This window comes from Aegilops tauschii, chromosome 4 (genome assembly GCF_002575655.3).
Source record: "Aegilops tauschii subsp. strangulata cultivar AL8/78 chromosome 4, Aet v6.0, whole genome shotgun sequence".
In the NCBI taxonomy this organism is placed as follows: domain Eukaryota; kingdom Viridiplantae; phylum Streptophyta; class Magnoliopsida; order Poales; family Poaceae; genus Aegilops; species Aegilops tauschii.
In genome coordinates this window covers 47292088-47363683 of record NC_053038.3, presented here as the reverse complement: position 1 = coordinate 47363683, position 71596 = coordinate 47292088, and the positions used below count along the sequence as shown (strand labels likewise).

The following is a 71596-nucleotide window of genomic DNA, read 5'->3' as shown; positions in this document are numbered from 1 at the left end:
TAGCATGGAAGATACTGATAGCCCCTAGTCGCTACATGAGCGATTCGGGCATATAAAACAGATTATTATTTGAAGGTTTAGAGTTTGGCACATGCAAATTACTTGGAACGGCAGGTAAATACCGCATATAGGTAGATATGGTGGACACTCATGGAATAAACTTGGTTCAAGGAATTTGGATGCACAAGCAGTACTCCCGCTTAGTACAGATATTTTGGCTAGCAAAGGATTCTAAATAGCAAGCACCACATGTTAGAGGATCCATAACAATATAACTTCTATACAAATATACCCAAGCATAACTCATTATGTTGTCTTCCTTGTCCAACTTCAACTAATTTGCTCAGGTTTGAAAATAATTAATGGGGCTCACAATCATAGAAGATGTCCAAGATAGTATATTTATATGTGAAATCTCTCTTCCTTCAATATTCTTTCATGAATTGTTCAAGTGACCAATACAATGTTTGCTAACCTTCAATAAATTTACCACCTCTACTTCTTATATGTGAAGGTATTACTCCCCATGGGAAAGGCATATGAAACATATATAATTTCAGATTTATGACATTCAAATCATTCAACCATTTACTCATAGGATATAAGTGAAGCACACGAGTAAATGACAAACTACTCCAAAAAGATATAAGTGAAGATCAATGAGTAGTTAAATAATTACGTAGCTATGTGAAGACTCTCTCTCATTTAAGAATTTCAGATCTTGGGATATTATTCAAACAGCAAGAAAAACAAAATAAAATTACATTTCAAGGATAGCACTCATCATGTGAAGAAGCAAAAACTTAGGCTCAGCCGATACTAACGGATAGTTGTTGAAAAAGAAAGGTGGGATGCCAACCGGGGCATCCCCAAGCTTAGATTCTTGAGACTTCTTAAAATATTAACTAGGGATGACTTGGGCATCCCCAAGCTTGAGCTTTTGTGTCTCCTTAATTCCTCTCATATCACGGTTTCCTAAATCTCAAAAGCTTCATCCACACCAGACACAACAAGAACTCGTGAGATAAGTTAGTATAAACCAATGCAAAAACCTTATCATTTTCTACTGTAACAAATCACTAAAATTATTATTCAACATTGCATACTAAATGCCTCTGCATATTTAATACTCCTATCCTCAAATAGAATCATTAAACAAGCAAACATATGCAAACAATGCAAACATAACAGCAATCTGCCAAAACAGTACAGTCTGTAAAGAATGCAAGATTCATCATACTTCCCTAACTCCAAACATTATGAAAAAAAATTCCCACTGTAGTAAATTTATCAGAGCTTATTATGCAAAAGGTTTCAACATTTTATCACATTCTGACTTTTCTAGGGAATTTTGGCAACAGCGGTAAACTTTCTGTTTTGAAACAGCAACATGTATACTTGCAAAATAAGCATGGTAAAGGCTATCCTTGACATTTTTATTGAAAATAGAGATGCAAAACATTAATATAAATAACAGCAAGCAAATATAAAGAAAATAAAATGATGCTCCAAGCAAAACACATATCATGTGGTGAATAAAAATATAGCTCCAAGTAAAGTTACCAATGAACGAAGACGAAAGAGGGGATGCCTTCCGGGGCATCCCCAAGCTTAGGATCTTGGTTGTCCTTGAATATTACCTTGGGGTGCCTTGGGCATCCCCAAGCTTAGGCTCTTGCCACTCCTTATTCCATAGTCCATTGAATCTTTACCCAAAACTTGAAAACTTCACAACACAAAACTCAACAGAAAACTCGTAAGCTCCGTTAGTATAAGAAAATAAATCACCACTTTTGGTACTGTTGTGAACTCATTATAAATTCATATTGGTGTAATATCTACTTTATTCAAACTTCTCTATGGTTCATACCCTCCGATACTACTCATAGATTCATCAAAACAAGCAAACAACACATAGAAAACAGAATCTGTCAAAAACAGAACAGTCTGTAGTAATCTGTATCAAACGTATACTTCTGGAACTCCAAAAATTCTGAAATAAATTGGTGCACCTGAGGAATTTGTCTATTAATCTTCTGAAAAAAGAAACTTAAAATCACTCTTCTGTAAAACATTACAGCTAAACTCGTGAGCGCAAAGTTTCTGTTTTTTACAGCAAGATCACATTAACTTCCACCCAAGTCTTCCCAAAGGTTCTACTTGGCACTTTATTGAAACAAAAGCTATAAAACATGATTACTACAGTAGCTTAATCATGTGAACACACAAAAACAGTAGGGGTAAATATTGGGTTGTCTCCCAACAAGCGCTTTTCTTTAATGCCTTTCTAGCTAGGCATGATGATTTCAATGATGCTCGTATAAAAGATAAGGATTGAAACATAAAGAGAGCATCATGAAGCATATTACTAGCACATTTAAGTCTAACCCACTTCCTATGCATAGGGATTTTGTGAACAAACAATTTATGGGAACAATAATCAACTAGCATAGGAAGGCAAAACAAGCATAACTTCAAAACTTTAAGCACATAGAGAGGAAACTTGATATTATTGCAATTCCTACAAGCATATGTTCCTCCCTCATAATAATTTTCAGTAGCATCATGAATGAATTCAACAATATAACTATCACATAAAGCATTCTTTTCATGATCTACAAGCATAGAAAATTTAGTACTCTCCACATAAGCAAAATTCTTCTCATGAATAGTAGTGGGAGCAAACTCAATGAAATAACTATCATGTGAAGCATAATCCAATTGAAAATTAAAATCATGATGACAAGTTTCATGGTTATCTTTATTCTTTATAGCATACGTGTCATCAGAATAATCATCATAAATAGGAGGCATGCTTTCATCATAATGAATTTTCTCATCAAAACTTGGGGGACTAAACATATCATCTTTATCAAACATAGCATCCCCAAGCTTGTGGCTTTGCATATCATTAGCATCATGGGTATTCAAAGAATTCATACTAACAACATTGTAATCATGCTCATCATTCACATATTTTAAGCCAAGCATTCTATGTAATTCTTCTTCTAGTACTTGAGCACAATTTTCCTTCCCATCATTTTCACGAAAGATATTAAAAAGATGAAGCATATGAGGCACCCTTAATTCCATTTTTTTGTAGTTTTTATTTTATAGACTAAACTAGTGATAAAACAAGAAACAAAAAGATTCAATTGCAAGATCTAAAGATATGCCTTCAAGCACTAACCTCCCCGGCAACGGCGCCAGAAAAGAGCCTAGTTGACGGGGTGTGAGTGCCGCTTACCTAGCCTCCCCGACAACGGCGCCAGAAAAGAGCTTGATGTCTACTACACAACCTTCTTCTTGTAGACGTTGTTGGGCCTCCAACTGCAGAGGTTTGTAGGACAGTAGCAAATTTCCCTCAAGTGGATGACCTAAGGTTTATCAATCCGTGGGAGGCGTAGGATGAAGATGGTCTCTCTCAAGCAACCCTGCAACCAAATAACAAAGAGTCTCTTGTGTCCCCAACACACCCAATACAATGGTAAATTGTATAGGTGCACTAGTTCGGTGAAGAGATGGTGATACAAGTGCAATATGGATGGTAGATAAAGGTTTTTGTAATCTGAAAATATAAAAACAGCAAGGTAACTATTGATAAAAGTGAGCGAAAACGGTATTGCAATGCGTTGAAACAAGGCCTAGTGTTGGGGATATTACTACTAGGTGTAAACCGGCCAAGGAAGCCGGGTTATCCCCATAATGGATTGTTTATACTTAAAAACCCATGAAGACAAGGAATAAAGCGGTTTACTACACAGACTCGAAGGCCCAAGGCCCAAAGGTAGATTAGGGCCTGTAGCTATAAACCGCCATGTAGTGCATGACTTGTATTGTAAGATATGACAAAGTAGAGACCGAGCCGGTATGTGTATAAACCGGCATCGGGACTCTGTAAGCCGGCGGGCGTCGACCTGTGTATATAAAGGCATGACCCGGCGGCGGTTCAAAGGGAGACAACAACTCGAGACCCAGAAAAAGCGTATTCGCTCCCTGGTCATCGAAACCCCAGCAATTCCATCACAACTAGACGTAGGCTTTTACCTTATCGTAAGGGGTCGAACTAGTATAAAACTCTCGTGTCCCTTGTCCGGTTTAACCCCTTTAAGCTAACCCGTTGCGATGGCTCCACGACTAAGTCCTTTCGCTAGGACATCTGCCGTGACAATTCCACGACAGTTGGCGCCCACCGTGGGGCTATCGCGCGATGGTTTCGAGTTCTTGAAGGGCAATTTTGAAGGGCTCAAGGGATACGCCATGGGCCGGATGACCAAGAGTCGTCGCGGCAAGCTCTACATCGACGACGCAGGCTGGGGCCCCGAGGCCGGCTCAATCGAGTACGGGTACCGGGTCCCCTTTGGAAGAATTCACGTCTTCATCGGCAAGATCGGCGAACCGGGCCCTGAGCCGGACATCTGCACCGACCTCGTCGAGATGGCTCAGCGTGCAAGCCCTGCCGCTTACCTAGCCTCCCCGGCAATGGCGCCAGAAAAGAGCTTGATGTCTACTACACAACCTTCTTCTTGTAGACGTTGTTGGGCCTCCAACTGCAGAGGTTTGTAGGACAGTAGCAAATTTCCCTCAAGTGGATGACCTAAGGTTTATCAATCCGTGGGAGGCGTAGGATGAAGATGGTCTCTCTCAAGCAACCCTGCAACCAAATAACAAAGAGTCTCTTGTGTCCCCAACACACCCAATACAATGGTAAATTGTATAGGTGCACTAGTTCAGCGAAGAGATGGTGATACAAGTGCAATATGGATGGTAGATAAAGGTTTTTGTAATCTGGAAATATAAAAACAGCAAGGTAACTATTGATAAAAGGGAGCGAAAACGGTATTGCAATGCGTTGAAACAAGGCCTAGGGTTCATACTTTCACTAGTGCAAGTTCTCTCAACAATAATAACATAATTTGATCATATAACTATCCCTCAACATGCAACAAAGAGTCACTCCAAATCCACTAATAGCGGAGAACAAACAAAGAGATTATGGTAGGCTACGAAACCACCTCAAAGTTATTCTTTCGGATCGATCTATTCAAGAGTTCGTACTAGAATAACACCTTAAGACACAAATCAACCAAAACCCTAATGTCACCTAGATACTCCAATGTCACCTCAAGTATCCGTGGGTATGATTATACGATATGCATCACACAATCTCAGATTCATCTATTCAACCAACACAAAGTACTTCAAAGAGTGCCCCAAAGTTTCTACCGGAGAGTCAAGACGAAAACATGTGCCAACCCCTATGCATAGGTTCATGGGCGGAACCCGCAAGTTGATCACCAAAACATACATCAAGTGAATCAATAGAATACCCCATTGTCACCACGGGTATCCCACGCAAGACATACATCAAGTGTTCTCAAATCCTTAAAGACTCGATCCGATAAGATAACTTCAAAGGGAAAACTCAATCCATTACAAGAGAGTAGAGGGGGAGAAACATCATAAGATCCAACTATAATAGCAAAGCTCGCGATACATCAAGATCGTATCACCTCAAGAACATGAGAGAGAGAGAGATCAAACACATAGCTACTGGTACATACCCTCAGCCCCGAGGGTGAACTACTCCCTCCTCATCATGGAGAGCGCCGGGATGATGAAGATGGCCACCGGTGAGGGATCCCCCCTCCGGCAGGGTGCCGGAACAGGGTCCCGATTGGTTTTTGGTGGCTACAGAGGCTTGCCGCGGCGGAACTCCCGATCTATTCTGTTTTCCGATGGTTTTAGGGTATATGGATATATATATAGGCGAAAGAAGTCGGTCAGGGGAGCCACGAGGGTGGAGGGCGCGCCCAGGGGGGTGGGCGCGCCCCCTGCCTCGTGCCTTCCTCGTTGCTTCCCTTACGTATACTCCAAGTCTTCTGGATTGCTTCCGTTCCAAAAATAACTCTCCCGAAGGTTTCATTCCGTTTGGACTCCGTTTGATATTCTTTTTCTGCGAAACACTGAAACAAGGGAAAAAACAGAAACTGGCACTGGGCTCTGGGTCAATTGGTTAGTCCCAAAAATAATATAAAGGTGTTTAATAAAGCTCATAAACATCCAAAACAGATAATACAATAGCATGAATACTTCATAAATTATAAATACGTTGGAGACGTATCAACCCCCACCGGGAACTGTTCATCCAACCCCCCCCCCCCATCAACACTCACTATTCATCCAGAGGCAACATCGATTAGCTTCAGTTAGCAGCAGTAGCGAAGGAATCGCTCGATCGGGTTCAGTTAACAGCCATCGATCGATCGCTCGGGTTCAGTAACGCATAGCCTGCAATGCAATCGCTCGGGTTCAGTTAGAGCCCAACGCCTCGCACCCACGCTCGTGCGTGTACGAGAGAAACGTGCATCGCTCGGCCCCGACCACCACCGTAATCGGGAACACCCCGATATTTTCCCCGCCCTCGCTTCTACCATGGTTTTTTCGTCATGGACGGCCCAAAGAATGTCATGCAGCTGCGTCTCCGGCCCGCCCAGGACGAAAAGCCCATTTTTTGTCATGATTTTTTGTCATAGAAGTAGGACCCCACCACATCTATGATGATACCGGGTTTTGTCACAATTATCGTCATAGAAGTGTCATAAGTATGACAGAAAAAAAAATTGTTCGGCCCAAAATGTCACGGATGTGTCTTTTTTTGTAGTGATAGTCCTTGGACATTATCAATGATGTGTATCAGCAAGTACGTGACTTGTTTGTGAGACTATGCATTGTATGATGACTATCCTAAAAGGTCCCTAGTCGAAAGGGCTGTGTGGACGCACAGCCGACTAGACTTGCATATGACACGGTCGATGGCTTGGTCTCACTAGCCATGGAGCATTGGATGCTAACCGGATAATATGGACTTGGAAAGGTCTGGTCGGATTCGACGTAGTCGGATCCGAGTTGAGATAAGGTCCGAGTCGGACAGACCCAACTATGAGACGCAGCGGTATGTCATCTGTGAGTCTCTAGTACAACATACGTTCTATGTCCTAAGACCTGAGCTGGCGCATGTACTCGGGATGGTGACAGACCTGCTTTGGGCCGACTAAACGCTACTCCATGACTGGGTAGTTACAAAGGTAGGTTTCAGGCTTGTCCAGACCCATGCTGCGAGACATGGTCGAGCAAGATGGGATTTGCCCCTCATATCAGGAGAGATATAATCTGGGCCCCTCGTGTGATCCGACCAGGATAAGCATGGTCATGCGACAAGGATTATGAGATAATCTGGTTTGTGGTCGGCATCACTGGAACGAGAAAGAGGTCGGGCTAGCACAAGAATGACAGACTCGCCTTGAGCTCGACAATATATATCATGTGGCAAAAGGAATGGAAGTATGATGTACAGGTTCGCTAACCAGCTTCATAGTCTGCTTGGTGTTCGGCATGCCTTGCTAGGGGCCGCTACCAACCGTGCAGTTCGGAGGTGATCTAAACTGCGACCAAGACGACTTGAACCTAAGGGGTCGCGCGCTTAAGGGAAGGAACCTATGAGGTCGGATCCGAAGGCACTGGTCGGATGTGATCCGAGCTGTATTCGAAATGTGGCCGAATAGACTTGTGGGCTTTAGGATCTGTGCGAGGCCCAAGAGTTGAGCCCGCGACAGATGCCTATATATAGTGGAGGTGCGGCACACTCATGGTTTTGATCGCTTCGGCGTTGTCACTAGGGTTTGCATGTGTTGCGAATAGACACCTCCACTCGCCGCCGACTGTGTGATCGGACCTAGGAGTCCGCCGCACGGTGTTCCTCCTGCACGCGCGGATACCATTAGAGGCGGTGCACCTGCGCTGCTCCGGCGAACTTGTACGTGGGAACCGACGACCGGCTGTTCGAGGGAGATCGGATGAGGAGGAGACGATCCACGCAGACACGCTGCCCCAACTCTTCTTCCGCTGCACGGCACTGCGCGGCTAGTGGTAACGATCTGCGATCCATCTCCCGTAGCATGTTCTTGGTTGTTCTGCGCGTAGGAATTTTTAATTTGTAGTCGACGCACCCTACCGTAGAACCCAACAGTGGTATCAGAGCCTCTGCTATAGGATTTGGATTCAGCGTATGCATATTAGATATGTGAAGGCGGCAGATGAGATCTGCTGTCATTTATGAGATTGGCTATGTGCATAGTTGATGAGATCAACTGCACATGGGGATCGATGTGGCTATGTTTTCTGTCAATCAGAATCGATGAGGTCGTGACACAACCTACCCCTGTCGGTCGGTATCCGCCATCGGGGTTAACAGTGAAACGTAAATCCGAATCGGACTCGCGATGATCGATGAGATCAGTCAGATCGGAAAATTCGGCGTGATCGGAGTTCAGATGTGATCTGTGATTTCCGAAAACGTCGGGCGCTGCCCGCACCCGCGAGGGGTGCTGCCCCTTTGATCCGCCGTGTGCGTAGCGCCTTGTATTTCGCACACGATCACTCAAACCGGTAGAATGCGATTCTATGCATAACTTTATTTTGCAGGGTTTGATGTGAATAGTATGGGTCATGTGTATGTGATGCATGTGTGTAAATTATACATGGCCTGCGCGTCATGTTTGTTAGCCGGCAGGAGCCAAAGTGTTGTCATTATGATGTATAACGACCTGCGTGTCGACTTGTGAGTCTATGTAAAGTTCATTACTAGTTGTAGTAGTTGGATAATAGAGATCAGGTTGGTGGCTTGGCGTCCCGGCGCGACAAACAAGATGGAGTTCCTAGATGGTCATTGGAGACGGAGCCGACCTGGAAGAACATCCATGAAGGAGCCATACTATTTCACAATATATGTTTATTTGTGATTGTTATGCTTCTTGTTTTCTATGCGTGTTAGAATGGTAGAAAGATCCCTCATGAATATCAAGCGAATTGCCATCCCCGATGTTGCACCTTCGCACGTCAAGTACGTCTAGTAGTGGGCTCATAAAATTGGGGTGCTACTAGGTGTCCTTGAACTGAAGGGTTCGTGTCGGACACGGACATGCACTGCATCAGGTTAACTTGACAAGGCTATCAAAACGGTTTTGGGCCTTGTGGCAAAGAAGGTTGGGAGCTGGGGTATAAGATACCTACCCGACCGACAGGAGTCGTATAGAGATACGATTAGCAAGGAGTTGCTTACCGGATAGGCATGTTGTCTAGCAGTGATGCTAAAGCTCACTAGTCGCATGTGCTAGTCGGATCCTGAATCACTGAGAGTTTGCGGAGGGATGCTGACTTCAGTGGGAGTATTTATATTTAAGGCTTGAATTACTCTACATAACCACATTGCTTAGTGATTGCATATTTTCTGTTGTAGATCAATGGCACCACCTGCTCAAGCCAACTTTGCAATGAAATCTATTCTGGAAAAGGATAAACTGAATGGAACAAACTTTACCACCTGGTATAGAAATCTGAGAATTGTTCTCAAGCATGATAAAAAGGAACATAATTCTAGAGGATCCACTTCCAGAGGAACCTGCCGATAATGCTAATACCACAACTAAAAATGCCTACCAGAAACTCGTTCATGAATCAACGGAGATCAGCTGTCTGATGCTGGCTTGTATGGAGCCCAATTTGCAACAGCATTTTGAAAATGTTGAGGCTTACGGTATGATCGAGAGTCTCAAGAGCATGTTTTAGACACAGGCTAGGACCAAAAAGTTCAACGTTTGGCGATCCTTGATGGATTGCAAGCTGAAGGAAGGTGATCCACCGAGCCCACATGTGATCAAGATGGTCGGATATGTGCAAGCTTTGGATAGGTTGGGCTTCCCGCTGTTGGATGAGCTGGCTACTGATGCAGTTCTGGGTTCTCTTCCGCCCAGCTATGGGACGTTCATCTCGAACTACCATATGCATGGCATGGATAAGAAGCTCACTGAATTGCATGGGATGCTCAAGGTGGCAGAGCAGGATATTAAGAAAGGCACGCATCAAGTGTTGATGGTGCAAAAATCGGCTAAGTTCAAGAAGAGTTGGTCTAAGAAGAAGGCTAAGGCAAATGGCACGGAGATGGTAACCTCTGTCGTTGCGCCGAAGTCTGGACCAGACTCAAAGACCATTTGCTAACATTGCAAGGAAACTGGTCACTGGAAGAGGAACTGTACCAAGTGGCTTGCAGAGCATGGCAAGAAGGCCGGGAATGCTACTTCAGGCGAAGGTACACTTGTTGCATATGTTATAGACATTTACCTTGCTGACATACCTAGTAGCTCTTGGGTATTTGATACCGGATCGGTTGTTCATATCTGCAACTCGATGCAGGCGCTGGTAAGAACTAGGCGTGTGGCACAAGGGAAGATTGACATCAGGGTCGGCAACAAAGCAAGAGTTGCTGCGTTGGAGGTCGGCACGATGCAGCTCCAACTTCCTTCTGGATTTATTTGGAATTGAATAATTGTTATTACATTCCTGCACTTAGTCGAAACATTATTTCTGCCTCATGCTTGATGAGTCAAGGTTATGAATTCAATTTAAAGAACAATGGTTGTTCGTTTTATTTGAATGGTATGTTCAATGGCTATGCACCCATTGTTGATGGGTTATTTATATTGAATCTAGAACAGGAACCGGTCTATAACGTGAATGTCAAGAGGCATAAGCCTAATGAGATAAATCCGACATACTTCTGGCATTGCCGGCTTGGACACATTAGTCTGAAACGCATGAAGAAGCTCCATGATGATGGGCTCCTAACTTCGTCCGACTTCGGGTCGTTCGAGACATGTGAATCATGCTTGCTCAGCAAGATGACTAAGTCTCCTTTCGCAAAGAGTTGCGAGAGGGTGTTTGAGCTGTTGGAACTTATACATAGTGATGTGTGTGGTCCAATGAGCACAACTGCCAGAGGTGGCTATCAGTACTTCGTGACTTTCACCGACAACTTGAGTAGATATGGATATATCTATTTGATGAGGCACAAGTCAGAAACTTTTGAAAAGTTCAAAGAGTTTCAGAACGAGGTTGAGAATCAGCTCGGCAAGACTATAAAACTTCTACGATCAGATCGTGGAGGTGAGTACATGAGCCAAGAGTTTGATGACCATCTGAAAAGCCGAGGTATAGTACCTCAGCTCACACCTCCGGGTACGCCACAGAGAAACGGCGTGTCAGAACGGAGGAATAGGACCTTGTTGGACATGGTCCGGTCTATGATGAGCAAATCGGATTTACCCTTGTCATTTTGGGGATACGCTCTAGAAACTGCAGCTTTCACAGTTAACAGGGTACCATCAAAATCCGTAGACAAGACACCACATGAGATGTGGACCGGGAAGAGTCCCAGTTTGTCTTTTCTAAAGATTTGGGGTTGTGAAGCATTTTTCAAGCGACTTATGTCAGACAAGCTTACACCTAAGTCAGATAAATGCATATTCGTGGGATATCCGAGGGAAACCTTGGGATATAGCTTCTACAACCGGGAAGAGAACAAAGTGTTTGTTGCTCGAAACGGGGTTTTCCTTGAGAAAGAGTTTCTCAGTCAAGAGGCCAGTGGGAGGACGGTCCGACTCGAAGAAATTTGAGGACCACTCGGGGACGGCTCGGCTGGTGATGAGATCATACCGGAGTCAGTCAGGGAACCCATAGTGGAAGCGGCACCGAAACCACGGAGGTCGGAGAGATTGCGCAGAGTGTGCGATGTGTTGTTGCTAGAAAGCGACGAGCCGGCCACGTATGCGGAAGCGATGGTGAGCCCAGATTTCGAGGCATGGCTGGAGGCCATGAGATCCGAGTTAAAGTCCATGGATGAGAATCAAGTCTGGGACTTGGTTGATCCGCCGCCTGGCGTAACAACCATTGGTTGCAAATGGGTCTTTAAGAACAAAACCGATGTGGATGGAAATGTTCAGATCCACAAAGCTTGGCTTGTCACTAAGGGTTATGGGCAAGTTCAAGGAATTGACTACGACGAGACTTACTCGCCGGTAGCGATGCTGAAGTCGGTAAGGATCGTACTAGCTATAGCTGCATATTTCGATTATGAGATATGGCAGATGGATGTCAAGACGGCTTTCCTTCACGGAAATTTAACCGAAGACGTGTATATGATACATCCCGAGGGTTTTGTTGATCCGACTAGCGCTAGTAAGGTATGCAAGCTCAAGAGATCCATTTATGGGTTGAGGCAAGCATATCGGAGCTGGAATATTCGTTTTGATGAGGCCGTCACTGGTCTCGGTTTCATCAAAAGCAAAGAGGATGCTTGTTTATACAAGAAGTTAAGTGGGAGCTCGATAGTGTTTTTGATCTTGTATGTGGATGACATACTACTGATCGGAAATGATGTTTCGATGCTGAACTCGGTCAAGGAGTCATTGAATGGCAAGTTTTCGATGAAAGACCTTGGTGAGGCAGTGTATATTCTAGGCATTAAGATCTATAGAGATAGATCGAGGAGGCTGCTCGGCTTAAGCCAGAGCACGTACATAGATAAAGTGTTAAAGCGGTTCAACATGAGTGAGGCGAAGAAAGGGTTCTTGCCACTCTCACATGGTATAAAGCTAAGCGAGACTCAGAGTCCTTCGACATCTGATGAGCGAAGCAGGATGAGTAGGATTCCGTATGCCTCGGCAATCAGATCCATCATGTATGCCATGATATGTACAAGGCTTGATGTTGCTTTTGCAATAAGCCTAACAAGCAGATACCAGGCCAACCCAGGTGAGAGTCACTGCGCAGTGGTAAAGACTATTTTGAAGTACCTGAAAAGGACTAAAGAGATGTTCCTAGTTTATGGAGGTGAGGAAGAGCTCGTCGTAAGGGGTTACGCCGATGCTAGTTTCCAAACCGACAAAGATGATTGTCGATCACAGTCCGGATTCGTGTACATCATGAACGGAGGAGCAGTGAGCTGGATGAGTTCCAAGCAAGATACGGTGGCCGATTCTACCACAGAAGCCGAATACATTGCGGCTTGTGAAGCTGCAAAGGAAGGTGTTTGGATCCGGAACTTTCTAGATGATCTTGGTATTTTCCCAGCCTCGGTAAAACCATTGGACCTTTATTGTGATAATTCTGGTGCCATCGCACAAGCCAAGGAGCTGAGGAATCGCCACAAGGTCAGACACATAGATCGGAAATATAACCTGATACAGAAGATCGTAAAGAATGGTGATGTAGAGTTATGCAAAATTCACACGGATGCAAATGTTGCAGATCCGTTGACTAAGCCGCTTCCACAACCCAAGCATGAGGGGCACGTTAGAGCTATGGGCATTCGATGTCTATTTGATTGACTCTAGTGCAAGTGGGAGACTGTTGGAGATATGCCCTAGAGGCAATCATGTATGATGATATTTCCTATGTGTTTATAAATAAAGATAGTCCTTGGACATTATCAATGATGTGTATCAGCAAGTACGTGACTTGTTTGTGGGACTATGCATTGTATGATGACTGTCCTAAAAGGTCCCTAGTCGAAAGGGTTGTGTGGACGCACAGCTGACTAGACTTGCATATGACACGGTCGATGGCTTGGTCTCACTAGCCATGGAGCATTGGATGCTAACCGGATAATATGGACTTGGAAAGGTCTGGTCGGATTCGACGTAGTCGGATCCGAGTTGAGATAAGGTCCGAGTCGGACAGACCCAACTATGAGACGCAGCGATATGTCATCTGTGAGTCTCTAGTACAACATACGTTCTATGTCCTAAGACCTGAGCTGGCGCATGTACTCGGGATGGTGACAGACCTGCTTTGGGCCGACCAAACGCTACTCCGTGGTTGGGTACTTACAAAGGTAGGTTTCAGGCTTGTCCAGACCCATGCTGCGAGACATGGTTGAGCAAGATGGGATTTGCCCCTCCGATCAGGAGAGATATAATCTGGGCCCCTCGTGTGATCCGACCAGGATAAGCATGGCCATGCGACAAGGATTATGAGATAATCCGGTTTGTGGTTGACATCACTGGAACGAGAAAGAGGTCGGGCTAGCACAAGGATGACAGACTCGCCTTGAGCTCGACAACATATATCGTGTGGCAAAAGGAATGAAAGTATGATGTACAGGTTCGCTAACCAGCTTCATAGTCTGCTTGGTGTTCGGCATGCCTTGCTAGGGGCCGCTACCAACCGTGCAGTTCGGAGGTGATCCGAACTACGACCAAACCAGCTTGAACCTAAGGGGTCGCGCGCTTAAGGGAAGGAACCTACGAGGTCGGATCCGAAGGCACTGGTCGGATGTGACCCGAGTTGTATTCGGATTGTGGCCGAGTAGACTTGTGGGCTTTAGGATCTGTGCGAGGCCCAAGAGTTGAGCCCGCGACAGATGCCTATATATAGTGGAGGTGCGGCACACTCATGGTTTTGATCGCTTCGGCGTTGTCACTAGGGTTTGCATGTGTTATGAATAGACACCTTCACTCGCCGCCGACTGTGTGATCGGACCTAGCAGTCCGCCGCACGGTGTTCCTCCTGCACGTGCGGATACCGTTAGAGGCGGTGCACCTGCGCCGCTCCGGCGAACTTGTACGTGGGAACCAACGACCGGCTGTTCAAGGGAGATCAGACGAGGAGGAGACGATCCACGCGGACACGCTGCCCCAACTCTTCTTCCGCTGCACGGCACTGCGCGTCTAGTGGTAACGATCTATGATCCATCTCCCGTAGCATGTTCTTGGTTGTTCTGTGCGTAGGAATTTTTAATTTGCAGTCGACGCACCCTACCGTAGAACCCAACATCTAGATTATCTCAATTATGATTCAATTTGGGATCATTCGGAGGTGTCCGAAGAGGAGATGGAAGAAGAAGCGGATGTGGCCGATGGCGACGAACTTGAGGAGGTGACCAAAGCACACACGAGGTCGTCAAGTTCACAAACTCACAACTACAATCAAGTTGAAGATTTTTTTTTGCGGGAAGTTGAAGATGCCGCTCTATGCTATGCTTGGATGAACATCTCCATGGATGGGAGAGAATTGCGGAGTACTACAAGAACTCTGTGGAGGTGCAATCAAGACATACGCAAGGGTCTCTTGGGCATCGTTGGGGCACCATTCACAACCAATGCAACCGATGGTCCGGTTGCATCAATCAAGTGAATCACGCACCACCAAGCGGTGTGCAAGTCACGGAGTATGGCTCATGCATCCAAAACTTTTCAAGCATAGGAACAAGAAGTTCGGCCACAAGCCCTTCCCGTTGCATCATTGCTACAAAGAGCTTTGCAAAAACGAGAAGTGGATCAAGAGAGTTGCAGAGACCAATCCAAATAGATCAAGGTTGAGCATATCCGTTGAGGAGGACGACAAGGTGGATGAAGAGGCCAACAATAGACCGGAAGGGAACAGAATTGCAAAAGAGTGAAAGAAGAGAAATGCATACGGTGGCACATACAAAGAAGAACTTGTGACGATGATTGTTTTATGATATATATTGTGAAGTGATTGACCTATGCATTTTTTTACTTCACTAAGTTTAGGAAATTAGCTAGGTGCGGCCACCTATGGCGAAGTAAACGTTTACTCCACTAATAACTTCACTCGATTCGATCCTCCTCTAGTAACATATGTTCTTATCATATCCTTTTATCACCTCTTCACAAGCTTTATCTTAGAATAAAACCCCTATAGAATTATCAGAACAGTAGGCTAAAATCAAGATTAGCCTCGTGTCGTATCTCTTGTACTCCAGGATCATGTAGTATCATGTTCTATTCAACTTATGAACCTCATAACAGAAAGGCATTACTCCTATAAAGGATGGTCGAGTACCCGCCTCCCTGGGCTCTCCATGCGCGAGCAGAGCCTCCTTGTCGTCCGTTGTCGGATGGCTAGCTGCGGGAGCCTCGAGGTGGCTTCGGTCCTTCCGATCTGCCCGAAATGCTCGACCCGGGTGATCCGGCTGGAATGTCCATGACGGGTGGATGCCCGATTTGTTTTTCTACCTTTTTTGCTCGTGTTGCACCTTGGCCCAGTCGCGGCCCATCTTGCCAGCCCGTCTCTCCTGGTTGTGGAATCGTAGTGGCACATGTATGTGCATGCCTATATATCGCTTCACGCGAGTTGGAAGAGGCGCTCGCCTGAACTGTACAACACAAAGCCCCGGTCCAAAAACGTCGGCAACTCCCTCACTCGCGGCTCGCCCTCCTCCAATGCGTAGCTAAATCCAAGTCAACACATGTATACATCAGGTGTGCAACTACATGATATATTTTTCTTTTGTTCATATTTTTTAAAATGTGAAATTACTTAAAGTAAATAAAACCGTGAATTTGAAGAAAAAATTAACACATATTCAAAAAAGTAAACAAAAATGTTAATCATGCATTTGAAAAATGTTAAACATGTATATAAAACTGTTTCTGATGTATACGAAAAATGTATAGCCTATATGAAAAAAAGTAGACATAAAAAAATATATGTGAAAAAAATGTTTATCATGTATTTAAAAAATGTTACTGCACTAAAAACTGTTAAGATTGTCTAAAAAATCTTGATATCATTCAAAAATATATTCCAACAAGTATTTAAAAAGAAATCGTATTCAAACCAAAACTGGAAAACATGTGTTTGAAGAAAAATGTTAATCATGCATTGGAAAATATTTAATGTGCATAAAAAATGTTTCAGGTGTATATAGAAAAAGTAGACATCAGAACATACGTTCTAAAGACCTGTTAAACATGCATTTGGGAAATGTTTAAATTGTATAAAAAATGGTTGATATGTACAAAATATGTATGAAAAAAGTAGAAACCATAACATATATTTGAAACATGTATTTTTAAAATGATAAACTTGTATATTTTTTCCTATGTACACAAGAAATGTATAATGTGTAAAAAAATGTATACACGTGTTAAAAATAGTGGACATCAAAACATTTTTTAAACTAGGTAATTGCCCGTGCGTTGCAACGGATTGTAAATTTCCTAGTGGTTTACTAACCGTTGTGTCAAATATGTATCTTTGGAACCTATATAAAGATAAGACAATATGTTTTACTGAAACAAAGACAACCTTTTTCAATAAAAAATCCTATTAATAATAATCGCTGTTTCCATGAAAACAAATATAGTTTTTAAGGTTTTTATCGCTGCTAGATTTTTGGAAGGCATGCAAGCTGGATTAAATGACGAGGGAGAGAAACAAGGAAAATGCTTCGATATGGCTTATATAAAAGGAAGCTTTGTCACGGGTCGCATGCATGGTCGCTGCTAGATTTTAGGAGGGCATGCAAGGTGGATTAAATGGCGAGGGAGAGAAACAAGAAAAATGTTTCGAATGTTTCCCGTAATTAAGGATCACACATGATTTATATGAAATGAAGTTTTGATGAAAATGAGAAGGTGATAAAAAATCAGAAAAATCGATGGAGGGTGAGGGAATAGCGTACGGGGACAGACGAAGAGTTGAGACGAATGTAAGACGGGAGAGGGAGCCTTCCGTCTTTTTTAGGTAGTAGAGATATTAATCATATATTTTAAAAATGTTAAACATGTATAAATAAATGTCCATGATGTATATCAAAACTATACAATATGTATTAAAAATGTAGCCATGTGTCAAAAGAAAAAGGAAAAAACAAAAAAAGCCGCTGAAAACCGAAGAAGCCGAATAAAGAAACACCTAAAAAACAAAGAAAACAAAAGGACGAAAAAAACTGTTAAAATCCGTTAGTAAACAAAAAATTAACAAAAAACAAAACCAGAGAAATTGGTGAAGAAACGAAGAAAAACAAAAAACAAAGAAAAGCACAAAAAAGATGAAGAAATAAAGGAAAAACAAAAAAAAGGAAAAACATGTTATAAAATGAAAAAAAACAAGGAAAACCGGACTAGTCCAGGTCCAACCACCATACAGTGACCGAACCAGCGAGCATATGTTTAAATATATGGTTAACGGTTTTCAATACATAATGTGCGCTGAAAATTTTGAAAATATGCTTTGAACCTTTTATAAAATACGCTGAACAATTTTTTAGTGTACGCTGAGCATTTTCAAAATACATATTGAACTTTTTTGTAGAATATGTTGAAGAATTTTTTAGCATACGATGAACATTTTTATGATGCACATGCACTTTTGTTTAATATACGGTGAACATTTTCTTAATATACGATAAGCATTTTGGTAACACATGGTGAACTTTTAGTATAATATAAAAAGAAAATAAAAATAAAAAAAGAAAGGGAAAAGGAAACGAAGAAAAAGAAAAACCGAAGAAACAGCCTATCCGATATGGGCCGGCCGGCCCAAGTACGGGCCGCGGATAAGCCTCACGCGCGTACCGTATAACGAAGTCGCGTAATTTATACGGCATAACGAAGTCGTATTTAGCTTGTATTCTACGCAAGAGGCGTATTTCAGATCGAGAAATCCCTAATCCCTGCCCTAATCCCCTTTCCCTCGCTCTTTCTTCCTCCCGCGCCCTTTGCTGCTCGAAAGATCCACTTTTGATTTCGATTTCGCCGATTCATCCGCCGGTGCCGGATATGGCGTGCGTCGACATCCATGGCATGAGCGTGACGCTCACGTTGGTGGACCAGCTGTCGCTCGCCGGGAAGAAGAGATCCGCCGACGAGAATCTCGTCCTCGCCGACGAGTCCGAGGCCAGTGGATGGTCGTCGGCGGTCTCGGACCGCAGGCTCGCCCTGCGCCGCCGGCGAGGTCCGGCTTCCTCTTCCTGCCGCCGCGGCTGCATCGTGGTGAGGGAGCCGCCGGACTGCCGTGCCGAGGAGGCTGTTCAGCAGGTTGCCGCGGAAGAATTCGAAGGCATACTGGAGCGCGAGGCTTTGTCTGTCGAGGAGCTGGTTTACTTCACCATCTTCTAGTCCATCGATGCTAAATCCCAAGGCCTGCTTGCCCAAGTCTCTGAAGAAGGTCAGCCTGCTTGTGTCTATTGGATTGCAGAGTATTCTTTCTAGACCATATGAATAACCTGTCTTCTCTTCTTTTTCCTGGTAATGTCGGAACACTGCGCTGCGGTGTCGAGGAGGCGACGCTACAGGAAGTTGAGGAGGCGTCATATGAAGTAATCAAATTACAAGTCAAGAGGCCGGATGTGCTGGAATGTCAGTTTAGCTAGGAAGTCAGTTTAGCTAGCATGGTCATGTCAGTTAGTACTCCCTTTGTAAACTATCTTATACTCCCTCCGTTCCAAAATAGATGACCCTGACCCAACTTTATACTAACTTTGTACTAAAGTTAGTACAAAGTTGGGTCATCTATTTTGGAACGGAGGGAGTAGAAGTTAGTTAATGATCTAAACTATCTTATAGAAGTTAGTTAATGATCTAAACTATCTTACAGAAGTTTACAAAAGGAGTACTTAGTACTAGTTGTTTCCTGTAATATCGTGGCTCACGGCAGTATGTAAGCCGGAGAGTGGGTGGAGGGCGGCACGATATGAATAAAACCATAGTTTTCCCTATCTTGCATTGTTTCCAGAACCACAAGTTGGTTGCGAGATCTGATGGGTTTCACCTCTAGCCTACCCCAACTTGTTTGGGACTAAAGGCTTTGTTGTTGCTGCATTGTTTCCTTAGCTTTATGTTTTCTGCTCTCGTCTTTGCGCCTTGGCAGGATATGCACAGTTCACCGGCAGACCGAAAAACCTCTCCTTTCACCTTGTCCGCTCTGTAAACACCAGATCCTTCGCTCGACTCTTGCTAAATCACACATGGAAGGCGAAGCCAGGGAAGATGAGGTGCTGATGGCCAGGTGTTCTTCTACCTCGCTGTCATCTAGTTGAATCTTCCAAGTCTTGTAGAAAGAATTCCTCCTCTCCTCTGTTTATCTTCCGGTTCAAGTCGAATCAGCCCAGAACTATTTCGATGTGTTTATGCCAAGTGATGGGCCATGTTCTTGTAGGACAGAGTCCAATTCATTTATTAAAGTCGATAAATTACCAAATGGGTGAAATTTTGCTTCTACAAAGTAGTGTAAGACTGAATATTCTGATAATGACTGGCTCGCTGTTTGGCTGTGACTACTGCTGTACTACAAATATGAATCCTTAAAAAAGTGAAATGTACATATCTATAAGATTTGAGATTTTGTTCAGCCAAAAAAATGAATTTGGTGTTTCCAAAACAATTCTGATTCTTAGAAAACCTTTCCAGAACTGCTCTTCTTGGTGTTTGTGATGTGGCTATTATTACTGTACTAAAAATACAAAAATGGATCTGGTCATGAGGTTTGTTTCTAAGTTAATCAGAGGCACACTAACTTATGTTCTGTTATGTTATTGTGATTTTTGTTAGCTTTAAACCAGTAAAAAAAATCAGACTTAAGGTGATCAATTTCATTAGATCAATCTCTGCAATACCCAAAGGCACCCAATGAATGTTCATTTCAAATTGTGTGCGATGTAATCTTGACAGAGAATAATCTAGCAATATGGTGCCAAGTTTTGTGAACTAAACAAAACACGGATATATTTCCCTCCCTTTTTTGAAGCACCACCGTCTGAACAAATTAATGATGTGGAGGTTTGGCATGCTATAATTCATCTCTTTTTTGGTTGGGATGCAAGTTTAAGTGATATCTTGGGCTGCGGTTTTTCTTGATATTTTTTCGATGTTCCTTTTCTATACATAGTGAAGTCATAATAATTTTAATGGCCTCCTGATGCTATTTTTAATGTTCAATGGAATATAAATATGGGTGTCCATGTTTTTTTTTCCTATGCAGTTGAGTCTGATGGCCCATTAGATTCTTGCCTTTGATTTGTCATGTAGTCACTTTACTGATTATAAAGATGGTGTTTGGGTCCCGACAACATGTGTCCAGTGTTTATCATAAATCTGTCTTTCTATTTACATGACTTCCCCGTTAATCAGGATAAATTTTGTTCCTATATCTCCTTGGATGAAAGAGTCTTTTTGGGTACAGAAAGGGAACGGGGGATTCAATTTATGTTCTCAACTGTAGGTTTGCTTTACCAGTTTAACTTTTCTTCCACACAAGCGCTTAATTAATGCACACATATACGCCTCTCAGGTCGAGCTGATCGGGCATCCTGCATGTCAAAACTTAGAAACCGCAATGCTCTGCATAATTATAGTAGGTCAGAGAGAAATGACTTGAATAGGCTGCTCAAGCTTAAGTTCTCTGATTTGGGAAATAAGTTGTAGTGCAAGTTCAATTGATCAAATTCACAGGGAAAGTTAAACCTTAAAAGTCATGGCTGGATCAAATAAGAAGCCATCGAGGATCGTAAAATGTAAACATAGTGTAGTCATAATAATTTCAATGACCTCGTGATTGCTTGTTAAATTCCTTTGGGTTTAATTTTGGATTTTGCCATGAAAATGCTTCAGGCCAGCTATTCCCCGCCGTAGGTTCTTACAGCAAAAACAGTTGTCCTAAGAGGATCATCCTCATTTCCTTTGTGCTACTATGTCCTTCCCATGGCAAGATATGCACCACTTTTACCTTTTCTCTGCACAAGTTCAGTCTTCTCCCCTTGCTCAGTCCGGTCCCGATTTCTTGCTGCTAGGCAATGGACTCTAGGTGTTCTGACATAGATATCCCTAGGAATAACTAACAAACTTTTGGTCAATCAGCTGCTAATACTGTAAAACCAGAAATAGTTCAGGTTCTTTTAATTGTGAAACCATCTCTTCTTATTGGTTGTAACCATAAATTAAATTCTGATATCAATTTAGGGAACTGCGTAGGATGAAGTATCTGTTACTCACATGTTGGAGTTTTTTCGCAGCAGGGCAGTACATGCTTTCTCAAGGAAAAAATCACATCATACATTGATTATAAGGTTTTAACTTTCTTTTATGGAGCGTTACATGCATGGTTATGTTTGGTCTGAATACCATTTTGCACTATCACCAATACTGCACTACATTTCTGAAATTGTATTGATTCTCTTTTGAGTTTAAGATTTGGCTTAATCTGACCAACTAGACGAACACATTCTTTTTTAATTGCTATCAGAATTGAGAGATCCAGCAAAGATATATGTTAAATTGTTTATTGTCTAGCTATTGGTTTCTATTGATATTCATGTCAAATCTCTATTGATGATCATTTTTGTTGTGATTTAAGCAAGATAGTGAAGGCTAGGTGAAATGTCTAGCTAGTGGAACACCAACTGCTGTTTACATCGACGTACAAACACGATTACATCTTTAAGTTGTTGTCCTTTAGTGCTACCTTTGTTAGGCTTCAGAGTTCTGTTGGTGGGTTTTTTCCACAAACAGGTTTGTGGTCGCATTTCGAGATGTCGGTTATCATGAGATCATATGTTGGTCTCATGTTTTTTTAACCTATTAATATGTCTTGATGTTTCGCGTCAATTAAGGCATGGACGTGTGCATCCGAAGATGGGGATGCTGGGAGGCCAGTCCTTCATTTTTTCGGAAAAAGAAGAGTAGAACCGCTAAACAAGAACAAAGAAGACTGAAATCTCAAAGGTCAAAAGTCGTTGCTGCATGCCATCGCATTGAATAATAAATTTTACATGGAGTTTAACTTTTGCAGATAATCTATATATGGAGCTAGCTTATAAAACATTTGATTTTCTGCATTATTTTTATTGACTATGGATTGACATAAAGATCTCCAAAATTCAACGACTGACTCTACCTTTAGGGAACTTTCTATCTTACTGTCCAGCTATAAAAATACAATTTTGCTAAATTTTAGTTACCTGATAATTCTGAAAATATTGGTCCCTAGAATTGCACTCGACTAAGCCTGAAATGTGGTCTTTGAAGGGTGCCATTTTAGCAAAATTTTAATGCCATTTTTGTTCTACAAGTTGTGCATGGAGTTGGGGCTGAGAACATGATAGTTAATGTGTTGCATTTATGCTCGAGTTGTGGGTGTTCTGCAAACACAAAGTACAAGTATTGCGGCCATGGAACTTGAAAGAAAACCAAATTCATAATGTATACACAAGATCATAGGTGGGCCATGGGCATATGGGAAGTCAGAGCAAACAACGTTCCCAGCAAAAACTTGCAAATGACAAGACATTGGTAAATAAGACTTTGAATTGAATGGGGACCTAATCAACCAACATACAAGGTGTTTATACACGCAAATCCCATCGGTACATGCCATAATAAAAAAAATCAGCTCATATCCCCCAAAAAACAATTGTACTATCATGGTTCACCAGCTTGTTACCCAGCCCGGCAAAGTTGTGTGCTTGGAACAGGATAAGCCGGCGAATTCTCTGATAACTCATTGGTACAGTGTGCATTTTAGCGGTCTGCGACCAGTTCTTGCTCACCCACAGCTATAGCCCGATCTCATTACACCATGTACTTCCAGCATCTGCTGTCCAAAATGTTCACCTGTCCCTCCACAGCTCAGGGTTTGATGTTGTTTCAAGATTCTTGTGAGCAAGAAAACTTCCAGACAGAGCAGCAGTTCTCATCACCTAAATGTGCAAAATAAATAATAAAGTGTGAGAACCTGCCATTCAAGCAACATTACAAATGCTTGAAGTCTAGAACATTGACACACACCTGCCAAACTCGATTCCTCTTCAAATTCATCTTGCATACCAAACCTTCTGTGCCCAGACGATGTTGTAGCAAGAGGAAGGTATGGATGGAAGGAGAAACCGTTGACAGTATCTAAGATCAAGGAGATAAAGATCACATGGGCTGTACCATAAAAAATTGCATATATGTTATGTTAACTTCTCTATAGACAGAAATTTAGAAACACATACCAGCAGCTGCTTGGAACCCTGTCACCCATTGGCCACCTTGAAGGTCGTAAATATGGACCATGCCGTCCTATCAGAACACAAAAATCATGTTTCAAAGGTTCAATGGTTTGGAATAAGACAAGAATGAACGGAAAACATGAGAAGCAAACCTGCCCACCAGTGGCAAGATGCTTGCCACAGGGCTCAATATCAAACTGTACTCTTTGATTAGTAGTATCACACGATCTGTACAACCTAATGAAGGGATTCCACACACAAAGAATGGGAAGAGTTAGACAAAAGTCAGAAGAATATGATTCCTATAAAATAAGACAGATTAACCTATCAATTCCACTTCCCAAATCCAACAAACTAATTGTACTTATTCTAAGCAATATGTTGAATTTTGGGAGTAATCTAGAATGTGTTTAAATACTTACTTGTAAACAATGTCCACGGTGTTCCGAATATCCCAACATAATATGTATGGATCCTAACAAAAAATCATGGCCAGGTCAGTTGTTTGTATCGTCCCAAGATATATGTGATGAAGAACCTTGAGATCAATTATTGAAAATATGAGGAGTTTTAGTTACCTTCCGCCCTCCAGTATATAAATAATTTCCATCTTTCGAAAAAAGCACCTGAGATTTGCATCACTGTTATTTGCTATCTATACAGCAAAAGCTAAGCAAGTAGTGTTGCTTCACAAACCTGTGTAACACCCCCAAGCTGGCCATGTAGAACATATAATGGCTCCATGTTACCCTCCGCATAAACAGCTGTTGTCTGGCTATACGAGCCAACTGCGAGCATCCCATTTTGAGGAGAGAACGAGATTGAAGATATTATACCTGTTGGAAACAAGGAGGTCAAAAGCATTCACGACTGTTTTAAGTCATGGGAACATGATAATAAAGCATATTCATCAATATTAGTCAAAACTTGAACTGATAAAAACCCGTCAAGAGATATCTACAATAAGCATCTGTGCAGAATCTTTCAGTCTGCATGAAAAATGTATTTATATTTAAACTACTGGTCCTAGTCACAATTTATAGCCTGATTTTTAATAGTGAAAGTCCTTCCGAAGTTCTAACGCAAAGTTCTGTAGAAAAATAATATAAGAGGAAAAACAAGGTCCTGGCACAAAGTTACTTACTTTGGAGTTTGATTAGGCAAAAATAATAATGAAAATGAATACTATCTCAAGATTTCATTCATCAGTATTGTGATAATAAACTGACATTGTTACTCACGGTTTCATCATACGAAAAATCATTGGTAAACTTAACCTGTCATGAAAATTAAAATTTAATTCATGTGATGGAAAGTAATTTCTTTCTTTCCTGGTGAATCCTTAAACAGACAACCAAAGTTGCATGCAGATTAAATCAACATTAGCGCATTTCTCTGTTTCAAACCCCAACTGAAACCATATGCTGTCTTAAATCAACATTAGTGGAACTTTCACTTACCAGTTGGCCCTTCACCCCCTTTAAGCAAAGAGTATTGCTCAAAATCTCTACCAGGCCGATGAACATCAAACACTCTGATTGCTTTGTTGTATCCAGCAAAAAGCCTACATCCACCATATCCATGTTGAATAAAGCAGTAAAAAAGACTGTGCTTCAGTGTGGTTGCAAACTTGCATGGCCATCACAATTTCAGCATTTTTCTATTTGTAACACAAATGCAGATCACACGGTTGAGTCCATTGCACATACTTGGATCCTGTAGAATTAAATGATATCGAAAGTGCAGCCGTTATCTCATCCATGGCGTCGTATGCTCTGTAAGTGCATCGAAGCTGCAGTTACCACAATGAATCATCAGAATGGGCCTTTCGTTATCCATACACCAAACGGAACAAAGCGTAAGCAACCAACTCTACCTCGCTGGTGGTGGCATCCCAGAGGTGTATCGGATGATCACGACTCGTGCTGGCAAATACACAGGTGGCTGGATCTGCAAAACAACATGACACATTTGCATTCACCAGAGCTGTACAGATTGCAATGCAATGCAACCCACCGTGACATGACAAAGGAAGCAATCCACTCACCAGACACGGACATGTAGGGGTACCAGCAGAAGTCGTACACGGGCTCGCCCTCGTTCACCTGGAGGCTTGCGCCATAGGAGTCTGCAGTTAAAATGCAAAACTCAAACACAGGAGAAATAACTAAAAATCGGCAGCCATTCAAGCTGTAAAACAGGCGGCGCACCTTGGCCTCCGACGGCAGCCTCTGCGGTGTGCTCCGCCGCAGCACTGTACGCGTCCTCCGGCCTGGCCGAGAAAGGAACAAGGAGCGTCAGTCGAGGGCATAAGAAGGTACGGGAAGGAAGAAGGAGAGGCGCGCGCGCCTACAGGTAGAACATGCGGAGGGAGTTGTCGTCGGAGCTGGTGAGGAAGGAGGAGCCGTCGGGCGACCACTTGACGCCCTTGAGGAAGTTACCGGCGGAGGAGGAGCAGGGGGAGCGGAACTGGTCGGCGAAGTGGTACCGGCGGCGCGGCGGGAGATCGAAGCGGAGCTCAGGCCACGAGTACGCCGCCGCAGCAGCAGCAGCAGCGTCCTCCTCTGCCGCGGGAGCAGAGCCTCCCTCCCCCTCCGTCCCGTTCTCCGCCGCATCCTCAAGCTCGGCGGCGCCCGGCGCGGCCGCTCGCTCCTCGGCCGCTTCTTCCATGGCTGGAACTCTCTCTCCTCTCCGGCAGAGCGACCAGACTGTTTGGCCGGGCCGGGCCTGGGGTTTCTCGAGGGTTTTGGAGCGGCTCGCGCCCTCGTGGGCCTGGCCCGGTATGAGCCATTGGGCCGTGACGCGTCGGGCACGCTCCGCAACCCCACGTGCACGGCACGCACGCGCCCCTCAAAGCTAAAAAACTCTAACCCACCACTCCCCACCGGTGGTTGCATTGCAGTGGTAGATCCGGCGAGGCCAGAGCAGCAGCAACCCCCACGGCAAGCGCCATGTCCGACGAATCGCCGGCGCCGGCGGCGACGGCCGCGGAGAAGGCCCAGCAAGACGAGCAGGCCGGCGGAGGGTGGGGGGGCTGGGGCCTCTCCGTGTTCTCCGAGATCTCCCGCGGCGTGCGAGCTCCCTCCGGCCCCCTTTCCGCGCGTTTGCACTTTTTTTTTGTTTGTTTGTCGGCGAGACGGTTAGGGTTCTGATGATGTGATGCGGCGCGTCTGCGCAGGCGGTGGAGGTCGCCAAGAGCGCCATCGCCGACATCCAGCAGCCGCCGGAGCAGGAGGCGGAGCCCGAAGAGGGGGGAAAGAAGGAGAATGGGCCGGAGGGGGAGGAGGGGGACGAGCGCCGCAAGGCGGCGCTGGATAAGCTGGAGAACGCCAGCGAGGACTCGCTCCTGGGCCAGGCTAGCACCTCCCTCGCCGCTCCCTCGCTATTTTCGGCAATGCCAGTAAATGTGGTCGATGGATTGGTGAAATGTTGTTTGTGATTTGCGTCTTGGGGTTCTGCAGGGGCTCAAGGTCTTCGATACCTCAGTGGAGAGCATCACGACCGGGACGTGGCAGGCGCTTGGAAGTGCATGGAGGAGTGGCTCGCTGATTGTTCAGAAGTATAGCCCCCTTTTGATCTACATTTTCTCTTTCTGCTTTGATTCCCTGAGTTGCTTAGTGTTCGGTTTTAGTATATTGCATGTGTATACTGAATTGCTGAACCTACAGTGCATGAAACAGTCAAAGCACCTATGATCAAATCCTCCAATAATATAAATAATTAACTGTCGACTCAGAATGCTTGATTATGGTTATAAGTTTCCTGAATTAAAATTTAAAATGAGAGAAATCTGATGCTATTTATTTCCCTTTGTTGGTTCAAGAATTGAGTATATGGATTTCTTGCCCGTTGACAGGTTAATCCTTGTATTCAGCTTATTGTCAATATGAATGACACGCATTAACTAGCTTTCCTATTTTAGCATAGATGGGATTCTAAAAGCAACACTTTCATCAAAACGCTGCTTTATTGTTCTTTAAATGATAATTCTGTTAATGAATCGTTTTGCAGTGTCAATATGTCAGGTCACTTTTATGTTAGTTTAATAATGTTTTGAGTGCCAACAAACCTGCAAAAAGAAAAACTCCTTTGCTTGAAAAAGGAACTCTTCAATTTAGTGTGCTCGTATATATCCTTCTATCTATAATATGGGTTACTTTCTTAGATTGGAAACTTCTGCTTCAAGCCTTGCCGAAACCATTCAGCAAGGAGAACTACCTGCCAAAGCATCTGAAATTGCACCAACCATTTTAGAGGTAAACCCTAGAATTTAGTACTGATATTTTTTCTTCTACTGTTCTACCCATTTGTAAAAATATTTTGATATTAAAACCTCGATTACCACAGACAGGGAAGTCATTTACAGCCAAAGGAATGGAAATGCTTGAGCGTGTTGGGAAAGAGACGATGGAGTTGATCATTGAAGAGACTGGTATGGAAATTGAAAAAGGAGGTACTGGCGAAGGTGACCAGCAAACAGAAGAGGAGCAGTCTGAAGAAGTATCATTCGACAGATGTTTCTACATTTATGGAGGACCTGATCAGTTGGAGGTGTGGCTTCTATTTTCACATTTCCTTCGTGTGCTGGGTTATCAGTCTCTGGCTCTCTACCCTTCTTAATTTGTGGTCTTTTCTATACTAGGAACTGGAAGCACTGTCAAGTCACTATGCGCTGCTATTTAATAGGAAGAAAACAAAACTTGTCGCTGAGCAGAAAACGTATTATGATGGAAAGATCAAAGAAATACAGCAGCTATTTACTCTTAGTACCAAGATTGAGGAAAATGGGCAAGACTCTGACAAAGGGAAGAAGATTGAAGCAGCTGATACTGATGGTGATGCAGAAATGAAGAAGTTATGTGACTCGAGTGTTAGCAAGGCTGCTAAAATGGCTGCGGGGTAGGCATAACTCGTTTACCCTATAAATTCAACATTAGTATGTTAATATTGTTGTCTGGTTTTATCAGGTTATGATGCAATTAGTGGGATATTGTTCATGTATAAAAACCCATGTTAGCATGTGGTTATGAAACTTAAATAGGCAATGAACATGATTGCACATCATCCACTATCCACTGCAGAAACTCACATTCTGAGTGACCTGACAGAGATATGAAACTACTAGGGTTACCCCACATTTTCTGTCCACCAATAAGCTCATTCAGTTTTACTCCTGTAGAGTTTCTTCAAGCATTTGAGCTTCATATTTTGGCACTCATTTCTTTAAACATCTTACATGGTTACACTTACTTATCACCTTTGCAGGTTCGCAACTGGCTTGGGTGGACTTTCTCCGAGTGATATCATCAAACGAACTACAGATAGGCTAGAGACCATTCACTCGGAGGGCGTTCATGTACGTCCACGTTATATAATGTTGTTTCTCCTAAAACTGTAATAATGTCTCTGATACACTCTCGTCCTGCAGAGATTGTCAGAGATGTGCTGCCTTGCAGTTTCTCAGCTTCTGGTGCTTGGGAAATCAGTTATCTCTGCTGCCAACAAATCAAACGACGAAGATGAAAGTGATGTGAAAATCGATTGGCCTGAAGATCTCATCTCGAAGGCAGAAATCATCAGATGGAGGGCGCAATCCATCGCTGTGGATATCGAGAAGGTCGCTACAAGTTTTGCTACAGGTACGTGAAAACAATCTATTTTCCCTCGTGCACTTGAATGTTGGACGCGCAAACTTAATTTTGTTCTTTTTAAATCCATAGGCATCTCAGATGTTGCGGAAGCTTATGCAGCAGCGATACAGAATGCTCTGGCAGACAAGCAGGGCGATGCCCCGCATCAGTCGGTGCAGGAGAAAGCCAAGGACATATCCAGCCATCTGAAATCCGACCAGACGAGTGCCGTCAGCAAGTTACAAGACGCCCTCCAGTACCTCGCATACGTTGTTGTCTGCACCTCGATGCCCAGTGTTTAGCCCTGGAGTGCCTCCTCCCCACTGTTGTTATTGTTAACCTCTTCCTGTACATTTTGTGTGCGCGGGTTGGCAGAGTTAGGGCCTCTAGCTAGTTATGAAAGCTACACTAGTTGTCTTGTGTGTTTGTTCAAGCGTCGTGAAATCAGTAATTGGCTGTGTCTCGTTTGTATTTCTTGGCACATGGCAGATTGTTGCTCTCTACTTTTTCCTGAGAACAATGAGAATTACTGACATATGCAGTTGAGATAGAAGTTTACCTAAGCGCCTTCATTTGGAATTACATATATATACACAATGTTGGTTGTTTCTTATTCATTTATTTTCTCACACATGAGATACTATTGAGAAAGGAGCACATATTATTGCGATTTGTGTGGTCTTGATCTTAACTCATTTACATCGACCTGGAATGATGATTTCTTGAAGTGAGCAGTTTGCAAGGGAAGCAACTATGTGTTATTAAGAGGCCATGATCAAAATAAGTTGAGAAGAAACGGTCAAATCATCTCTTTTTCCAAGATTCTCAAAAAAAAAAAACTTTTTCCAAGACATTCATTGGGTCGCATCGAATGTTGATGCCTTATTTACACTTATACTTCCCCACGTTACTGCATCTCAAAACCAACAATTACTCCAGTTGTATCATCCTCCTGGGTACATATACATATTGTAGGCCAAAATTGTTAAATATACTCCCTCTGTAAAGAAATATATCTTTCAGATCACTATAGTTGGGAAACGCAAATGGTACAAGTCTAAGCAACCAACGGTAACGTACAGTGAAAATCACAATCAAGACATGCAGAATTACAGTCTGAATCCAGATACTAGTTCTTTCCAAAAAGGAGAGGGTTGTCGAGTGGATGGACTTCGGTAATCATAGTAATCAGGCTGCCAATAAAGAAAAACGTATGTCATTAAGCTCCCGCGTGTATTATCTCAACAACATATTGGCATGGGATACAGTTTGTGGTATACTTACCTCATAATTTCTCCACGAGCTGCGCCCTCAAAGTATTGCATCTTTTCTCTGCATTCAACAGCTTCTAAATGTCCACCCAATTAAATGCATAACACGGTTCTTCCGTTCCGGCCCTAGGTTGCTCAAGGTTTACCTCAACTCTGGAGTCGACACTCATGACAATACAATGGCAGAATGGGACACCGAGAGCTCAAGAAGTATACATTTCAGGCATTGTTGATTCAGTTCGAGTGTTTTGACCTCAGATTTACATATTACAGATGGTGGCATGCCACAAGCCCACAACTATATGCACATAGCTTGAATACTGTGTATTAAATTGAGTAAAACTGAGTGCTGCTGAGAGATACAATGTGTTGGTAGCTACTACATATTCGCGCTTTGCTCTTTGATTTTTGCCAGTTTTGCATTTATGAGTTTATCTAATATTGGGGCCTCAAGAGGTATCGGGTCAAGACATCTCTCGTGTGCAGCATTGTTCACCTGCAAAGGAGGGGGAAATAAACAATGTTCACATCTTCCAGAGACAGGTTCACAAGAGAAAACTAAATATGCAACAGTTCCCTTTCACACAAAAGATCCCAACTCTTATTGACATGAGATGTGTGCAAATGCTTGCGCTTAGTGTTTATGTAAAGACCTAGATACAGGCAGGCATAGTATGGGAAAACTCAATAAAACTACTAAATTGGGTTGTATTCAAATTTCAATGTTAGGTAATGTCTAACCTCTTTAAGTAAAAAGCTTATGGCTGCTTCATCATCAATAAACTCCTTGAGGGAGCTCTTCAGAAATTCCATATCCAACTGGATCTGCTGAAATCCACTTCTGTTGAAGGTCTGAAGCCGGACAAATTCTTGCAAACTTTTCAGGCAAAGCTTGAGGACAGTAGAAATTACAGATTCCTGAAATTTATTTGTCACACAAGAAATTACTGTCAGAACGGATATATGGTGTAAATGTAAAGAAAAGAAAATTCTACATGATCACCTAGCAAATCAATCCTAAATTTGAACTATAAAATTACTGCTGCAACAAGCCCAGTAAATTCAATCAGGAAGACGCATGATCTCTTTCAGAAGACACACTCTGACTTGTGCTGCATTTGGACTGCGGTGGCTTTCTAAAAAACAATTATTACATTCTTTTGAAATATTCTTGACGTATTTTTGTGTTCTAAAGTGAAAATGTGTCCATCAATTTATGCCGCGGTGTACTTCGAAGTGTGTAACAATATGAAAGTTGTTTTTATGACGAGTCCAGGAATATGTGCTCATTTTTTCATGTGACCATTCTGGGTAGTCAAAAAGATAACCGCTGGTCCATGGCTACAAACTGACCATGACACTCCTACTGTGACAAGCTCATGTGACTAGAAGGAGCACTCACTAACTTCTGCCCTAACTCTGGTTGACAGTTGCATTATGGATCCCCAATCCAAATACTGAATAGTTTAAAAGATCAATGGTTTCAACTCAATATGTTTATACTAGCAAGGGGAAAGACTTCTAATCAACAAGGGATGGAAAACATCCTAAGGGTATTATGCATTTTGTAAAACAAAAAGGGAAACAGGAAGTTTCAAGAGTTATATAAGAGGAAAGTGAAGCTGATCTCCACCTGTGTGTATTCAAGTTTGGTGAATATTTCCATTTTCTGTTCGAATAATTTTGCTAGATGATTTTCTAGAAATTGACTTCTACTCCGGTTTGTGTTTGATCGGTTCAACATGTCTTCTCGCATCGGATTGCTTCTAGAGGAAGTGGTGCTGCCAGTGCTATCAGAATGCCGATGCCGCCGGATTAAACCAGGTAAGATCTGCTTGACTTCAGATACTACGCCATTGAACTGCAGGGTAAGAAACATTTATTACTGTATTAGTAAGAGAAACCCTTCCAGCATGAGCTCATGTTCTTGAAAACCAGATGGCAGTAATATGCAGTAGTGAGCGTGAAATGTAAGCATCAGTTTTAAGATGAAGTAGAGTCGCATGGTACCTTATTGTTCAATATTACCTCCGTCCCAAATTACTCGTCTTAGACACGGATGTATGATGTATCTAACACTAAGACAAGTAATTCAGGGCGGAGGGAGTATATAATAGGATAAGAAAGTGAACAAACCTCTAGGAGAAGTAGATCAACAAACATGTTAACTTCCCGTGGTTCCTTGTGCTGTTTTGGTCGAATATACAGAACACAAACGTGAGCAAAAAATAGAAATAGCAGAATGATCAATGAACGAAAAAGAGTTCATGTTGGATAGGATAGCTAACCTTTAGCCAGACCGGTGTCGAAAATCGCTTATTAAGAAGTTTGGAAATCTTCTGAGTCTTTATATTTATGTACTGATTGCAGAAAAACAATATTCAGCTACAGCCAGATGATAAGAAAATGTACTTCTAAAGTGAAAACTTGAATTAAAAAAATGTTCCCAACTATCTCTCGGCAAAAGCAACAGTTCCACCACATGTAAACTACTCCCTCCGTTCCATATTAAGTGTCGCTGATTTAGTACAACTTGTAACGGATTGAGTATGTCATTATTACAGAAGATGCTTATTAGTTCAACATTCTAGACCAATAACAATATTGTGACTGACAGCTTTTCACGGTTATTCTAAGTTCCTTTAGCACCTAATTGTCGTGATGCTATTTTTGGACCTAACTTGACATGCTCAACATTCTGCATGCACTTACATTACTCTCAGAGCTGCAAAAAAAGGTCAAAAAGTTCTCCGAAAATTCAGAATAGATTTTTATAATAGTGCATGCTACTATGCCGTAGTGATCCAGAAAAAAAAATAGAAAGCCCTAGTCGACCAAGTCATATAAACCTTCTTTCTTTTCAATATGAACAGTTTCACTGTATGGCACACGGGGAGCATACCACCATACAGAAAAAAATATCAACTAAGAATTCAAATTAACAGAATGAAAGGGGAAGAAAGGTACAGAAAATGTCTGCCTACATGTTGTAAGAATTTCTCCCCAGATGAACGATATAGACGACATATCTCCCCAGGTACAAAAGGTGGTCCATATTCAGAGCTACGTGCTCCCCCTCCAGAGAAAGAATCAGCCAAATCCTAGAAAAATAACAAAGTTCCGAATCATTCAGCACACATTCACCTGTCCAGTTTCTCAAATGTAAGAAAGGCTGTCAGCAAGTGAAGATATATACCTCTGTAACTTTAGGAATCGTTGTCTGTTCTATGAAAACACAAAGCTGCGCAAGCATGAGCACTAACACTGTTGGAACCTTGTCAATTTGCACAAAATCCACAGTACTTGACTCCTGAGAGAAACCCGTGCTTCTCCCAGAAAGCAGATGAAAATGCCCATCAAGTTTCTGAAAGAAATCTTGAAAACCTTCTTGTACCCAATCAATAATCAAATCTTTCAGCTTTACTAGCAACTCTGTATTCCCATCTATAAGATGACGGAATTCCTAAAAGCAACATAGTCAAAATGAGACCATTGAAATATACTACAACTGTATAACGTTTCTCTAACACAAGCATGAGGAATTCAGTACTTGGGCAGAACTATTTTACATTATTCAACATAGTAACAATGGAAATGAATGGTCACATGATTTTTAGGGCTTCCAGATATTTACCTGCAGGAGATCTATGCACCCTTGGGATACTTTAATTTTGCTTTTTTCCATGGCAGTTTGCAGCTGTGACTCTTCTAACTTCTCATTTGATGTTGAATGTGTGACCAGTACATCTGCTCAGCCATGCCCAATAGATGTAAGTTTACTTTCTTGTTTCCAAATATACTTGTACTATTACAAGATAAATAAAAATTAAGTTACTGTCAAATGAAATCCGTAATCGAGAGGTACAATCAGTTCTGTGCAAAAACTGCAAATGAAAGCAAGCTGAGTGGGAGGGGAGCAACCTGATATTTCATTTTGAAGATGAAGAAAGGCAGTTGCTATGTGTTGCTTAATAATGTCTCGAGTAGTCTGACACAGCAAAGAAATTGTTGCTTATTACATATTAAATCAGCATCGAGAAAAATAGACAGCTCTTTAGACATGGATGTCCTGAATAAGCAACTACAGAAGGGGATTGAATAATATTCATTATACCCCTGAATAAGAACATACGAGAGAGGAAAGGAAATTAGCAGATCTTAATAAAAAAAACTTGAGAAATTTAGCTTACCTTACAAAAAGAAATTGGTTCTTTTGTGAATTCACATGGGTTGTCAAGATAAGATATCTCATAGGTTCACCCCTAGCAACGAGTGCTCGAATAGTACTCAACACTACCGACAACAATACAACTGGGAAAGGAAACCAGCGTATACTGGGCAAGCTTCTGTTTCCAGTCCATCATAACTAAATGTGAATAATTAGGGCTATCAATTGTAAGGTGCACTCCTATGCCGTCTTGCCTTCAGAAATGGGACGGAATTAGCTGCTAATATGCTTTGCCTCCACGAACAGTGTCCCTCGTTCCAACACTTTAATCGCTTTGTGGTAAGTGGAAAAGGCAGTATTGTTTCAAGCAATATTCTAAAGTAAGAAACGACCAGAAAGGATCACATAACACTAACGCATGGAGAAAATTATGCATATTTAGCATGTAGTTTCTACTTGATTCTAGGCAAAACAAATCAACTGGGTGACACTATTAAATCTGTTAGTATCGGATTTATAAAAACAGAGAAAAATATATCATTTGTGCCTTAAAAGGTGGAGTAATTTGAAAAATGAATGCGACTGTTACAGGGTGAAGACTAAACCTCCAATGAAAAAGCTGGCAGTGCAGCCTCTGATATAACTTCGTCGATGGCAGTTGCATCCTCCCATAAACCTCCTGCGATCATCGTATCATAGAAGGATTAAGTCAAGAGAAATACAATGGTCTTTCAAAACCCACAGTAAAATCGTATTAAGATACATGGACATTGAAGGTTAAAAAACTTAACATGCATGGCTATTAATGGTAAAAGCACCGCCAACACTCTCAAGAACAACAAAAATATTGACATTAAGGGCTGTGATAACAGATGAAACATAAGAATTTTCTCAAGGTAGGAGTTAAATATCCACTGCTGAACTGAGTTGATACCAATTCAAATTTTAATAGTTAGTTTCTTCAAAACTCAACCAAAGTTCATCGTGAATTTGAAGACCACTGCTTTGCAGTCATTCTCCATTATAAAATAGTACAGCATAACAATCCTTCCATTATAGTAACAGCATGATAGTTCTTCCATTATACATAGTACAGCATAACACGGAAACAAAGTAAAACATTATAAAATGATTGGATAAAACTTACTTAGCAATTAGCATCATCATTCATAGGCAAATCACCATGGTATTTGTGCAAAATGTCCTTTGTAAGTTTGTATCATGACTAATGACTAAAAGACCTAAATGGAACACGACTTATTCATGTCTTGGCAAGAAAAGAAAAAAGAACATGTAGAGCTTTACACTATTATTCTTGATATAATGGAAACACCTTTACTACAGCACTGTATCATAGATAAAGCTCTTACGTAGCATTGCCAGCAGATCTGTTGATGGAATTCTTTCCTTCAGAGCCCCTCTGACTGTTTCATAACGGCTTCATGCAAAATAGCACAAATAGAAATAAGACAAAAGTATATGGGTTGAATTTCTAATAGTATAAATTTAAATAAACAAGAAGCAAAAGCCAAAAGGGGAGCCTAATAGAAAGACTAGTTTCAGTTCATCTGAGACCGCCTCAGATTGAAGCAATTTTTGTGTCCAAGTTCCGCCGCATAAAATATGTATTAGCACACTACAAATCGAACATATGTACAGGTAACATGATGCCCAAGAGACAGGAAAATATTCCACTTGCATTTCCTTGTGTGTTGTAATTGGTAGTATAAGAATATGCACCAGGTTGTCCATGGACTTTACACCAGAGCCCCAGATATGGCCCTTTCACCATTCTGGCACCTCCGACCTCAATATCATGACAGCAGAGGAAGTGAGCCTGGCTCACTTGGTTGGGGGAGAGGATGTACAATCCAACCGCCTGGGTTCAAGTTCTAGTGGACACGAATTTGGGACTGCCAGGACTTCCCTTAAATTTTTCCTTCAAAAAATATTATGCCAGCAGTGCAAAGCAAAGCAATAGTATAACTCTCGGTCACTAGAAGGAAGAACAATTTTCATAGCCCGCTTAAGCTGTTTCGATCATGTCAAGAATGAACGTCAATGAAGAAAGAAAGATTTAAGAAAATAGAGGAATTTGATCATCTCAAGCTATACCTTCAAAGTTCTGTCGGTTGCATGATTTTAGTTTGGTGATGTGCCATAGTACTTTGAGATATCAATTTTTTTTCTGAATGCGTAAGCTTAGAGAATACTTAAGCAAACAAAAATAAAGTTAAGTGACTCGAGTAGAATGATCAAGCCAATTGTTGGATTTGGTAGCAAAGGAAGACATCTTCCAAGAAAAATGAACACAAACTCACTGCAACATTCAGAGAAACAGAGGCTTTGCACATCAATCAGCACACAAAAAAACACACGCTAAAAGTGCATTGGGAACTGGAGATATAATATGTTATGACACACTACTTCAGGTTCAACTGTTCGAAGGCAAATTACTTGTTTTAGCAAACAGGATTTAGTGTACGACTTCATTTTTTTACAATGGTAATTGCCTTGGTCAGTATTCTTGGTTCCATAATGGCAAGTACCATGGACAGGACATAGTCATTCATGATTTAAAAATAGCTAATGGTCCACTTGTAAAATTGCATAAAGTATGTGATGCTTACTTTGTAAACAAAGCATGTGCAAGTTCAATGAGACGACTTTCTGAATCAGGAAATATTATGAGATAAGCACGGAATGTCTTTGAAATATCACCAACTGAAGCCTGTGACAGAACATACAAAATAGCATTATGATAATGTATAGGAGTTGGCAAAAAGGGAAGTAAAGTGCTACAAATAGACTAGATTTGTAGGGTGTTAACTATATTAGATGATTTAATGCATGTCGAAATCACAACATAGGCAACACAAGCTAGGTAGATTACAGAATTTCCACCCAAAATAAAATGCAAGTTGTTTATTTGTTCTAATATTTCTGATATATACCTGCGTGGGCTCAGTCTGCAAATTTAAAAGGCAATCTTCGAGCTTCTCAAGTAGGTTTGACTTAAGGTTGTTGACCTGTTCACAGATACAACATAAAATAGTATGACAAGATTTACAGAGCAAATGGCAACATATGCAAACAGTGTGATAACTATTTATCAGTGCAATATGAGCACAAACTCTGACTTCAATATGCACATCACAATAACACAACTAGTCACGATTATTATTTGCATAAAAAGATCGTGAGGCTGTACCATATTATTTTCAGTAATTCACTGTCAAGCCACATGCCCATATCATACACATAGTTCCAGGACGTTCTATAAACAGTGCTTCAATGTATTTGCAATGCCTCGTTTGAGTGATTGAAAGTGATGGACAGAGAAAATGATAGTTGTTTAACATGACAAGCCAACATTATTTGCATCAGAGAAATGTTTTATGGAATGGCTCAGTCGTCATACTAAATTGGAATGGGTCAATGTTTTATGCCGGCTCGGCGCAGGCAGAGAAGCAGTAGCCGAGGGGGGGGGGGGGGGGGGGGGGCGGCGGCAGCAGCCGGCCGGAGAGAGGAGCAGCAACGGCCGATGCAAGATTGGATTGAGACCGGAAAAAAATCCGATCAGGAGAGGGGACGAGTTGTGGCGCCCGTAGGAGACCTAAACCTAGGCTCTAATACCATGTTATGGATGCAACTTGATTGTATTGCAAGACCGAAAGGGCATATATATATTACACAAGACTTGGGGTACAAGGAAAGTAAACATAGCCTAATAAGACTCCTAGACCTAATACTAATACTCCTTAACACTCTGTCTGCCCAAAAAAAAACACATGCAGAAAATCATGCCCGTGTGAAAACCCGATGGATGGATAACAATCGGGGTATGGATATCCATTGGGTCCTCTCCTCTCAACATGTATACGTGATACCTCAGGAAACAACAAAAACGCTTACCAATTTTAAGATCAGCACTTCCGACAACATCAAATAAGCACAAGTGTACAATGCATCCATTCTCAATCTAAGTTGCACATGAAATGGCATAGCATAACATCAAAGATTCTCACAAAATGACATAGCACAACTTGAAAAGTCGGCGGAGTAAGTTACGAACTTACGATGCTGAATTTTTCTTTGCTTTTTAGATAAAAAATTTACTATGGGGAAAACGATAGTATGGTAGGGATCAGAGAATATTGCCCCACAAGTCAGACTACTGGGACGGATTCGGGGATACCCACATGTATAGAATTATGCCCATGCCCTACTGAAGACTAGTTGGTTCGGGTTCGGGCGCTGCCAATGGGTGCAAAAAATATCCAAACCCTTGCCCAGGTACCCGCAAATATCCATTGCCATCCTTATTGGAACAAAATTGGCATGTAAATAATGAAGAGATAGCAAAAATACATACAGGAAAATTAAGTTGCTTAAGAAGCACCACAGCTTCTGCTCTTGCTTCAATAGGTTCAGAATCTGAATACAACTTTGCCTGCAAATTTACTTAAAATAAGTAAAGAGTAACAGCAGTAAACATGATGATACGATTAGGATAACACAATTATTTAACAAAGCAATAGAAGGAATCACACTATATGCCTTGTAGCAAGGGGAAAACACCCCTCTAGACTGAAACTTACATCATTGCTGTCAAACTAGATGATACCCCATGCATTACCGCGGAATTAAAGATTACTCAATAATGTATAGAATGTAAATCCATTCATTAAATTCAAAGCATGTGGGAAATTTTAGCAAAACAAATAAAAATAAAAATCTCAAGATAAAAGATTATAAAACCCACTGAGACTGCACTAATGCGTGCTACATGGTAGAGAGGCTCTTTCTATGTCTAGATCACACGGATGTTGATAGATCAAGATAGCAGATCCAATGGCTGCATCAACGTTGATGGTGTGCTCATTGCAAGAACACAAAAATATAGCTATTAATGCTTGCTAGTGGGGCTGATGACATGGCAGACATGCATAACTTGCTGATGTGGCATGGCTGCATGTAGAGGAAGAATAGATTGTGGGTTCCAACTACTTAGGAATGGAGGATTAACATTAAGCTCTTCCATACAAATCTCAAATCTGAGCCAAAATGTAGACAATTACCTGAAGCTGTTGTATAACCAAATCCATTGCCTCCTCAGATGCTTTTTTACAGTCTTGAAAGGATGTATCACCATAGGCCTACCATAAAGAAAAATTATATAGATAATGCTAAAAATGTGTCAGGAAAGTTTCTAAGATGGGGAAATAGCTGAACTGAACCTCAAAAATAGGTTTTGCTCCAGTAAAAAATCTGACAGCGTCCGCATATGCTTCTGCCTTGATGCATTTGTTGAGCCGGGTTGGCAGATCGTATATGAACTGCAAACAAAATATTGAAAAATGGCATCATCTTAAGTTTGTTGGCATCTGCATATCTTCAGCACTCAGAACTCACGGGTAGTGCTAATACTCTGAATAGAATATTAAAGAGCTCATGGAGCAAATATGTGAAAGAGCAGTCCTGAACAAGCATCTACTACCTCCATCCTGGTTTATTAGTCCCCTCGTATTTTGGGTCATATTTTGACCACGATTTTAACTGATAAAATATATATATTACATAGCAAAAATAATATCATCAGAAACTATATTCAGATACGAATCCAATGATATAATTTTTACTGACATGCATTAACATTTTGTTAGTTAAATTTATGGTCAAAATTTGGCACAAAACACGAAGGGGGCCAATAAACCAGAACGGAGGTAGTACATAGCATGTCTTCAACTAAGACAAAAACTCATGGTGGTCAAGCACAACATAGTTTCTATGTAATCCAAAGTAACTTGATTTCGGAAAAGCTGTGAATGGTCCATTTTTGATGAAATAAGAAACACAACCACACAGATACACAAGTGATGTAATGATCATAACCCAACTTCCAAATGAAATAAGCTACAACATGCACTCCCCTAAAAAAAACTACAACATGCACAACAACTTATGTGTTATGTTGTACTTGCTTCACACAGAAGTTAAAACTTAGAATAACTATACAGTACCTGGGTTTTATGCCAACTGTCACATTCAATTCTAGACATAGGACAAAATCCACAACATACATAGGTCCACTGGACCACTGTAACATGGGCCAGGTTAGGCTAAATACGGAAAACAATGGAATATCACTAGCTTTAACAAATTGCAATTGCTGGGATCCACATAGCCTAACTTGTATGTATAAATCATAGTTTGTCAAGGACAACAACACAAACGGTTCTGCATATATTAGTTCTCGAGAAGAATAGCAAAAATAGAACAGGATTTACTTGAACTTTCCGGAGGAGATTGCGTGTTCGGTGTAATTTCTCTATGTTTTCTCTTTTGTTGAACAGAGATGTGTTCACTGTGTCACTTCTTGACTGCACTGATGTTATCTGGCAAAAATAAAGGCAGATTGGTTCAACTATGTCCCAAGAAGTACATCAACAACATCATGATGCAAACCTTTGAAAGTAGTTGTTCCATGTTTGTCTCCATACCAGCAATGTTAGTCTTCATCCTGCAGGAGAAACATAGGTACATAAAGAACATTACCGCTATAGTATGTAATAGCACTAGTATCTCAAACTCACTAATAGAAGGAACAGCAGAGAGCTAATGCAGTGAAGGAAATACCATCACCTTTTTATAGTGTCAGTTGCACTTATAAATTTGTTATAATTCTCATATACTAGCATCTGTAAGTCTGTGTCCAGGTTCTTGATCTCGGCAGCCATCTTCACATGCCTCTGTAGAAGGGCTTCCAGATTTGATTGTTGCACCTACAGAACACAAGGAAGTCAGAGTTCTCATCTGAAATTCAGAACTGCCAAACTAAACTCTAGTTCCATGTGTCCTACTGCGCTGTTTTAATAATCAATAACCACTAGCCATAACAGACAAAGTTTGTCTCGCAAAAGACACTCAAAACCATTTCGCGTTTCATATAAAACTATTCACATCAAGCCAACACTGCAAGGAAATAGTGTAGATAACTCGAGCAGTTCAACTGAACATTGCAAGTTATGCGGTACTGATACGGAAATGGGATACTGTTCACCAGTTCAAATACAGTTCATGGTAGCTCGTACAGGAATTCCACTGATCAGAATGGCGGTCAATCTAAGCTACAGGACAGAAAATGCTGGCAGAAAAATGATAGTAGTTGTGCTGAACACCATCACATGTACCTAGATACCATACTCCAGATTAAGCTTCTACATAAATTCAACTGAGGTTTTACAATGAAAGGGAGACACATTTTACATCCACATGCATCATTCAACAAAATAATTATGAAAACAGAACTCTGTTTAAGGACCCCATATTTTAAATTAATAGCTAGACGAGCAAAATGTGTTGCTGCAATGTGCATCAATCAGGTGAATTGTAACCAGAGACTACCAATTAGCAGTTACTACAGGTAATCATATTAGTTGCTAGTCTATCCAAAGCATGCCCAGCCATAAGATCCGACCGAGACACGGGGAGCTGGATCTGGGAGACCACGTATAGAGGGAGCAGGGAGCAAGTGGGCGAACCAGGACGTCCATGTAGACATCGGGGTTGAAGGAGGTGGAGTTGATGGACTCGAGCGGCGACGCGGTGGCGGCGGTGGGGGAGGGCCGCGCCGGGGACGCGGCGGCCGCACCGGCGGCCGCGGGGTCGGTGTTGTAGAAACTGGCCAGGAGATCGCGCGTGCGCCGGGCCTTCTCGTCCATTGCCGTCGGCGCGTCGCCGACGGTGGTCGCCATTTCGCGCCGAGGTTGGAGAGGAGCTTGGACGCCAGGGAGATCGGAGGTTGTAGGAGTGGATCGGAGAGGGGAAAGACGAGGGGTTCTTTTGGGAAGTTTTGCTCGTCTGGAATTTTACGGCCCTGGCCCTGCAGGGGACGGAATTCTAATCTAAGAGCTGAACAAAAGAAGCCATTAGGGTCTGAATTGCAAAGAGTAAAATGGGTCACTAAACTTGCCGGGAAAGCTCACTTTGGTCACCATATTCATGAAAACGGACACTATTTTTTTGCAAGAATACTTCCAATCTATTCATCTCCGATCATGGCAGTACAATGAATACCAGAAAAAATAAAAATTACATCCAGATCCGTAGACCGCCTAGCGACGACTACGAGCACTGAAGCGAGCCGAAGGCGCGCAGCCGTCATTGCCCCTCCCTCGCCGGAGTCGGACAAAACTTGTTGTGGTAGACAGTCGGAAAATCGTTGTGTTAAGGCCCCATAGGACCAGCGCACCGGAATAACAACCGCCGCCGTTGAGGAGTAGCGTAGATCGGAAGGACCCAAACTGAAAACACACGAACGTAGACGAACTAGACTAGATCCGAACAAATCCACCAAAGACAGATCCGCCGGAGACACACCTCCACATGTACGTCCATCGACGATACTGGACGCACCACCAAGACGGGGATTAGGCGGGGAGAACCTTATTTCCATCTTCAGGGAGTCGCCGCCGCCTTGCATCTCTGAGCAGAACACAAACTCTAACAAAACTCGAAGAAACATCAAAAAGCGGAGCCCTCCCACCGGCAAGGGCCACCGCGCCTCCATGGCCCTAAGACCACAGAAGACGAGGCGGTAAATACAACAAGATATGATTGTATGGTCATTGTTCACTGTATATTCCTCTGCTCATCACATGTTGACCAGTCGCGTGCTGACCAATATAAAGCGTTAGCTGGCAAAAAGCACAGATCTATGTGGTGTTTTTCTAGAAAACTCTCTAGTTTGCTTGGCACTGCATCAAATCCCCTTATCTCTTCGTCTTCGATCAAGGAAGCGGTGCAGCAATACGCATGGCAAAGTAAGGCAATCGTCGGTGCCACCGCCCCCATATCTGGTGGAAGTGTGTGGGGGATCGAACCTGGGTAAACAATGTCTCCTTCGTCCCCTGTTACCCCTAGATCCGAGATCCACAGCTCGGGAGTCGGGACCCCCTACCCCGAGATCTGCCGGTTTCAGTACTGACACTTATGCCTCCAGTATTGCCTGCAAGCCTAGCCCTTTCATCCATTCTAGCTCCAATGCATGTGGTATTGCCTACAAGCATAGGCCTTTCATACTTTCCACCAACAATGCCTATGTTCATTGCAAGCCTGAGCTCTTTCATTTATTGCTCGAATAAGCTCTTCCCTCCTATCATCTGCATCTCTACCACGTCATATCCAACGAGGAACAACTTACCAACAAGATAACCCACGTAATCCAACTCTCAATGCCAGAAATCACAAACATCCTAATAACCAAATAGACCAAAAGAAGTGTCAAATTTGCTGCAGACCATGCACCGAAATCTAATAAAATTTAAAACATGGGTCGCCGAGCACACCATGATGGATGCACTTGTAAAAGACCCAATCTTCATGGTTCTCTGTGTTCAATACATAGAACTTCACCCGAGTGTGGCACTGAGGGCATCTAATGAGAGGCACCACCACACCCTACTGTCATGAGCTGATCGGACTAAGCTTGTCGACATGGCGCGGACGGATGCAGAGGAGGGCGATGGCAAACGATGGAAGGGAATTATGTTTTTGTGGGCGTCATGGAGTTAGGGATTTTGTGGTGGGGTGGGGGGATTTGAGGCTGGCACAATTTTGCAAACAGGACCCTCCCATGCAAAGCGAGCCATTTGACTTACACTGATGAAAGTGCAACTAATCCCCGAGTGGTTTTGGTAATTTATAACAACGTATAGCTCATTGAACTAATAACCATTCAAGTTTAATATTTCAGAAAGTCCAATGAATGGCATGACATGGACTAGAGATGTGGACCCCTCAAAATTCTAAGGACACATATTGGCAAAAGCTCAAGACTCTTCATTTCATTTTTAGTGATCCAAGATAACATTGAGACCTTAGGAAAGCCAATACTATTAAAAGGGGATGAGGTGTTGCTTAATGGCTTTCTTGCTCAAAATGCTTAGTGTTATTGCTCCAAATCCCTCAACTGCTTTCTCATTCCAAATATGTCAAAACCCTAAACTCCAACTCGGCCCCATCGATTCATTCTATCCAGAGCCACCGAGTTCATATGACATAGCCACTGCTAGAAACCATAACAGTTCGGTCACACCAATATGGATCTCAGTCTCACCGAGATGGCCTTGCCAACTCTCTATTGCCTATTGCAATTATTTCGGTCTCACCGAAATAGCGATTGATCTCACCGAGATGGCTTGACCAACTCTCTGTTGCTCAATTGCTTCACTTCGGTCTCACCAAGTTGATGCAATCGGCACCACCGAGATAAGGTTTTCCCTAAGCCCTAGCACATCGGTCCCACCGAGTTGTTCCAGTCGGTCCCACCGAGATTCCTAACATTCACATTTTGAACTAAATCGGTCTCACCGTGTTCATCTCGGTCTGACCGACTTGGGTCAAATGTGTGTAACGGTTGGATTTTGTGTGGAGGCTATATATACCCCTCCACCCCCTTCTCCATTTATGAGAGAGCCATCAGAACGTGCCTACGCTTCCAGCATACATTTTCTGAGAGAGAACCACCTACTCATGTGTTGAGATCAAGATATACCAATCCTACCATAAGAATCTTGATTTCTAGCATTCCCCAAGTTGCTTTCCACTCAAATCATCTTTCCATCATATCCAAATATGTGAGAGAGAGTTGAGTGTTGGGGAGACTATCATTTGAAGCACAAGAGCAAGGAGTTCATCATCAACACAACATGTATTACCTTTTGGAGAGTGGTGTCTCCTAGATTGGTTAGGTGTCACTTGGGAGCCTCCGTCAAGTTGTGGAGTTGAACCAAGAAGTTTGTAAGGGCAAGGAGATCGCCTACTTCGTGAAGATCTACCCGAGTGAGGCAAGTCCTTCGTGGACGATGGCCATGGTGGGATAGACAAGGTTGCTTCTTCATGGACCCTTAGTGGGTGGAGCCCTCCGTGGACTCGCGCAACCGTTACCCTTCGTGGGTTGAAGTATCCATCAACATGGACGTACGATAGCACCACCTATCGGAACCACGCCAAAAATCTCCGTGTCTCCATTGAGTTTGCACTCTCCATACCCTTCCCTTTACCCTCATATGCAATGTTTTACTTTCCGTTGCTACACTCTTAGAATTGCATGTGTAGGTTGATTGCTTGACTTGTGCTAGTTGCTAAAATCTGTCCACAACTTAAATTGGGAAAAGGTTAGATTTTTATTTGGTCAAGTAGTCTAATCACCCCCCCTCTAGACCTACTTTCAATCCTATAGAGTGGTAGTAGACAGCAGAAGTACCGCTTAAGCGGTACACCGGGCTAGTACCGTCCTAATACCGCTAAGAGAAATAGGCAACAGAAACTTGCACAACACAGATCCCCCCAAGCAGTAGTGGCAACGATAGTCCATAGCGGAAGTACCGCCTGAGCAGAGAAAAACTGCCCTGAGACTAAAAATGCTAAACTTCTCCATACGTGCTCCGAACAAAGCAAACTCAAACTTGTTGGATAGAAGATGACAAGTACTATCCAAACAGCGATGTGAAACTCATACGTCTCCATCGTATCCACTTTTCCTAACGCTTTTCCTCTTGTTTTGGACTCTAATTTGCATGATTTGAATGAAACTAACCCGGACTGACGATGTTTTCAGCTGAACTACCATGGTGTTGTTTTTTGTGCAAAAATAAAAGTTCTCGGGTTGGAACAAAACTTTGCGAGGATTTTTTATGCAATAAAAGAAAAATACTAGAGCCAAGAACCACCAGAGGGGGGCACCTGGGTGGGCACAACCCACCAGGGTGCGCCCCCCTCCAGGCGCGCCCAGGTGGGTTGTCCCCACCTGGTGGCCCCGCATACCCTAACTCTGACGCTATAAATTCACATTTTCGGAGAAAAAAATAAGAGAGAAAGAATTACCACGTTTCACGAGACAGAGCCACCGCCACCGCCACCTCCTGTTCTTTGTCGGGAGGCCATATCTGGAGTCCGCTTGGGGCTCCGGAGAGGGGGATCTTCGATCTTCGTCATCACCAACCCTTACCCATCGCCAATTCCATGATGCTCCCCACCGGGAGTGAGTAATTCCTTCGTAGGCTCGCTGGTCGGTGAGGAGTTGGATGAGATTCATCATGTAATCAAGTTAGTTTTGTTAGGGCTTGATCCATAGTATCCATTATGTTTTGAGATTGATGTTGCTATGACTTTGCCATGCTTAATGGTTGTCACTTTGGGCCCGGGTGCCATGATTTCAGATCTGAACCGTTTATGTTATCACCATTATATCTATGTTCTAGATCCGATCTTGCAAGTTATAGTCACCTACTACGTTCTATGATCCGGCAACCCGGAGTGACAGAAGTCGGGACACTTCCTGGTGATGGCCGTAGTTTGAGGAGTTCATGTATTCACCATGTGTTAATGCTTTGTCCCGATTCTCTATTAAAAGGAGGCCTTAATATCCCTTAGTTTCCAATAGGACCCCGCTGCCATGGGAGGGTAGGACAAAAGATGTCATGCAAGTTCTTTCCATAAGCACGTATGACTATTTACGGAATACATGCCTACATTATATTTATGAACTGGAATAGTGTTGTATCGCCCTGGGTTATGGCTGTTATATGATGAATATCATCCAACGAATTCACTGATCCAATGCCTACGAATTTCTCTCATATTGTTCCTGCTAAGTTACTACTGCTACTGTTACACTCGCTACAAAATCATTGCTATCACTGTTACCGTTACTATCGTTGTTGCTACTGCTATCAAAACTATCATACTACTTTGCTACTGATCACTTTGTTGTAGATAATTAATCTCCAGGTGTGGTTGAATTGACGACTCAGCTGCTAATACTTGCAAATATTCTTTGGCTCCCCTTGTGTTGAATCAATAAATTTGGGTTGAATATTCTACCCTAAAAAACTGTTGTGATCCCCTATACTTGTGGGTTATCAAGACCTTTTTCTGGCGCCGTTGCCGGGGAGTATAGCTATATTTGTTGAGTCACTTGGGATTATTACCAAATTATCACTATGAAGAATCTGAAGGATGCTAAGACTAAGATTTTTTTTCCTCTAAGACGAGGGGGGTGATACATCTCCAACATATCTATAATTTATGAAGTATTCATGCTATTATATTATCCATCTTGGATGTTTAATGGGCTTTACTATGCACTTTTATATTATTTTTGGGACTAACCTATTAACCTAGAGCCCAGTGCCAGTTTATGTTTTTTCCTTGTTTTTGAGTTTTACAGAAAAGGAATACCAAACGGAGTCCAATTGATGTGCCAATTTTTGATGATTTTTTCTGGACCAAAAGAAGCCCCCGGAGTAAAAGAGTTGGGCCAGGAGAGTCCCGGGCTGCCCACGAGGGTGGGGGGCGCGCCCACCCCCCTGGGCGTGGGCCCCAGCCTCGTGGACAACCCGGAGATCCCCCCTGACGTGAGACCTATGCCAAAAAATCCTATAAATACTGAAACTTCCAAAAAACAGAATAGATCGGGAGTTCCACCGCCGCAAGCCTCTGTAGCCACCAAAAACCAATCGGGACCCTGTTCCGGCACCCTGCCGGAGGGGGGATCCCTCACCGGTGGCCATCTTCATCATCCCGGCGCTCTCCATGACGAGGAGGGAGTAGTTCACCCTCAGGGCTGAGGGTATCTACCAGTAGCTATGTGTTTGATCTCTCTCTCTCGTGTTCTTGAGGTAGTACGATCTTGATGTATCGCGAGATTTGCTATTATAGTTGGATCTTATGATGTTTCTCCCCCTCTACTCTCTTGTAATGGATTGAGTTTTCCCTTTGAAGTTATCTTATCGGATTGAGTCTTTAAGGATTTGAGAACACTTGATGTATGTCTTGCATGTGCTTATCTGTGGTGACAATGGGATATTCACGTGATCTACTTGATGTATGTTTTGGTGATCAACTTGCGGGTTCAGTGACCTTGTGAACTTATGCATAGGGGTTGGCACACATTTTCGTCTTGACTCTCCGGTAGAAACTTTGGGGCACTCTTTGAAGTTCTTTGTGTTGGTTGAATAGATGAATCTGAGATTGTGTGATGCATATCGTATAATCATACTCACGGATACTTGAGGTGACATTGGAGTATCTAGGTGACATTAGGGTTTTGGTTGATTTGTGTCTTAAGGTGTTATTCTAGTACGAACTCTATGATAGATCGAACGGAAAGAATAGCTTCGCGTTATTTTACTACGGACTCTTGAATAGATCGATAAGAAAGGATACCTTTGAGGTGGTTTCGTACCCTACAATAATCTCTTCGTTTGTTCTCCGCTATTAGTGACTTTGGAGTGACTCTTTGTTGCATGTTGAGGGATAGTTATATGATCCAGTTATGTTATTATTGCTGAGAGAACTTGCACTAGTGAAAGTATGAACCCTAGGCCTTGTTTCAACGCATTGCAATACCGTTTGTGCTCACTTTTATCATTAGTTACCTTGCTGTTTTTATATTTTCAGATTACAAAAACCTATATCCACCATCCATATTGCACTTGTATCACCATTCTTCGCCGAACTAGTGCACATATACAATTTACCATTGTATTGGGTGTGTTGGGGACACAAGAGACTCTTTGTCATTTGGTTGCAGGGTTGTTTGAGAGAGACCATCTTCATCCTACACCTCCCACGGATTGATAAACCTTAGGTCATCCACTTGAGGGTAATTTGCTACTGTCCTACAAACCTCTGCACTTGGAGGCCCAACAACGTCTACAAGGAGAAGGTTGCGTAGTAGACATCAAGCTCTTTTCTGGTGCCGTTGCCGGGGAGGCTAGGTAAGCGGCACTCACACCCCGTCAACTAAGCTCTTTTCTGGCGCCGTTGCCGGGGAGGTGAGTGCTTGAAGGTATATCTTTAGATCTTGCAATCGAATCTTTTAGTTTCTTGTTTTATCACTAGTTTGTTTTATACAAGAGAACTACAAAAAAATGGAATTGAGGGTACCTCATATGCTTCATCTTTTTAATATCTTCCATGAAAATAAGGATTCCGATAATTGTGCTCAATTGCTAGAGGAAGAATGCATTAGAATGTTTGGCACTAAATATCCAAATGATGAGCATGATTGGAATGTTGTTAGTATGAATTCCTTGAATACCCATGATGCTAATGATATGCAAAGCCACAAGCTTGGGGATGCTATGTTTGATGAAGATGATATGTTTAGTCCCCCAAGTTTTGATGAGCAAATTTATTATGATGAAAGCATGCCTCCTATCTATGATGATTATTGTGATGACACGAATGCTATAAAGAATAATGATAACCATGAAACTTGTCATCTTGATCTTAATTTTCAATCACATGATAGTTATTTTGTTGAGTTTGCTCCCACTACTATTGATGAGAATAAATTTGCTTACGTGGAGAGTAGTAAATTTTCTATGCTTGTAGATCATGAAAAGAATGCTTTAGGTTCTGGTTATATTGTTGAATTTATTCATGATGCTACTGAAAATTATTATGAGGGAGGAACATATGCTTGTAGGAATTGCAATAATATCAAGTTTCCTCTCTATGTGCTTAAAGTTTTGAAGTTATGCTTGTTTTGCCTTCCTATGCTAGTTGATTATTGTTCCCATAAGTTATTTTGTCACAAAATCCCTATGCATAGGAAGTGGGTTAGACTTAAATGTGCTAGTCATATTCTTCATGATGCTCTCTTTATGTTTCAACTCTTATCTTTTATGCGAGCATCATTGAAATCATCATGCCTAGCTAGGGGCGTTAAACGTTAGCGCTTGTTGGGAGGCAACCCAATTTTTTTTTGTTCTTGCTTTTTGGTTCTGTTTAGTAATAAATAATCCATCTAGATTCTGTTTAGATGTGGTTTTATGTTTTAATCAGTGTTCGTGCCAAGTAGAACCTTTGGGAAGACTTGGGTGAAGTCTTTATGATCATGTTGTAAAAAACAGAAACTTTAGCGCTCACGAGATTAGCTAAAACTTTTTACTGGAGAGTGATATTTAGTTGATTCTTTTTGCAGATGATTACTAGACAAATTCCTCAGGTCCACCAATTTATTTTAGAATTTTTGGAGTTCCAGAAGTTTGCGTTAGTTACAGATTACTACAGACTGTTCTGTTTTTGACAGATTGTTTTTCGTGTGTTGTTTGCTTATTTTGATGACTCTATGGTTAGTAAAATAGTTTATAAACCATAGAGAAGTTGGAATGCAGTAGGTTTAACACCAATATAAATAAAGAATGAGTTCATTAAGGAGTGGTGTTTTATTTTCAGTACCATGAAGTGGTGTTTTATTTTCTTTCGCTAACGGAGCTCACGAGATTTTCTGTTAAGTTTTGTGTTGTGAAGTTTTCAAGTTTTGGGTAAAGATTCGATGGACTATGGAATAAGGAGTGGAAAGAGCCTAAGCTTGGGGATGCCCAAGGCACCCCAAGGTAATATTCAAGGATAACCAAGAGTCTAAGCTTGGGGATGCCCCGGAAGGCATCCCCTCTTTCGTCTTCATTCATCGGTAACTTTACTTGGAACTATATTTTTATTCACCACATGATATGTGTTTTGCTTGGAGCGTCATTTTATTTTCTTTTGTTTTGCTTGCTGTATGAATAAAATACCAAGATCTGAAATTCTTAAATGAGAGAGAGTCTTCACATAGCTACATAATTATTTAACTACTCATTGATCTTCACTTATATCTTTTTGGAGTAGTTTGTCATTTACTCGTGTGCTTCACTTATATCCTATGAGTAAATGGTTGAATGATTTGAATGTCATAAATCTGAAATTATATATGTTTCATATGCCTTTCCCATGGGGAGTAATGCCTTCACATATAAGAAGTAGAGGTGGTAAATTTATTGAAGGTTAGCAAACATTGTATTGGTCACTTGAACAATTCATGAAAGAATATTGAAGGAAGAGAGATTTCACATATAAATATACTATCTTGGACATCTTCTATGATTGTGAGCCCCATTAATTATTTTCACACCTGAGCAAATTAGTTGGAGTTGGACAAGGAAGACAACATAATGAGTTATGCTTGGGTATATTTGTATAGAAGTTATATTGTTATGGATCCTCTAACATGTGGTGCTTGCTATTTAGAATCCTTTGCTAGCCAAATTTTTTGTACTAAGCGGGAATACTGCTTGTGCATCCAAAATCCTTGAACCAAGTTTCTTCCATGAGTGTCCACCATATCTACCTATATGCGGTATTTACCTGCCATTCCAAGTAAATTTGCATGTGCCAAACTCTAAACCTTCAAATAATAATCTGTTTTGTATGCCCGAATCGCTCATGTAGCGACTAGGGGCTAGCAGTATCTTCCATGCTAGGTGGGTTATTCTCACGATGAGTGGACTCCGCTCATCATTCACGAGAAAATGGCTGGTAACTGGGATGCCCAGTCCTATGATCAAAGATCAAAAACAAATTTGCAAATAATTTAAACAAAACTCCCCCAGGAATGTTGATAGTTGGACGGCACCCGTTGTTTCGGACAAGCCGTGGAGTGTGAATGTTGGTGGAGGGGGAGTAAAATCTTTACCTTTCTGTTTGGGAACCGCCTATAATGTATCTAGTATGGAAGATATTGGGAACTCTTGGCCGTTATGTTGACAATGAAAGCATACCTCTCAAAATTATTTTCATCTCTGTTTTAGCTTCGAGCTCTGGCACCTCTGCAAATCCCTGCTTCCCTCTGCGAAGGGCCTATCTTTTACTTTTATGCAAGAGTCAGTAGTATTCCTTCTCATTCCAACCTACTCTTTAGTTGGCAAGCATCATGTGTTGGGGAAAGATCTAAGCATATATGGCCATTCAAATATATTTGATCATGAATTATTATTGTTGACATTACCCTTGAGGTAAAAGTTTGGGAGGCGAAACATTAAGCCCCTATCTTTCTCTGTGTTCGATGAATACTATTTGTTCTAAAAATATGCTTTGAGTGGTAGCAATCATGGAAGACTAAATGATAGTTGAGTATGTGAAGTTTGCGGAATCAAAGCTCTGACATAGACTCTTCCTGAAAATAAGATGAATTGTAATTGTTTGATGACTAATAACACGGTTTGTTAGTTTTCAAGAAAGTTTATGATCTATACTTTAACATGTGAATAGTTTGTTACTTGATCATGAAAAGTTTTATGAGATGAGCTACTGTTATGATATATAATGATGCTAGAAAAGGTGACTGAAGTTATCATTGATCAAACTTGTGCACCTGCTAGCATTCACACTTCATAAATTATTTCTTTTATCATTTACCTACTCGAGGACGAGCAGGGATTAAGCTTGGGGATGCTGATACGTCTCCAACGTATCTATAATTTATGAAGTATTCATGCTATTATATTATCCATCTTGGATGTTTAATGGGCTTTACTATGCAGTTTTATATTATTTTTGGGACTAACCTATTAACCTAGAGCCCAGTGCCAGTTTCTGTTTTTTCCTTGTTTTTGAGTTTTACAGAAATGGAATACCAAACGGAGTCCAATTGACGTGCCAATTTTTGATTTTTTTTCTGGACCAAAAGAAGCCCCCGGAGTAAAAGAGTTGGGCCAGGAGAGTCCCGGGCTGCCCACGAGGGTGGGGGCGCGCCCACCCCCTGGGCGTGGGCCCCTGCCTCGTGGACAACCCGGAGACCCCCCTGACGTGAGACCTACGCCAAAAAATCCTATAAATACTGAAACTTCTAGAAAACAGAATAGATCGGGAGTTCCACCGCTGCAAGCCTCTGTAGCCATCAAAAATCAATCGGGACCCTGTTCCGGCACCCTGGCGGAGGGGGGATCCCTCACCGGTGGCCATCATCATCATCCCGGCGCTCTCCATGACGAGGAGGGAGTAGTTCACCCTCGGGCTGAGGGTATCTACCAGTAGCTATGTGTTTGATCTCTCTCTCTCTCTCGTGTTCTTGAGGTGGTACGATCTTGATGTATCGCGAGATTTGCTATTATAGTTGGATCTTATGATGTTTCTCCCCCTCTACTCTCTTGTAATGGATTGAGTTTTCCCTTTGAAGGTATCTTATCGGATTGAGTTTTTAGGGATTTGAGAACACTTGATGTATGTCTTGCATGTGCTTATCTGTGGTGACAATGGGATATTCACGTGATCTACTTGATGTTGTAAACTTATGCATAGGGTTGGCACACGTTTTCGTCTTGACTCTCCGGTAGAAACTTTGGGGCACTCTTTGAAGTTCTTTGTGTTGGTTGAATAGATGAATCTGAGATTGTGTGATGCATATCATATAATCATACCCACGGATACTTGAGGTGACATTGGAGTATCTAGGTGACATTAGGGTTTTGGTTGATTTGTGTCTTAAGGTGTTATTCTAGTATGAACTCTATGATAGATCGAACGGAAAGAATAGCTTCGCATTATTTTACTACGGACTCTTGAATAGATTGATAAGAAAGGATAACTTTGAGGTGGTTTCGTACCCTACAACAATCTCTTCGTTTGTTCTCCGCTATTAGTGACTTTGGAGTGACTCTTTGTTGCATGTTGAGGGATAGTTAAACGATCCAATTATGTTATTATTGTTGAGAGAACTTGCACTAGTGAAAGTATGAACCCTAGGCCTTGTTTCAACGCATTGCAATACCGTTTGTGCTCACTTTTATCATTAGTTACCTTGCTGTTTTTATATTTTAAGATTACAAAAACCTATATCCACCATCCATATTGCACTTGTATCACCATCTCTTCGCCGAACTAGTGCACCTATACAATTTACCATTGTATTGGGTGTGTTGGGGACACAAGAGACTCTTTGTCATTTGGTTGCAGTGTTGTTTGAGAGAGACCATCTTCATCCTACACTCCCACGGATTGATAAACCTTAGGTCATCCACTTGAGGGAAATTTGCTACTGTCCTACAAACCTCTGCACTTGGAGGCCCAACAACGTCTACAAGGAGAAGGTTGCGTAGTAGACATCAGGGGGGTAAGGAACTGCCAGCTAGCTAAGCACTTGATTCACCTTCTGTTATAAGTAGACTTGCAACACCACCACATGCTATTAATCCTGATATGTCGCAAGTTATTGATGATGCCACTTCTGCTATGAATGATATTCATGATGATGCTAGTACCTTGCTTGATGATAATGTGCCACTAGCTGAATTTCTTGATGAACAACTTGCTAGAACTAAAGCTTTTGAGAATGCTGAAACTGATGAAGAGCTTGAAACTGAAAATCTTGAAACACCTATTAGGTCTAGTTCACCTAGATATGAATTGCCTAAGATACCGAAGGTTATGTTATGGATGAGGAGACAACTAGAGACTTTCTTGCTTGCAATGATAGGGATGATTTTAAGAAATTATTATGCAAACTGAAAGAAAAATCTCTGAATGCTAGAATGAAATGTGATCCTAAGCTTGCTACTTCACCTATCTTTGTTGATGATAAGGATTATGAATTCTCTATCGACCCAGAGTTAATTACTTTGGTTGAATCTGATCCTTTCCATGGTCATGAAACTGAAACTGTTGTGGCACATCTTACTAAGTTGAATGACATAGCCACCCTTTTTGCTCATTATGAGAAGATTCACTATTATTATATTCTCAGATTATTTCCGTTCTCATTAAAGGGTGATGCTAAGACTTGGTATAATACTCTTGCTCCTGGGTGTGTGCGTAGTCCCTAGGATATGATTTATCACTTCTCTAAAAAATATTTTCCTGCTCATAAGAAACAAGCTGCCTTACAGGAAGTATTTAACTTTGCGCAATTTAAAGAACACTACTGCAGGATGCTGCTAACGCGACACTACGATCAGAGACCCTTTGATGAAACTGTGTGCGATGCATTAATCACAAACGAGGATGTAAAAAACCGTCAAAAAAGGTGCAAAACGTTTGCGATGGCGGAGCCATCAAACACGGTTCAGATTTTAGTTGTGTGTGTGATTCAGGGCACACGGTTAACCTGTTCGAACTGTTTGTGATGAGGCAGAACAACAGAAATGGGCAGCCATATCAATGTGTGTGCGATATAGGGCATATAGTTCGCTCTGATGAACTGTTTGCTATTAGGGAGTGCAACAGAAACGGTTGGTCAGATCAAGGTGTGTGTGATATAGGACATACGGTTCACTCGGACGAACTGTTTTCGATTAGCGAACACAATAGAAATGGTTCAACTTAATAAGATGTGTGTGATACGTGGCAAATAGCCGACTCAACGGCGAGCAACCACATGGTCAACCTTCTGCCATCAATAATTTTTGACATTATTTCTCGTCACATTGTAGATTACAACGCAATAAGTAATTGCAAACCTGTTCACACCTATCAAACTAATATGTGTTCACACTTAGCACCGGGCTATAAAAACTACCCACTCAAGAATTACTTCACAGTTCCTCTCCTCATCACCCACAAAACTGGTTTTTCCTGTCAAGTCGTTCTGCCATGACCGGTAGGAGGAGTTTAGGGTGGACATATAACCAGGCAGCAAAGACCAAGGCCGCGGAAGCACTAGAGAGGTCCCACCGCGAAGCCGCAGCCGCAGTAGAGATGTCCCGGTGCGCCGGGGAGCCCTCGAACGAGATCTCACGGGCACGCGAGGGCTCTCACAAGCGCATTCGCGGCGTCGGCCATCGCGACGAGCCGGCGTTCCTGAAGTCCTTCGCCGGCGACGACGACATTCTCGCTGGTGTCACTACGCAGCAGGAGTTGGTCGACGGCTTGATGAAGCTGCTCAAGATCAGTGATGCCTTGGTTGACTAGGCGACCGGCCTTGTCGAGCAACTCATGGGTGATAATGCGAAGCTCCTCAAGTTGGTCGCCGAGAAGGAGGAGGAGGCCGCCGGCTAGAAGATGCTGCATGAGCAGAGCAGTGCCTTGGAGATGACGCTGAAAGTGGTCGTCGAGGAACTAATGGGTGGATTGAGGAAGCTCCGGATCGAGCGCCAGGAGGTGGAGGAATCCGTGGCTGCTTTCAAGCAAAGTCGTGAGGAATTGAAGAAGGAGCTGGAGGATTTCGTCGTTCGGCGATCCATCAACGAGTAGAGAAAGTAGCGACCCAGATCGTTGTCTGCAATTTCCTTCTTCTCTTGTCCCCGTGTCTTCCGGGCTTTGCCGCATGTGGCATTTTAAATTATCCAGAATATGTAAGACAATTATTATTTGTGCCATTGTAAATTTGTCGTCATATTATCCGTGCCATTTTATTTGTGGTCGTATTATCCGTTGCCCTATGCGGCAATTTAAATTAGGGAAGAATACGAGTTGAAAACACGAGCAAAGCAAATGCTGCCATGGGATCACAAGAAACACCCTCCGTACAGATGCTTTAATTAACCCATTAATGGAGAAGTTGTGAGCGAGGCGGGCGGCGGCTGGTGCATGGAGGTCAAAGAGCTCGCTTCCCGGTGAGCATGGGCGGCCTTGCTGCTCGCACGTGTCCCGTCGAGCCTGCGAGGTGGACAGGATACACGCGTCCCGTTGAGCCTGCGCGGCGGACTGCTCGCACGCGTCCCGTCGAGCCTGCACAGCGGACTTCTCGCGCTCGTCCTGTCTAATCAAAGAGCTGCACACACGCCACCGAGTATGGTCAAATTTCGGCATTGTTAATATAATACAACCATTTGCGATATTAACATGTCAGCTTTTTGTTTCAAAAAGGACTTCGTTGGCTACTAATGTCTGCGCCTCTTCTCAAACTGGACGATTTTTTTACCACGACATATATGTGCCATGTCATGAAACCATGCCAAGTTTCATGTTTTTGGGTGACTTTTTGATTTACTAGGATTTAAAAACCGAGATTCTCAATGTTTCAGGACGACGACAAGTTTGTAATTCATTCCCATTCCTTAAATGAGACCTAAACATGCACCCAATGACACATGTACGATTTCCCATCCATTTTGCTTCACTGGAGCATGTGCTTGTAGTTCAAATTTGAATTATGGACTACATTAAATGCATAGAAAACTTAGTAATTAGTAATATATACAATGGCCAAACGAACCCTGAACAGTTTCAAATTTCAACCCGCACTCCTGTTATTCTATGTTGCCTGTAGAAAACAAAGTTCAAGGCGAGAAGAGGCAGCGATTATCGTTTCGCCCACAAGAGGGGCATGTTTCCCTACCGGAACCACGAGGGTTGTGACAAGCTCTGGTTTGTAAGAGGCTTGTAATATAGCTTCGCCCAAATTGGACAATTATACGTACCATGTAGTGACACCATGCCAAGTTTCATGATTTCCTGGTGAGTTTTGGATTTGCAGAGATTTAAAAACCAAAATTCACAATGTTTGTGGCCAAGCCAGGACGGCGAGACGGTTGAATTCATTCCCATTCGTTCCATGGGACCTAAACATGCACCCCAAGAAAACATGTACGTTTTTTCTAGCCATTTTGGTGCACTGGAGCATGTATTTGTAGTTCGGATTTGAATTATGGACATTAAATGCCTAGAAAACTCAATTAATGAATAAAAAGGTCAAATGAACCCTGAATAATTTCAAAGTTCAGCGCGAATCTCCCGTTGTTCCTTGTTGCGTGTAGAAGAAAATACGAGGCTAGAAGAGGGAGCGATTATCGTTTGGCCCACAAGGGGACACGTTTCCCTATCGAAACCACGAGGGTTCTTGCGACAGGCTCCGGTTTATAAGAGGTTTGTAATAAAGCTTGGCCCAAATTGGCAATGTTTTTACCACGACATATATGTGCCATGACGTGACACCATGCCACCTTTGATGACTTTCTGGTGAGTTTTGGATTTATGGGGATTTAAAAACCGAGATTCAAAATGTTTGAGGACGAGCCAGGACACCGGTTCGGTTGTAATTCGTTCCCATTCCTGGCATGGGACCTAAGCATGCACCCAAGGACACATATATAATTTCTCTAGCCATTTTGGTGAACTGGAGCATGTATTTGTAGTTCAGATTTGAATTGTGGACATTAAATGCCTAGGAAACTCAATTAGTGTATAAAAAGGCCAAACGAACCCTGAATAAGTTTAAATTTCAGCATGAATATCATGTCGTTCCATGTTGCCCGTGGAAGAAAATACAAGGCGAAAAGAGGCAGTGATTACGTTTCGCCCACAAGGGGAACACGTTTCCCTATCGAAACCACAAGGCTTCTTTGAGAGAAGCTCCGGTTTGTAAGAGGTTTGTAATAAAGCTTGGCCCAAATTGGACAATGTTTTTACCACGACATATATGTGCCATGACGTGACACCATGCCACCTTTGATGACTTTCTGGTGAGTTTAGGATTTACGGGGATTTAAAAACCGAGATTCCAAATGTTTGAGGACGAGCCAGGACGCGGGTACGGTTGTAATTCGTTCCCATTCCTGGCATGGGAACTAAACATGCACCCAAGGACACATGTATAAATTTTCTAGCCATTTTGGTGAACTGGAGCATGTATTTGAAGTTCAGATTTGAATTATGGACATTAAATGCCTAGGAAACTCAATTAGTGTATAAAAAGGCCAAACGATCGTGCTCATTGAACGTGCGTTCTGATTGGCCAGAACCCAAACCCCACGGATCGTACGTGTGCACCGTTGGATGCTCCCAGATCGAACGACAACCCTAAGCCCTTTCGACAGCACATGCAGTACATGGGTAAGCACTGTGCGCATGTGTCGTGCTAGCTCACGCTTCCTTCTCTACTAGGTTTTCTAAACAGGCTACCGTTTCTCACCACTCCTCTCATCGGTTTCCCGCCTCTTCTCCCATCCTTTTCCCACTACCAGTGTTAGTGCTCATTGAAGGCTAGCGGCGACACACCGGCCATGTAAATATCTAAAAGCACAAATGTGTGTGATAGGAGGGAGTAGGTACCATAGGGTGACCAGCGTGGAATGCCTTAATGGCAACGAGGCAATTCTTATCAGCAAGGGGCGGCTTCCCATCCGCTAGCCTAGTCGAATAGAACTCATAAGTTAAGCATGCTCGGGCTGGAGTAGTCCAAGGATGGGTGACCCGATGGGAAGTTGCATATCTCAAGCTTCATTTAAATGCCATGACACGGTCATTATAGAGATATATTATATCATTTAAATGCCATGACATGGTCATTATAGAGATATATTATATCTCTATAGTGACCTATCATGGCAATTATATAAACCTTGGGATCCTTGTTTTGCTAATTTGTAGATAGGTTTTTACGGGTTATTTTTTGCTCTAAAAAATTAAAGAATGATTGACTTGATCTGTCATGGCGATTATATAAACCTACCATGTTTTTATGGGCTATTTTTTGCTCTAAAAAATTAAAGAATGATTGACTTGACCTGTCATGGCGATTGTATAAACCTTTTTCAGGTTGCATGTAGGGTATAGGGGGCAGGGTGTTCTTCTCGAGCATGTCTCCCTTGTGTGGCTTATAGACGCGGCACATATATGTGGGCTCCCCGAGGTATATATACTATCCTTTATCGACAATTAGGGGGGGCACACAATCTATCCCTTTGACCCAACAACGAGAAGGGTTTGACCATGATGGTTTCCTATTGATACGAGTAAGGTACACGTGCATTGCACGGATGAGATTTGGTAACCAAATTATGAATAAATACCACACTATAGCATGTAAGCTTTGAGTCATATATGCATGATGTAGATGTTCGTTTAATTCTTATAGTTCATCTCATCCAAAATAATTAGTTTTATAAAAAATTCTATTTTAAGATTCATGGAATTGTGCATTGTAAAGCATAAAGTAAAAAACAAAAAGTGACAATTCATTTAGAAAAAAAGTTTGGGCAATTAAGATATGGAAGATTCTAGAGAACAAAGGAGAAGTGCTTGTGTTTTGATGTTTGTGCATTATGCTTAAGTTCAACCATGGAGTCTTCTAGATTGTACATGCGGCAGAATCTGGTAGAATGTAGATGATATCCAACGGCCAGTAGTGCTCGGATTTGCCATCTCTGTACCGTCGGATTGGCTTCATACAACGACCAACTTTCAAAGTTATTCGCACACTATACAGGGGTATAGATATAGATGTGTCCCATGCTAGACCAAATAAAGTTTGAGCGCATGCGTGGGATGACCCCCCCCCCCCCCCCGCCGCCGCTGCCTCGAAGTTGAGAAACTAACATCATACGTATTGAACCAGGCTTGGAGTCGGGTATGGTGTTCGGTTTGTAATGTAGTTGGTGGCCCATCGAAGTTGTCCATTTGGGATTTAAACACGTCACACACCACCGTACCCATACATATTTTCGGGCTGCATGCAGTGTATACGGGGTCATCTGATCGACCACGTCTCCCTTGTGCGGTTTTTTGTGACGACACGCATATCTATGGGCTCTCCGAGTGTATATATATCATCCCTTTGACCGATAATGAGGGGTATGTGTTTTCCATGAATGGATTCCTCCTAGTTCGTGTTAGGGCCGGTCACCATCACATGTCGCTCAACCAAAGCTCGAGCTCATGTGTTGTCAGGATTCCCTCCCACATGCTCGGATTGTTGGGTTCGACCTACATCATACCCTGCGTATCTCGTCCTTAACTACCTTGCCTTCATGGTTGTTGTCTGTATCGAGAGGTAGGCACCACATCTAAATTGTACATTATTCTATATTGAAAACACACATCACCCCTTCCTAACGTACATTATTTTGGGCCGCATGCAAGAGGTGCTGGTTTTGTGGTCCCTCTCATGCGATTTTTATGATGGTTCAGTCTATTGGCCCATGCGGTTTATAGACAACAACAGCTGTCGTTTGACCAAACGATAGATTCATTGGTCCGTCTTATGGTAGGTCATGGCGACATGCATGCATGACCAAAGTATCGATCATCACGTGCATCCGCCCCGCTGACACGAAGTGGGAGGTGGCGGGCCAAGCATCCTAGCTAGGTACGACATTATGTCATTATATATATGTATGTATATATATATATATATATAATCCAAGGGTGCTTTCGGGTTTGCGAGGTAGGTGCCACCAAAGTTATGCATTGTGTATTTAAAGTTTTAAACATCCCCAATATTCCTACATATATTTGGCCACTTCCAGGTGGTTCTTGACTTTTGGCCCCTCTCATCAATCTTCGACGACACGCCCAACCATGGGCTCGTGAGGTCAAAGTTGTGCGTTGAAATTTTGAACATCACAGACCCCTTTTCACTCATATATATTTGGGCCACATGCTGGTGTGGCTGTCTTCTGACCCTCTCTAACATTATTTTTTGCTGCAAGGACTCTGATGATGCTCAACGGACACGGGTATATTATCTTAACCGTGTGTGATACAAGTGCGCTGTGAATCACCACACCTGCGCAAGCAAGAGCAAATTAAGGTGGAGGTACTGCCTCAACCGTGTGCGATGCAAGTGCGCTGAAATCACCACGACCGCGCAAGCGCGAGCAAAGGGTGGAGGTACTGGCTCAACGGTGTGCGATGCAAGTGCGTTGAAATCACCACGACCGTGCAAGCGCGAGCAAAGGGTGGAGGTACTGGCTCAACCGTGTGCGACGCAAGTGCGCTGAAATCACCACGACCGCGCAAGCGCGAGCAAAGGGTGGAGATACTGGCTTAACCGTGTGCGATGCAAGTGCGCTGTAAAACCACCACCCATGCAAGCTAAAGGCGGGTAAGTTTATTTGGAAATTAGGACGAACCGTGTGCGATAGACCAGCTAGCTAGAACTATAAAAACAAACTATCCGCCTTGAGCGTTGCAAAAATCGGTGGTTTCGCGCCACTTTTCCTTATCATCATACACGCATATTATTATTGGACCGTGCGCGATCTTGGGCACTCCCGCCCCGCATCAATTCCTTTACCCAAATTTTAGTAGCCGCCGTACTTCAACCGTCGCCCACACTCCTACAGCACCGACCTTATAGTAAAATTGCAGTAGCCGAGGCATTTGAACCGTCGCCCTCCCTCATCCACCACCATCTCCACCCACCAATACTAAATTTTTCAGTAGCCGTGGCCTATCCTCAAACACCCCCCCTCCATAGTCCCCCACCCGCCCCCTCCCCCCTCGAACCCTAGCTCGCGGTCGCCGCCGGCGCCGCCGCCAACCCCTGCCGGTCTGCCCGTTCCTCCTAGATTAGATAATAAAGTTTAGGTTACCCAGCGATTCCCATACCATCGCCCCACTCCCCTGAGTTTTTAGATGAGGCATGCGGTGTCCCTCCCCGCCAGATCAACATCCCCTGCTCTAGAATGTCGCAGCCTAAGCTCGACCATGTATCCCGGGGAGCCCGACGTGCGTTCGGCCAAGAAGGGGTTTATCATGGCCTCTCCGGCGGACGTTGGCGAGGTAGCCGCCGTTCGCCCCGACCCGTCGATCCCGGAGCAACACGTTGCCGCGGAAGCCGGCGAAGACGTTGACTACGTTGCCATGCCGAAGGCTTCATGTCAGCGGGCTAGCGTATTACAGTATCTCGGGAAAGCTGGCTACAACATCGAGCTCGTCCACAGCGACGGCTTCACGCGAGCCATGTCACAGGTTAAGTGGTCCATCCCCAACCCCTCTGGTTCAACCACCGTCGTTCTCTTCGACGGCCCTGCCGCTGATCTCCTCCGCCAAGCGGTCAAGGATTTGCGAGCTTTATACGCCATCGAGCTCATTTTGTCATTTCTGAAGGACACATTCTACGGCGGCAGCTTGAGATACTCAATTGCCAAGTCAGATCTCATCGACCACGACCATGACCACGAGGAGGGCACCCATGAAGGTTCTTCCAAGGTGAAACAGCCCATCTGTGACATCAGAGAGCGCACCATGGGTCTGTGCTCTTCCAACTGGAAGGATCCCATCCATGAAATGTGAGGCAACATTCTATCAACAAATCTTACCTTTTCTAGCTTGCCAACCCGTACCCTTTGTTGTAGTAGCATTTGCCGTGTGATTCTTTAACTGTGCCGTGTTTAATTATTTCAGTTATGCAAAAATGTATTGTTCAATAGGGCTATGCGATGTTTAAGTATGAATTGTCCACTTCAGTTTCACGAATGGCTATATTTGGTTGTTTATAGTGAGTAGATGCCTTGTTTATCTGTATTTGGTTGTTAGGTTGGTTGGAGTGAGCATTTTCCAGTTATCGAGCAGATGCCTTGTTTATATGTATTTGGTTCTTAGTTTGGTTGCAGTGAGCATTTGTCCAGTTATCAAGCAGATGCCTTGTTTATCTGTATTTGGTTGTCAGGTTGCTTTTTTTTAGCATTTGTCCAGTTATCAAGCAGATGCCTTGTTTATCTGTATCTGCTTGTTAGGTTGGTTGCAGTGAGCATTTGTCCAGTTTTCAAGCATATGCCATGTTTATTTGTATTTGCTTGTTAGGATGGGTGTAGTGAGACTCTGTCCAGTTTTCAATGGCTATATTTGGTTGTTATACTCGTCATTTATGCCTTGTTTATTTCAGTCATTCACAATGTGTTATTCATTATGTGCAAGTCGGAACTATGCCACTCGACTACATCAATACTAGTTTGAACGGCTATATTTGGTTCCAGTTATTCCTGGTGTAGTTAACACATGCCCTTTATTTCAGCTTTACACATTTATCCAGTGTGATGTTTAAGCATTGCCTACGTTCTATTCATTTTCAACAATACCAGTTTGAATTGCAATATTTGATGGTCGTTAAGCCTGTTGTCGGTAACATTGCCTTCCATTTTATATCTGCTTTAACAGCATGCTGAAACCAACACATTCAAGCTATCATTTGGAGATGATGTTGTTTACCTTTGCTATATTTGTTTGATGTTAAGGTTGCTCTACTTATCATGCCTTTCCGCTACTTATGCAGGACAAAAACGGAGTGGCCACCATTTTCCGCTGAGGTTAGCTTCATCCCTTGGCTTGTATTCCCCCCGTCATTCCGTAATGTAGTGCATATAGATCCAGGCCTGGACACTTGTTAGCTTCTAATATTGACTTGTTTCTTGTAGGTACATATGCCCTTGGCAAGGATCCACCCATCGACCCTTTTTGTGTATGGGGCAATGAGATATTCATGAACAAGCATCAAGTGAGGAAACTGATAAGGATTATTAGCAAAAAGATATGAATGGTGGCAAGCAAATTATTTGTTTATGCTCTATCCAACACAACAGTGAGCTGTAGGATGGTAACTACAAACTCTGCAGCCTTCTCTTTTTACTGCCCATAATGAGTTGTTAGACAACAATGTTTGAATCTTTTTCATTCGTAGTGGTTCCCGGAGCAGTTCACTCAAGATTACCTCGCAAAACATGATTGGTGGACACGCAATGAAGGTTAAAGTATTTCATCCAGACTACAATGAGAACCGAGAAGTCGTAATGAAGACAGTGAAGGACGGACGGGCAACCATCACAAGGGGTTGGCCTAGAGTCGTGCGCGCATACGCATGGAGGAGGGCACAATATGGGCATTCAGCTTCACCTTCTCCGGCAACTAGAATGTCCTTCGCCTCTCTCTTTACAGTCTTTAGTACAACTGTGGTTCATCATTCTTTACTTGGTGCTTCTGTAGTTCTTCAGTATCTGTACCTGTGCATTGGTGGTTGAACCTATATTTGTAATAAACATGGTTGGATATGAAATAAGTGATTGCCTACTTTCAAATTCAAAACATGTGTTTTTTAAATTAGGGATTACACTGCACACGGTTTGCGAAAGCGAAACATCTGCGATAGACGTGGAGATCAGAAACGTTTCTAGGATCCACTACGTGTGCGATCAATCTCCACTGCACACACGACATCCTCTTGAAAACTGTTTGCGTTAGGCCACCTTGCGCAAACGTTTACCACATAAAAACTGTGTGTGATGGACAGCCGTTGCCACACAGTTTCTTCTACGCACCGTGTGTGATGCATTCAATAACGCAAACGATAAAATTGTTAATATCGTGTGCAATGGCAACGCTATCACAAACGATTTAACGGGGAAAATTGTGTGTGATGTACCTTTGAACAGAAATGTTTTCCTTGGAGCGACTGTGTGGGATGTACATACGACCAGAAACGTTTAGCGGGGACTGACTGTGTGGGATGTACTTGCGACCGAAAACAATTTCGCGTGTATAATTGTATTTTTTAGCTCTACTGTACGTATTTCCGTATTTGAGTGCTCGCCGGTCGCACACGACCTCATTTTGCCGAGCGTGTGTGCCAGGAGGGCATATCCCCGACGATTTCTGGGTCGTGTGGGAAGGACCCCCCTATCGCCGTCACTCACTAGGCGACAGTGGCAAATGCCATCGCGGAAAGGGGTTAAAGCCGTTTGTATAGCACTGACGCGTACCAGTGACATCTTTGTCTCCGAGGTTTTGGACAGAGGAGCAAGTAATATATTATGCTCGGATCTTGTTTGGCAAGCACAAGATTTTCAATGACAAGATGCTGAACTTTGCCACGCTCGAAGAAATGCCCTGCTTCCACAACACGCTTGACCATATTGAGTATGCACTTCTGAAGAGTTTCATGCGCTTCAATCATGGCTGGAACAAAGAGATTATCCTTCTGTTCTACGCCACGCTGTACATCACAGGGCAGATGGAAAACACTTCAACCTGGACGCTCGAATGGATGCACTACAAAAAAAAGACACATCCGTGACATTTTGGGCCGAACGATTTTTTTTTCTGTCATACATATGACACTTTTATGACGATAATTGTGACAAAACCCGGTATCATCATAGATGTGGTGGGCTCCTACTTCTATGACAAAAACTCATGATAGAAAATGGGCTTTTCGTCCTAGGCGGGCCGGAGATGCAGCTGCATGACATTCTTTGGGCCGTCCATGACGGAAAAAACCGTGGTAGAAGCAAGGGCGAGGAAAATTTCGGGGAGTTCCCGGTTACGGTGGGAGGTCGGGGGCCGAGCGATGCGTGTTTCTCTCGTACACGTACGCGCATGTGTGCGAGGCATTGGCTCTAACTGAACCCGAGCGAGGCGTTGGGCTCTAACTGAACCCGAGCGATTGCACTGCAGGCTACGCGTTACTGAACCTGAGCGATCGATCGATGGCTGTTAACTGAACCCGATCGAGCGATTCCTTCGCTACTGCTGCTAACTGAAGCCGATCGATTGGATGAACAGTGAGCGTTGCGGGGGGGGGGGGGTTGGATGAACAGTGAGCGGTGGCGTTTCCTCTGGATGAACAGGACCCCGTGGTGTGGAGGGCTGGATGAACAGTAGACGGTGGAGGGGTGCCCGTGGAGGGGTGGTTGAACAGGACCCCATGGTGTGGAGGGCTGGATGAACAGTATACGGTGGAGGGGTGCCCGTGGAGGGGTGGTTGAACAGGACCCCGTGGTGTGGAGGGCTGGATGAACAGTAGACGGTGGAGGGGTGGTTGAACAGTAGCCGGTGGAGTAGCGCGCGGTGGAGGCTGGATGAACAGGAGCCCGTGGAGGCTGGAGGAGGTCGACGGTAGCCCGTGGAGGCTGGAGGAGGTCGACGATGGAGATGAACAGTATCCCGTGGAGTCCCGTTTTGCGGTACGCCACACCCCTCCCGATCAACAGGACCCCCGTTTCGACCGTAGCGCTCCAACACAAGTCTGTTTCCTCCGTTTTGTGGTACGCCACACCCCTCCCGATCAACAGGACCCCCGTTTCGATCGTAGGAGGTCCGTTTCCTCCGTTTTGCGGTACGCTAGACCCCTCCCGATGAACAGTATCCCGTTTCGAACGTGGCCGGTCGAACACAAGGCCGTTTCCTCCGTTTTGCGGTACGCCAGGTCTCGTTTCCATCGCCTGTTCCGTCCAAGCCCTCCCGATGAACACGACCACGCATTCCGTTCCGACCCAGCCGGTTGGCTCCCACGCGTTCCGTTGCCTCCCGATGAACACGACGCATTCCGTTGCCTCCCCATGAACACAACGACGACGCTGTTTCTCCGTTCCGACCCAGCCATGTACACGAGCCCTGGCCGTACGTATGCGCGAGTAGGCGTTCGAGACCCTGCCCGTATGTACGTACGTGGCCGTATTTTCTTTCTTGCAACCTGGCCGCTGTACGTACGTGTACATGCTACGTGCGCGCCTCTACTACGACACGTACGCGCCTCTACTACGACACGTGCGCGCCTCTACATCGACCAGTATATATGTACGTACACATTCGTGACGAGAATGACAATGCTACGTACGCTTCGACCAGGTGGGTCCCGACTGTCAGGCACTTCCTTGCCTGCGAAGATGTAGCTTGTGGGTCCCAGCAGTCAGGGGGGCGAATCGTTTTTTTTTTGCCCGGACGCACTTCCTTGCGTGCGAAGGTGTAGCTGCTGGGTCCCAGCAGTTAGGGGGAATCGTTTTGTTTTTTTTGCCTGGACGCACTTCCTTGCGTGGGAAGATGTAGCTGGTGGGTCCCAGCAGTCAGGGGGGTGAATCGTTTTTTTTTCAGACGCACTTCCTTGCGTGCGAAGATGTAGTTGGTGGGTCCCAGCAGTCAGGGGGAAACGTTTTTTTCGCGAAATACGGTGGCCCGTCCGGTGGGTCCCCGCTGTCAGGTGGAGGAATAATTATTTTGCGCGTAATAAGGAGGCACTTCCTTGCTGCGGCCTTGGACCCAGCTGTCAGCCTCTCCACGTACTGTCCACGTCCGATGGAAGCCATTCCTTGACCACGTTGACCACGCCGCGCCGAGAGCACCAGGGCGGTGGACGACGGCGAGGCCTAGGAAGGGGACGACATGGAGTTGGGGAAGACACGACAGTGGATGCCCATGCGTAGAGGAGTATGAGGGTTCACTCGTTCAGCTGCGGTGTGAGGCTGCCGTCGCCGCAGAATAACAAGGGGTGTGGGTGCGTAGAGGGATGGCCTGGCCAGCGGTGGGTGTAGTAGGGGGTGGTGAGGCCTCCGCGGCATCACAGCCGGCCACGGGCGACAGGAGCAGGCGGCACGGCCGGCGCTGCTTTGGGCGGCTGGAGCAAGAAGACCAGAGGTTGAAGAAGCACTACGGCCGTTGGATGGACATCGTACGGTCACTGGAGCTAGAATCGTTCATACATTGACTAAAGTTGACAAAGGCCTCCATCCCAGTCAACTTAGTAGGCCCACAAGTCAGCCTCCCACCAAGGTGGGTCCTAGCTAGCAGGGGGGTATTCATTTTTTTGTGCGTAATAAGGAGGCACTTCCGGTGGGTCCGAGCTGACAGCGGGGGGAACGTTTTTTTCGCGAAATACGGTGGCCCGTCCTGTGGGTCCCAGCAGTCAGGGGAAACATTTTTTCATGAAATAGTGGTGGCCTGTCCGGTGGGTCCCTGCTGTCAGGTGGAGGAATAATTATTTTCTGCGTAATAAGGAGGCACTTCCTTGCGGCTGCCATGGACCCAGCTGTCAGCCTCTCCACGTACAGTACTCTTCTGATGGAAGTCGGTCGTTGACCACATTGACCACGCCGTGCCGAGAGCACCACGGTGGTGGACGACGACGAGGCCTAGGAAGGGGACGACGCGGAGCTGGGGAAGACGCGGCAGTGGAAGCCCGCGCGGAGAGGAGTACGAGGGTTCACCGGTTCGGCTGCGGTGTGAGGCTGCCGTCGCCGCAGAATAACAGGGGGTGTGGGTGAGTAGAGGGATGCCCTGGCCCGCGGTGGGAGTAGTAGGGTGCGCTGAGGCCTGCGCGGCAGCACAGCCGGCCACGGGAGGCAGGAGTAGGCGGTCCCGCCGGCGCTGCTTTGGCGGCTGGAGCAAGAAGATCAGAGATTGAAGAAACACGATGGCCGTTGGATTGACATCCAACGGTTACGTCTGCTAGAATCGTTTGTTGACGTATATAATAACTAAAAAAAATCTTGCATACGCGTCAACTAAACAGGCCCACAAGTCAGACCACTCCCTCTTTTTTTTAATAATTTATATATAGCTCATGGCAACTTCTTATGCAATTTATTGCAGTCGTTTTTTTTGGTTGGCCAGGTCCAATTTCGCATATTTCTGTGGGTTCCAAACTATTTTTAATACCGAAATGTCGGGCCAGATTTAAAGTACTTTGAAGATATATTAAATTAGGTTAATGCCCAGTGAAATAGGAATATGAAAATGTGAAAAAAATCAGAAATTATAAAGTAATTGCCAATTTGTCATCTGTTTTTATATTTACAACCCATTTCATATTACTTTCAAGATTTGCAGGCGTCTTGAAAGAGTTGCAGCCCATCAGGGCGTAGAAAAATAAGTAGGTCTGGATTGGGTATTCTTCAGAAAAAATAAACTGGGCTCATTTTCACAAAGAAAAAATAGCTGGGCTGGTCACATGGTGAACATAAAATATAAGCCTGGGCTAGACGGGCCACAGCCCAGTTCAAACCCTGCTCCGTCTCAACAATACCAAACAAAAAAAATACTGCTCGAGTAGCTACGTCCCAGGTGTCAGCCGATCTTGTGCTGTTCTCTTGTCTATTGACTATATACACTCACAATGTCGTGGGTCCCAGATGTCAGGAAAACACTAGGAGGAAGCATTTTATTTTTCCATATGCTGACGTGGTGGGCCCCTACTGTCATCCCCTCCACGTACTTCTGCCGATTCCTGTTGTTTGTTGACCATGTTGACAACGCGAGAGGGCGGCGCCGCGGCGAGCGCACCAAAGTGCACAGAGGACGTCAGCGTTAACGATTTAGGAGACGGTGGGGCGGCGATGCGTGTGCTGAGGCGCATCCAGCCGTGGGAGGCGAAAGCAGGTGGCCCCACCGGCGCTGGTTTGGTTTTGGCGGCTGGAGGAAGACAGGACTGAAGAAACACGACAGACTGTAAAAGCAGCAGGAGTACTTAACAACCTTAACTGAAACCAGCAGGGGCACTTAACAACCAAAGCTGAAAGCAGTATGAGTACTTATACAGGTTCAACCGTACAAAGCACGCCTCGAATAGTGCTACTTTGCCTACAGTTAACCAAGGGTGAGGCCGCCAAGCACCAGGACAAGGCCTAGGCGCCACCCCGCGCATCCACAACCTTCTGAAATCGGCTTCATCTCGCAACATGGTCAATAAACAGGATATTCGCTTTAGAGCTATGGAAAAGCATGAACATAATCTTCTGTCCTATTCTCCAAGATGGATGGGCCTTCATTATTTGAGACCACCCATGAATAAGTATCTTTTCACCTCCAAGGGGAATTGAGTAGGTCGACATAAACATCATGTTGTGACCAAGCGCAAGTCTGACCCGACCATGGTCAGGCATCTGTATAGGAACAATAGAACTCGGCAGTTCCTGTTTCAAGAAGATCACAGCTGTAAAACTGTGTATAAGCAATAGTTTATGAACAATATATATAACAGAAAACAACTCGTACCATAAGTTTCTCGACACAGTTGGACCTGTTCAACGAGTGCAGCAGTGGCACACATATCCCACGTGGCCTTCCACCATTGAAACGCGCCACAAGGACCTCAAGACGATCAATAAAGTGTAGGAACTTGTGGATGTCGATCCAGTCAACTTCAGTGCCATTAGTAACAGCCGAGTTATTACAGAGTAACAAACGAGCAGACTGCTTAACTCTGAAAAAACCTACACGTGCCACCAATTATAAGAAAATATTAGTTAGAAGTAGCATCTTCGTGAGAGATTCGTTGCTACTTCTAAAGTTAAATTGTGATTAGTTAGACAGAATAGGTGGATTAAGAAGTAATCGAGGCAACAAGCAAGAACCAGATACAAAACTAACATGGATGAACAATTGGAACGACGTCGGGGTGGAAGATCGCAGTGAAGATGAGACCAGGTTCTGCTATTTCCATCAACATTCGTGCGCCAACTTTCAGTCTGTAACACTTGAGAAAGTTTATCCAAGTTCGGCCATAAAAAAGCAGCGATCTTCTTGGTTCATGAACCCAACTCGGAACTTATATCCATGGCTTGTCTTCACTGTGACCATTAAACTAGTGTATTCAGTTATGGCAAGGCCGAGCATCTTGAGTACATGTGTTCTGGCAGAG

General features: G+C 43.3%; 4 protein-coding genes across 4 annotated transcripts; 2 read left to right on the top strand and 2 right to left on the bottom strand.

Moving 5' to 3' along the window:
* Positions 1-18281: 18281 nt before the first annotated feature.
* On the top strand, positions 18282-19095 carry LOC120962725 (uncharacterized). Its single transcript, XM_040386563.3, has 2 exons — positions 18282-18813; positions 18941-19095. The coding sequence occupies exon 1, from the start codon at positions 18426-18428 to the stop codon at positions 18762-18764; it is 339 nt and encodes a 112-aa protein (XP_040242497.1). The 5' UTR covers positions 18282-18425; the 3' UTR covers positions 18765-18813; positions 18941-19095.
* A 3833-nt stretch (positions 19096-22928) lies between these two features.
* On the bottom strand, positions 22929-26362 carry LOC109746162 (uncharacterized). The gene is made up of 13 exons (XM_020305290.3): positions 25986-26362; positions 25843-25904; positions 25680-25760; positions 25509-25582; positions 25342-25424; positions 25093-25196; positions 24329-24468; positions 24211-24258; positions 24055-24107; positions 23785-23869; positions 23636-23702; positions 23427-23537; positions 22929-23338 (listed from the first exon to the last, which is right to left on the bottom strand). The coding sequence occupies exons 1-13, from the start codon at positions 26300-26302 to the stop codon at positions 23286-23288; spliced, it is 1278 nt and encodes a 425-aa protein (XP_020160879.1). The 5' UTR covers positions 26303-26362; the 3' UTR covers positions 22929-23285.
* Positions 26363-26489: 127 nt separating this feature from the next.
* LOC109746161 (uncharacterized) lies at positions 26490-29825 on the top strand. Its single transcript, XM_020305289.4, has 9 exons — positions 26490-26703; positions 26811-26987; positions 27094-27191; positions 27798-27888; positions 27980-28183; positions 28275-28531; positions 28898-28988; positions 29061-29271; positions 29353-29825. The coding sequence occupies exons 1-9, from the start codon at positions 26584-26586 to the stop codon at positions 29562-29564; spliced, it is 1461 nt and encodes a 486-aa protein (XP_020160878.1). The 5' UTR covers positions 26490-26583; the 3' UTR covers positions 29565-29825.
* Positions 29826-30736: 911 nt separating this feature from the next.
* LOC109746160 (vacuolar protein sorting-associated protein 51 homolog) lies at positions 30737-42582 on the bottom strand. The gene is made up of 20 exons (XM_020305288.4): positions 42246-42582; positions 41347-41486; positions 41170-41224; positions 40992-41099; positions 39942-40040; positions 39783-39860; positions 39077-39154; positions 37656-37730; positions 37332-37432; positions 36072-36139; positions 35307-35380; positions 34455-34521; positions 34168-34280; positions 33730-33996; positions 33518-33634; positions 32822-32893; positions 32670-32720; positions 32167-32394; positions 31275-31451; positions 30737-31029 (listed from the first exon to the last, which is right to left on the bottom strand). The coding sequence occupies exons 1-20, from the start codon at positions 42456-42458 to the stop codon at positions 30913-30915; spliced, it is 2298 nt and encodes a 765-aa protein (XP_020160877.1). The 5' UTR covers positions 42459-42582; the 3' UTR covers positions 30737-30912.
* Between the last annotated feature and the right edge of the window lie 29014 nt (positions 42583-71596).

Excerpts from the sequence above, each read along its gene's own strand:
- LOC109746161 (XM_020305289.4), top strand. The coding sequence starts at position 26,584 with ATGTCCGACGAATCGCCGGCGCCGGCGGCGACGGCCGCGGAGAAGGCC. Across the intron at positions 26,988-27,093 it reads AGGACTCGCTCCTGGGCCAG|GGGCTCAAGGTCTTCGATAC; the intron begins GCTAGCACCTCC and ends GGGGTTCTGCAG. Across the intron at positions 29,272-29,352 it reads CGCTACAAGTTTTGCTACAG|GCATCTCAGATGTTGCGGAA; the intron begins GTACGTGAAAAC and ends TTAAATCCATAG.
- LOC109746160 (XM_020305288.4), bottom strand. The coding sequence starts at position 42,458 with ATGGCGACCACCGTCGGCGACGCGCCGACGGCAATGGACGAGAAGGCC. Across the intron at positions 34,522-35,306 it reads TGCCAGCTTTTTCATTGGAG|ACTACTCGAGACATTATTAA; the intron begins GTTTAGTCTTCA and ends TTGCTGTGTCAG. Across the intron at positions 31,030-31,274 it reads TAAGCTTTTTACTTAAAGAG|GTGAACAATGCTGCACACGA; the intron begins GTTAGACATTAC and ends CCTCCTTTGCAG.
- LOC120962725 (XM_040386563.3), top strand. The coding sequence starts at position 18,426 with ATGGCGTGCGTCGACATCCATGGCATGAGCGTGACGCTCACGTTGGTG.
- LOC109746162 (XM_020305290.3), bottom strand. The coding sequence starts at position 26,302 with ATGGAAGAAGCGGCCGAGGAGCGAGCGGCCGCGCCGGGCGCCGCCGAG. Across the intron at positions 25,197-25,341 it reads TTTAATTCTACAGGATCCAA|GCTTTTTGCTGGATACAACA; the intron begins GTATGTGCAATG and ends TGGTGGATGTAG. Across the intron at positions 24,469-25,092 it reads AGGGGGTGAAGGGCCAACTG|GTATAATATCTTCAATCTCG; the intron begins GTAAGTGAAAGT and ends TGTTTCCAACAG.